Raw genomic sequence first — 70,304 nt, 5'->3', positions numbered from 1 at the left:
GAGCAGTAAACTGTAACACATCTCGTTCAGTTTCCTCAGGACTTTGAACGGCCCCACAAACCTCGGACCCAGCTTCCGGCAGGTCAGGCGGAGGGGCAGGTTTCGGGTCGAGAGCCAGACCCGGTCCCCCGGTGAGAACACCGGGGCCTCACTGCGGTGACGATTTGCGCTGGCTTTCTGGCGCAGCACGGCGAGATGAAGGTGAACATGGGCGGCGTCTCATGTCTCCTCCGCACATGCCGGAACCAGTCATCCACCGCAGGAGCTTTGGTCTGACTATGATACCAAGGAGCCAGAACCAGCTGGTACCCCAGTACACACTGGAAGGGGGAGAGGTTAGTGGATGAGTGGTGAAGCGAGTTCTGGGCCATCTCTGCCCAGGGCACGAACGCCGCCCACTCCCCTGGCCGGTCCTGGCAATAAGACCTCAGAAACCTACCCACATCCTGGTTAACTCTCTCCACCTGCCCGTTACTCTCAAGGGTGAAAACCTGAGATAAGGCTGATCGAGACTCCCAGACGTTCCATGAACGCCCTCCAGACCCTCGAAGTGAACTGGGGACCCCGATCAGACACTATATCCTATAACCCCGTAGTGCCGGAAGACGTGCGTAAACAAGGCCTCCGCAGTCTGTAGGGCCGTTGGGAGACCGGGCAGAGGAAGGAGACGGCAGGACTTAGAGAAACGATCCACAACGACCAGGATCGTGGTGTTTCCCGGTTAAGCATTAAAATTCCATATGGAGTTGATGAGAGAGCAGAAAGAGTCTAGCAACCAGGCTAGTGATCAAACAAACTGACCCAATGCAGCAGCAGTTCTAGCAGTGGGTCCCTCAACCTTATTCTGAACTTAACCTAATTCATCGAACCTTCCTCGTAAATGATCCTAACCTTGTCTTTAGTTCAACTAACCACCAAACGTAGACTCTCCCTGTAACCTTGTCTTTAGTTCAACTAACCACCAAACGTAGACTCTCCCTGTAACCTTGTCTTTAGTTCAACTAACCACCAAACGTAGACTCTCCCTGTAACCTTGTCTTTAGTTCAACTAACCACCAAACGTAGACTCTCCCTGTAACCTTGTCTTTAGTTCAACTAACCACCAAACGTAGACTCTCCCTGTAATCTTGTCTTTAGTTCAACTAACCACCAAACGTAGACTCTACCTGTAACCTTGTCTTTAGTTCAACTAACCACCAAACGTAGACTCTCCCTGTAACCTTGTCTTTAGTTCAACTAACCACCAAACGTAGACTCTCCCTGTAACCTTGTCTTTAGTTCAACTAACCACCAAACGTAGACTCTCCCTGTAACCTTGTCTTTAGTTCAACTAACCACCAAACGTAGACTCTCCCTGTAACCTTGTCTTTAGTTCAACTAACCACCAAACGTAGACTCTCCCTGTAACCTTGTCTTTAGTTCAACTAACCACCAAACGTAGACTCTCCCTGTAACCTTGTCTTTAGTTCAACTAACCACCAAACGTAGACTCTCCCTGTAACCTTGTCTTTAGTTCAACTAACCACCAAACGTAGACTCTCCCTGTAACCTTGTCTTTAGTTCAACTAACCACCAAATGTAGACTCTCCCTGTAACCTTGTCTTTAGTTCAACTAACCACCAAACGTAGACTCTCCCTGTAACCTTGTCTTTAGTTCAACTAACCACCAAACGTAGACTCTCCCTGTAACCTTGTCTTTAGTTCAACTAACCACCAAACGTAGACTCTCCCTGTAACCTTGTCTTTAGTTCAACTAACCACCAAATGTAGACTCTCCCTGTAACCTTGTCTTTAGTTCAACTAACCACCAAACGTAGACTCTCCCTGTAACCTTGTCTTTAGTTCAACTAACCACCAAACGTAGACTCTCCCTGTAACCTTGTCTTTAGTTCAACTAACCACCAAACGTAGACTCTCCCTGTAACCTTGTCTTTAGTTCAACTAACCACCAAACGTAGACTCTCCCTGTAACCTTGTCTTTAGTTCAACGAACCACCAAACGTAGACTCTCCCTGTAACCTTGTCTTTAGTTCAACTAACCACCAAACGTAGACTCTCCCTGTAATTTGTCCTTCTTTGTTGTTATGACGCATCGGTTAACCTGGTCAGAGAGAAAGACGTATAATACTACACATGCTACAAGATGTAGGATAATTTACGTCGTCCAATTCGTATGATGTTGTCAGACCGCTGTTCCATTCATTTAACGTAACATATCATACTAAATGGAGTGTCAGAGATTTATATGAATTTGCCCTGACACCACGTTGTTCAGACATGTACAGTATTTGACAGCAGTGGTGGGCTAGAGGTTAGGGACGGTCCAGGTACGTACGACGAATTTCTCCATACTGGTCTGGCACTTCTCCAGGTTGATATGTTTGACGTCCACCTTCTCCTTTGCGGGGACGACGTTAGGCTGCCTGCACCACCACCGCCGGCAACGTCTGGGAACACCCATCAGACCATCTTCAGCAGGATCTGCGGAGGGGAAAATAAGTCAAGCATTTCACGGTAAAGTCTACACTTGTTGTATTAGGAGCATGTGACAAATAAAGTTTGAGTTGATTTTAATCCTCGCCCTCCTCACCTTCGCCTAATGAACCAAAGTACTTGCTGGACGTAGTGTCCCTCACCTTGTTGATGGCACGAGTCTCCAGATACAAAGCCGGAACAGATCAATGAAGGTGAGATAATCCCGTGCGATGTAAGTACCTCTGAGGCGAACAGCTCAGCTGTTGGTTGTGCAAGCATCATTTAGGCTGCAGGTTGCATAGCAGCAGTATACTGTGTGAATGTAGTGACCTTTGATAGTAGTGACCCATTTCCAGGGATGTCCCTTTGACAGTGGTGCCGTTCTGTGTACTCCTCAGCTGACGGGCGTTGTTGTGCTGACGAGCCTGTATTTTCTTTTCTGTTGAAACCAAATCTTTCTCCACAGCTGGGTCATTCCACCAAATAATTTGGACTTTTTGATTTTTTAAAACTTTTTTAACCCAATTTATCTTCTTCTTCTTAATACCCCATGACATGAAGGACATATTTAACCTCCAAGAAACATCTCAGGCATCAAAGCCGTTGTCACGTTCTGACCTTAGTTATTTTATTATGTCTTTGTATTAGTATGGTCAGGGCGTGAGTTGGGTGGGTTGTCTATGTTAGTTTTTCTATGATTTGGTATTTCTGTGTTTGGCCTGGAATGGTTCTCAATCAGAGGCAGCTGTCAATCGTTGTCCCTGATTGAGAACCATATTTAGGCAGCCTGGTTGTCTCTGATTGAGAACCAAACTTAGGCAGCCTGGTTGTCCCTGATTGAGAACCATATTTAGGCAGCCTGGTTGTCCCTGATTGAGAACCAAACTTAGGCAGCCTGGTTGTCCCTGATTGAGAACCAAACTTAGGCAACCTGGTTGTCCCTGATTGAGAACCATACTTAGGTAGCCTGGTTGTCCCTGATTGAGAACCAAACTTAGGCAGCCTGGTTGTCCCTGATTGAGAACCAAACTTAGGTAGCCTTGTTGTCCCTGATTGAGAACCATATTTAGGCAGCCTGGTTGTCCCTGATTGAGAACCAAACTTAGGCAGCCTGGTTGTCCCTGATTGAGAACCAAACTTAGGCAACCTGGTTGTCCCTGATTGAGAACCATACTTAGGTAGCCTGGTTGTCCCTGATTGAGAACCAAACTTAGGCAGCCTGGTTGTCCCTGATTGAGAACCATACTTAGGCAGCCTGGTTGTCCCTGATTGAGAACCATACTTAGGCAGCCTGGTTGTCCCTGATTGAGAACCAAACTTAGGCAGCCTGGTTGTCCCTGATTGAGAACCAAACTTAGGCAGCCTGGTTGTCCCTTATTGAGAACCAAACTTAGGCAGCCTGGTTGTCCCTGATTGAGAACCAAACTTAGGCAGCCTGGTTGTCCCTTATTGAGAACCAAACTTAGGCAGCCTGGTTGTCCCTGATTGAGAACCATACTTAGGTAGCCTGGTTGTCCCTGATTGAGAACCAAACTTAGGCAGCCTGGTTGTCCCTGATTGAGAACCATACTTGGGCAGCCTGGTTGTCCCTGATTGAGAACCAAACTTAGGCAGCCTGGTTGTCCCTGATTGAGAACCAAACTTAGGCAGCCTGTTTGTCCCTGATTGAGAACCAAACTTAGGCAGCCTGGTTGTCTCTGATTGAGAACCAAACTTAGGTAGCCTGGTTGTCCCTGATTGAGAACCAAACTTAGGTAGCCTGGTTGTCCCTGATTGAGAACCAAACTTAGGTAGCCTGGTTGTCCCTGATTGAGAACCAAACTTAGGCAGCCTGGTTGTCCCTGATTGAAGATGGTAACAGGGTTGAAGATGGTAACAGGGTTGAAGATGGTAACAGGGTTGAAGATGGTAACAGGGTTGAAGATGGTAACAGGGTTGAAGATGGTAACAGGGTTGAAGATGGTAACAGGGTTGAAGATGGTAACAGGGTTGAAGATGGCAACAGGGTTGAAGATGGTAACAGGGTTGAAGATGGTAACAGGGTTGAAGATGGTAACAGGGTTGAAGATGGTAACAGGGTTGAAGATGGCAACAGGGTTGAAGATGGCAACAGGGTTGAAGATGGTAACAGGGTTGAAGATGGTAACAGGGTTGAAGATGGTAACAGGGTTGAAGATGGTAACAGGGTTGAAGATGGTAACAGGGAGCGAACATTCAATGGAAAACGGACATCAAACAAAACAAGAACAGCGTCTGGACGGGGGGAAGAAAACTACATTACGACAATAATGCTGACACAGGGAACAAAACTGAGGAACAGACAGATATAGAGTGGGCAATCAACAACGTGAAGGAGTCCAGGTGAGTCCAATGAGAGCTGATGCGCGTAATGATGGTGACAGATTAGCAGGTCAACAGGTCAGAACAGGTCAACAGGTCAGAACAGGTCAACAGGTCAGATCAGGTCAACAGGTCAGATCAGGTCAACAGGTCAGAACAGGTCAACAGGTCAGAACAGGTCAACAGGTCAGAACAGGTCAACAGGTCAGAACAGGTCAACAGGTCAGAACAGGTCAACAGGTCAGAACAGGTCAACAGGTCAGAACAGGTCAACAGGTCAGAACAGGTCATCAGAACAGGTCAACAGGTCAACAGGTCAGAACCGGTCAACAGGTCAGAACAGGTCAACAGGTCAGAACAGGTCAACAGGTCAGAACAGGTCAACAGGTCAGAACAGGTCATCAGAACAGGTCAACAGGTCAGAACAGGTCAACAGGTCAGAACAGGTCAACAGGTCAGAACAGGTCAGCAGGTCATCAGGTCATCAGGTCAGAACAGGTCAACAGGTCAGAACAGGTCAGAACAGGTCATCAGGTCAGAACAGGTCAACAGGTCAGAACAGGTCAGAACAGGTCAACAGGTCAACAGGTCAGAACAGGTCAGAACAGGTCATCAGGTCAGAACAGGTCAACAGGTCAGAACAGGTCAGAACAGGTCAACAGGTCAGAACAGGTCAACAGGTCAGAACAGGTCATCAGGTCATCAGGTCAGAACAGGTCATCAGGTCAGAACAGGTCAACAGGTCAGAACAGGTCAACAGGTCAGACCAGGTCAACAGGTCAGAACAGGTCATCAGAACAGGTCAACAGGTCAGAACAGGTCAACAGGTCAGAACAGATCCAATAAATGTCGCTCCACTTCATGATTGTGTCCCACTTGTTGTTGATTCTTCACAAAAAAATACAGTTTTATATCTTTATGTTTGAAGCCTGAAATGTGGCAAAAGGTCGCAAAGTTCAAGGGGGCTGAATACTTTCGCAAGGCACTGTACCTCCACGTACGCTATGGTCACCAGACGCAGGCCTCCTAACTGTCCCTAGAATTTCTAAGCAAACAGCTGGAGGCAGGGCTTTCTCCTATAGAGCTCCATTTTATTATTATGGAATGGTCTGCCTACCCATGTGAGAGACACAGACTCGGTCTCAACCTTTAAGTCTTTATTGAAGACTCATCTCTTCAGTGGGCCATATGATTGAGTGTAGTCTGTCCCAGGAGTGTGAAGGTGAACAGAAAGGCACTGGAGCAAGGAATTGCCCTGGCTGTCTCTGCCTGGCCGGTTCCCCTCTCTCCACTCCCCCCTTGGGTTGTGCCGAGGCGGAGATCTTTGTGGGCTATACTCGGCCTTGTCTCAGGATGGTAAGTTGGTGGTTGAAGATATCCCTCTAGTGGTGTGGGGTCTGTGCTTTGGCAAAGTGGGTGGGGCTATATCATGCATGTTTGGCCCTGCCCGAGGGTATCGTCAGATGGGGCCACAGTGTCTCCCGACCCCTCCAGTCTCAGCCTCCAGTATTTATGCTGCAGTAGTTTGTGTCGGGGGCTAGGGTCAGTCTGTTATGTCTGGAGTATTTCTCCTGTCTCATCCGATGTCCTGTGTGAATTTAAGTAGGCTCTCTTTAATTCTCTCTCTCTTTCTTTCTCTCTTTCTTTCTTTCTTTCTCTCTCTCGGTGGACCTGAGCCCTCGGACCATGCCTCGGGACTACCTGGCACGACGACTCCTTGCTGTCCCCAGTCCACCTGGCCATGCTGCTGCTCCAGTTTCAACTGTTCTGCCTGTGGCTATGGTATCCTGACCTGTTCACCAGACGTGCTACCTGTCCCAGACCTGCTGTTTTCAACTCTCTAGAGACAGCAGGAGCGGTAGAGATACTCTTAATGATCGGCTATGAAAAGCCAACTGACATTTACTCCTGAGGTGCTGACCTGTTGCACCCTCGACAACCACCTGGCCTGATATTGGCCTGATATAATCTCTACCCGGCACAGCCAGAAGAGGACTGGCCACCCCTCATAGCCTGGTTCCTCTCTAGGTTTCTTCCTAGGTTCTGGCCTTTCTAGGGAGTTTTTTCATAGCCACCGTGCTTCTACACCTGCATTGCTTGCTGTTTGGGGTTTTAGGCTGGGTTTCTGTACAGCACTTGGAGATATCAGCTGATGTACGAAGGCCTTTATAAATACATTTGATTTGATTTGATCTGTGGACACAACATGTTATTTTCATGAGAGAAACTGACCAGGTGAAACTATAATCTCTTATTGATGTCACCTGTTGAATCCGCATCATTCACAGACCGTTTAAAGAATAGTTGTTAAGCATAGACACAATTGAGACATGGGCTGTGTATGTGTGCCGTTCAGAGGGTGAATGGGCAAGACAAAATATTTAAGTGCATTTGAACGGGGTATGGTGGTAGGTACCAGGCGCACCGGTTTGAGTGTGTCAAGAACTGCAACGCTGCTGGGTTTTTCACGCTCAACAGTTTCCCATGTGTGTCAAGAACTGCAACGCTGCTGGGTTTTTCACGCTCAACAGTTTCCCATGTGTGTCAAGAACTGCAACGCTGCTGGGTTTTTCACGCTCAACAGTTTCCCATGTGTGTCAAGAACGGTCCACCACCCAAAGGACATTCAGCCAACTTGACACAACTGTGGTAAGCATTGGAGTCAACATGGACCAGCATCCCTGTGGAACACTTTCCACACCTTGCAGAGGCAGTGGCGTAGATACTGAGTGTACATAACATGTTGAACACCTTCCTACATTATCTTAGTTGCACCCCCCCTTTAGCCTTCATAACAGCCTCAATTTGTGACGAATTGATGTTCCAACTGTTTTGTACACTCAGTGTAGGTCTTCAACATGTCTGAGCCTATAGTACCGAGCCTATAGTACCGAGCCTATAGTACTCCGATGCCCAATCAGCTCTGGACTTCCCCACTGGACATTTGCATAATTTACCAGACACTCTTGTCCAGAGTGAGTTACAGGAACAATTAGGGTTAAGTGCCCTGCTCAAGTGCACACTTGAGATTTTCCGCCTAATCAGCTTGGGGATTTGAACCAGCGACATTTCGGTTACTGGCCCCAATGCTCTTAACCTGCCGCCTCACTAGCTGGCTGAATCACAGCAGTTGGCACCTTGTTGCTGTGACTGAAATGTGGTGTGTTGAAGCACTTACTGTTGAGGTTCTTCTGTGTTGAGCACATGCAACTGACATCACGATAATGAACTAGCTTAGCTAATGAACTAGCTTAGCTAATGAACTAGCTACGTTGGTCGAAGTGTTCATGACAAGAATGACACAGATCTTCACAGTCTTGTATCATATTTAGACTGTGAACATTTAAACAGAAATGTTGATTGACTCTCTCCAGTGGCACATGGCCTACAGACTATTGCATATATTCTTAAATGTCGACTTTGTACACGGAAAATGGTCCAACTCTGCCTCTTTCTCAATTTTCAAACTGAAATTGGGTGTGCCTTGGGTGGTTTATCGATGTGTCATTTTGGTCATGCGTGCCGCGAACAACGAACACAGCTCCAGGCCGCCATGCATTACGCACACCTGTTACCATCATTACGCGCATTAGTGATCACTGGACTCATTTGAGAGTCCTTCACTTTGTTGATTGTCCCGTCTATAACTGTCTGCTCCCCCATTTGTTCCCTGTGTCAGCATTCATTTTACATTTTTAAATGTTTTATTTCACCTTTATTTAACCAGGTGGGCAAGTTTAGAACACCTTTATTTAACCAGGTAGGCAAGGTGAGAACAAGTTCTGATTTACAATTGCGACCTGGCCAAGATAAAGCAAAGCAGTTTGACACATACAACAACACAGAGTTACACATGGAGTAAAACAAACATACAGTCAATAATACAGTAGAACAATAAGTCTATGTACGATGTGAGCATGTGAGGTGAGATAAGGGAGGTAAAGGCAAAAAAAGGCCATGGTGGTGAAGTAAATACAATATAGCAAGTAAAACACTGGAATGGTAGATTTGAAGTGGAGGAATGTGCAAAGTGGAGATAGAAATAATGGGGTGCAAAGGAGCAAAATAAATACATTAATTAAATACAGTACGGAAAGAGGTAGTTGTTTGGGCTAGATTATAGGTGGGGTATGTACAGGTGCAGTAATCTGTGAGCTGTTCTGACAGCTGGTGCTTAAGGCTAGTGAGGGAGATAAGTGTTAATGTTAATGTCATTATGTGTTCATGTCCAGACACTGTCCTGTCCTGTTCCATGTCCGTTGCTCCTTAAATGTTCACTTCCTGTACCTGCTTCTCGTCTACCAGCGTCGATCCTTACAGAATGCTGACACCGGGGCCTCCCGAGTAGCGCAGTGGTCTAAGACACTGCATCGCAGTGCTAGCTGTGCCACTAGAGATCCTGGTCCGAGTCCAGGCTCTGTCGCAGCCAGCCGCGACTGGGACACCCATGGGCCGGTGCACAATTGACCCAGCATCATCCGGGTAAGGGGAGGGTTTGGCCGGCAGGGATGGCCGGGGTACTGCTACGCCTGCTCCCGCTCTCCCTCTCTGGAGTTCGAGGGCACCAGGCTGCCCTTCATTACGCACACCTAACATGGCCAGGTCTCTGACCTCCTTGTATAGGCTGCCTCGTCGTTGTCGGTGATCAGTCCTACCACTGTTGTGTCATTGGCAAACTTAATGATGGTGTTGGAGTCGTGCCCGGCCGTGCAGTTATGAGTGAACGGGAGTACAGAAGGGGACTGAGCACGCACCCCTGAGGGGCCACTTTAACTATGCCACTTTGTTTACTTTGTCTACATACTCATCTCATTTGTATATACTGTACTCGATACCATCTACTGTATGCTGCCCTGTACCATCACTCATTCATATATCCTTATGTACATATTCTTTCCCCCTTACACTGTGTATAAGACAGTAGTTTTGGAATTGTTAGTTAGATTACTTGTTGGTTATCACTGCATTGTCGGAACTAGAAGCACAAGCATTTCGCTACAATCGCATTAACATCTGCTAACCATGTGTATGTGACAAATAAAATTTGATTTGATTTGATTATGTGTAAAGGATCAGAGTGGCAGATGTGTTGTTACCTACCCTTACCACATGGGGGCAGCCCGTCAGGAAGTCCAGGATCCAGTTGCAGAGGGAGGTGTTTAGTCCCAGGGTCCTTAACATATTGATGAGCTTTGAGGGCACTATGGTGTTGAATGCTAAGCTGTAGTCAATGAATAGCATTCTCACATGGATGTTCCTTTTGTCCAGGTGGGAAAGAGCAGTGTGGAGTGCAATAGAGATTGCATCATCTGTGGATCTGTTGGGGGAGTATGCAAATTAAGTGGGACTAGGGTTTCTGGGATAATGGTGTTGATGTGAGCCATGACCAGCCTTTCAAAGCACTTCATGGCTACAGACGTGAGTGCTACGGGTCGGTAGTCATTTAGGCAGGTTACCTTAGTGTTCTTGGGCGCAGGCACTATGCTGGTCTGCTTAAAATATGTTGGTATTACAGACTCGGACAGGGAAAGGTTGAAAATGTCAGTGAAGACACTTGCCAGTTGGTCAGCGCATGCTCACAGTACACATCCTGGTAATCCGTCTGGCCCTGCGGCCTTGTGACTGTTGACCTGTTTAAAGGTCTTACTCACATCAGCTGCGGCAAGCGTGATCACACAGTCTTCTGGAAACAGCTGGTGCTCTCATGCATGGTTCAGTGTTATTTGCCTCGAAGCGAGCATAGAAGTAGTTTAGCTCATCTGGTAGACTCTTGTCACTGGGCAGCTCTCGGCTGTGCTTCCCTTTGTCGTCTGTAATGGTTTCAAGCCCTGCTACATCCGACGAGCGTCAGAGCCAGTGTAGTACGATTCAATCTTAGTCCTGTATTGACGCTTTGCCTGTTTGATGGTTCGTTGGAGGGCATAGCGAGATTTCTTACCATCTTCCGGGTTAGAGTCCAGCTCCTTGAAAGCGGCAGCTCAAGCCTTTAGCTCAGTGCGAATGTTGCCTGTAATCCATGGCTTCTGGTTGGGGTATGTACGTAGGGTCAATGTGGGGACGACGTCCTCCATGCACTTATTGATGAAGCCATTGACTGATGTGGTGGACTCCTCAATGCCATCGGAGGAATCCCGGAACATATTCCAGTCTGTGCTAGCAAAACACTCCATTTAGCACGATATGTTACATTTGGTATGAACACCAGGTTTGCATATAAGGATAAATTCACAATTTTTATGGGGCGAGATTGGTTGGCTTAACAGGGTAGAATGAGGTACGCAAATAAATATTGCAATTTGAATCAATAATCATGCATTTATTTGGAAAAATACGTACTCAACAAAAGTGCACAAATAGATGTTTACATCGATGCCAAAATCTATGTGCAAATTGTATTCGTCATATCCTAAGTAGAAATTCAGTGAAGGCCGCAGATGACATGACAAAATGAATTGTCTCAGTTAAAAACAACATATTTTCTGATATTTCAAATCAAATCAAATCAAATTGTATTTGTCACATACACATGGTTAGCAGATGTTATTGCCAGTGTGGCGAAATGCTTGTAGTGTAGGGTAATGCTTGTTAAATAAATGTCATGTTTCTTACACTTCATTACAGGGGACATTTCAATGTATATAAATTAAGCTTTTTAAATTAGATGTCGGTGACCCAATAAACGTAAAAAAGGTCGGAGGAACTAAAAAAATACAGGTTTAATAGAATGACCCAGCTGCTGTTTGAACTGGGTTGAGCCTGGGTCTTGTGAAATGAGGCCAATTTGTATTTACCGTAGCCTTAATCTAGTCCCCAGACACTTCTTCAAACTTCCGTTGTGCGCAATAGCCTGGGGGCGAGGTTACTGTATAGCCTTGACTGCCCTAATTGGCTCTGCAGCGACAAGTGGTGCGTTTGAAAACTATAGAAGGTTCTCTCTTTTTCTTTTCCGTGTGACTTTACCTGGAACTTTTTTTTGAAACCGGTAAGTTAAGGTGGTGTGGAAAGTCAACAGGGTAAAGGTGGAATAATTCGTGTCCAGTACGTTTTAAAACGATGTGCCATACTGAACGCGACCCAGGTCATTCTGGGTATTATGCAATCCGTGACACTCTCGAGGCGTGTGTTCAAAAAGATAGACCAGATTTTAATAGAAGTCTGTGGGTAGATCGCCAGCTTGCAAGAATCATATCCCGTTTTCGCAATTTCCTTCATTAAATAAGGTAGGTTTCTACCATGACAGATTTTTTTGTGTTTTCAAGACAAAAAATATAATATGTTTTTTTTTGCGGTGAGCTTCCTTTTGGTTGATTCGGATACTTTCCAAGTGGGGAACTGAGTTTATCTTTCTACGAGTTTCTAAGTAGAAAATGTCGGAGTTTCCGAGTTCCGATTTTTCTTGAACGTGGCAACATGAATAGGGTTTCTCTGCATGAGTTATAACTTATTTTAGTTTATTTAACTAGGCAAGTCAGAACAAATTCGTATTTACAATGACGGAGTTACCACGGCCAAACCCGGACGACGTTGGGCCAATTCTGCGCCCGCCCTTTGGCACTTCCAATTACGGCCGGTTGTGAGAATAAGCTGTTGTTGACTTCAAATAACCTTTCTCTACACAATTATTTTTCAACAAAACACATAGATGTAGGCTGCTATGTGCATCGGCAATGAAGTATGGTGAATAAGTAAAATTGGTCGTGAGACAGCTATGCACTATGCGACAACACAATTTGATATCGGGGCAATATACTCAATCTACTATAAGCATGGACCGACGTCTTTTGGACTAACAATGATTTCCAATTTCCACTGATACCGATTGTTGGTCCGAATTTGGCCCAAATGTAGAAGTCTACGCTTGGTTCAGATTTGGTCAGGCTGGTCATGATTTGGCCCGGGCCAAAACATACGCATCTGATTGGGGTCCGGACCAAATCTGAACCAATCATAGAGTACGTTTACACGCACACGACTAATTTTGATACTAAAAGTGATTATGACAGAAGCCGGAGTATGGCTTTAGTCATGTAAACATGCACTCTATTCTGATATTGATCGGCGAAAGGTCATATTCAAAGTAAGAATGCGCCGATTAAAACGTCTGCTCGCTTAATCAACTCAACCTCCCTCTTTAATACGCGATTGAAGTGAGTTCGGGAAAAAAATGAAAGTATGCATCTTATAATTCGTTTTCACATACAACCTTTATATGTCCGAACTCGGAATCAAATAGTCTTTGCAAAAATAACATGGTCACTGTGGCAGAACGTTTATTCGGATTGAGTTTCTGCAAAGTATCAAAGTCCCATCAGTAGGCTGATTTCAGTACAGTACACCGGCCGGCCTGTTGCACCAGTTCGGCATAAACAAGTTGGTTTTAAATGCTAAATCGGCGTATATACGTCCGACTTTGGGATCAGAATTTACACCTGTTGCACAAATAAAAAAATAAGACTAAGTTTTAGCTAAAACCGGCGTAAGCAATATGCGTCCATGAGATTTGAAGCTTCATACGGGTGGTTGCTAGGCAGTGCCCGTTACTAGGCTGTTACGGTCTTCATGGCAGTAATAAACTTTGCAAGGCTTGTCCTCATTACTTCGCAAATCCCACCACTATGTATGTGTAGCCGATGCGTTAGCGGTGGTGCAGAGCGTCCCTGGTTCGCGCCCAGGTCGGAGCGAGGGGACAGAAGTCTATACTCTTACAAATGCACGTTTTCTTAACCACAAGTGGATGAATCTACTAATAGTTATTGTGGGAATGAATATCACTGAATTACGAAAATATTGGAATGAAGTAGGCTAGTGCCACTGAAGGAATTTATCATATTGTTGGCTTTACAGCACCATGAATGGGGCTGTGGTTATCGCGCTGCTTTGAGACAAGCGTGGGGGCTCGTCTTGATTATCAATCAGTCGGATTTTTGTTTTCATGGCATTTCCGTTTGGATATTTGGTTACAATTAGGCTGAGAAAATATTAGCCCACGCAAGTCTAAATTAAATAGTTCCCCCAAAACACCAGTATCAACGTCAATAGTGAAGAGGCGACTCTGGGATGCTGGCCTTCTAGGCAGAGTTGCAAAGAAAAGGCCATGTCTCAGACTGTCCAATAAAAAGAAAAGATTAACATGGGCAAAATAACACAGACGCTGGACAGTGGAACTCTGCCTAGAAGGCCAGCATCCCGGATTAACCTCTTCACTGTTGACGTTGAGACTGGTGTTTTGGGGGAACTATTTAATGAAGCTGCCAGTTGAGGACTTGTGAGGTGTCTGTTTCTCAAACGTGACACTAATGTACATGTCCTCTTGCTCAGTTGTGCACCTGGGCCTCCCACTCCTCTTTCTATTCTGGTTAGAGCCAGTTTGCGTTCTGTGAATGGAGTAGTACACAGCGTTGTACGAGATCTTCAGTTTCTTGGCAATTTCTCTCATTGAATAGCCTTCATTTCTCAGAACAAGAAGACTGACAAGTTTCAGAAGAAAGTTATTTGTTTCTGTCCATTTTGAGCCTGTAATCGAACCCACAAATGCTGATGCTCCAGATACTCACCTCGTCTAAATTATATGTTGTAATCTTCATTTGGCTCCTCTTTCCTATATTAAATGGATAAACAAATAATTATTGTGTTATAATGTTTACTTTATTAAGAATGTATGTGGCAGTTGAAATTTGTCCCAATGTCTCTAATGAGCACTTTTTAACTTTTCATTCAGAACCGAATACGTATATTCAACATCTGGAAAATGTACTTGATTTTAATGTCCAGAAAAGTATTTTTAACATGATTTAACTTACTAGGAAAGCTTACTATAAAATAGCATTTGTCACTTGCACCGAATACGACCTTAAGGTGAAATGCTTACTTACACGAGCCCTTAACCAACAATGCACTTTTAAGAAAATAGAGTTAAGAAAATATTTACTAAATAAACTAAAGTAAACACTTTTTAAATTTCTTTTTTAAAGGTGCTTGTTTTTATGTTTTCAGACATGCGCCCTCTGCTGTTCATTCCTTTGACTACACTGCCTGTCAATGATCTGTCACTTTAAACCCATGTAGTCATTGTAACTGAATTCTGACTTTTGAATACATTCTAGAATTCTAGAGATACAGAAGGGAATACATGGCAACAGTGACAGTCATGCACCGGCAGCCAGCCCTGTGGAGGCAGTGCCATAGGACGGCTGGCATTGGCGTCTGTCGTCTCCACACCAGCAGCAGCAGTGCCTCCTCCAAAGAGCATTACAAGGTCCTAGTGCTGGGAGGAGGAACTGGGGGCATCACAATGAGTGCTCGGATGAAGAGGAAGCTAGGGGCGGAAAATGTGGCCGTAGTGGAAACCAGTGAGGTATTAAAGACAGTTGTTGACTGCTAAAGAGCATCCTATTCACTATAGCATCGGTGCTAGGGAAAGGGGGATACCTAGTCAGTTGTACAACTGAATGACTTAAATTGAAATGTGTCTACCGCATATAACCCAACCTCTCAATCAGAGAGGCCTACAGTCTACAGTCAATCCAATGTGTCTTCAGAAAGTATTCATACTCCTTGACTTATTCAAAATATATTTAAAAAATAAATAATTCTTACCCATCTACACAAAATTTATTGAGAATGAAATACAGTATTCATTTACAAAAGTATTCACATCCTTGAGTCAATACTTTTTAGATTACAGCTGCAAGTCTTTCTTCTAAGAGCTTTCCACACCTGCAAGCCTCTAAGAGCTTTCCACACCTGGATTGTGCAACATTTGTACGTTATTGTTTTTAAAATTCTTCAAGATCTGTCAAATTGGTTCTCATTGCTAGACAACCATTTTCAGGCCTTGCCATAGATTTTTAAGTAGATTTAAGTCAAAACTGTAATACGGCCACTCAGGATCATTCGCTGTCTTCTTGGTAAGCAACTCCAGAGTAGATTTGGCCTTGTAAAATTAGGTTATTGTCTTGCTGAAAGGTGAATTATTCTCCCGTTGTCTGGTGGAAAGCAGACGGAACCAGGTTTTCCTCTAGGATTTTGCCTGTGCTTAGCTCCATTGCGTTTCTTTTTTATCCTGAAAAACTCCCCAGTCCTTAACGATTACAAGCATACCCATAACATGATGCAGCCACCACTACGCTTGGAAATATGGAGAATGGTTCTCCGTAATGTGTTGTATTGGATTTGCCCCAAACATAACATTTTGTATTAAGGACAAAAAGTCAATTGCTTTGTCACATTTTTTGCAGTTTTACTTTAGTGCCTTGTTGCAAACAGGATGCATGTTTTGGAATATTTATATTCTGTACAGGCTTCCTTCTCTTCACTCTGTCAGTTAGGTTAGTATTGTGGAGTAACTACAATGTTGTTGATCCATCCTCAGTTTTCTCCTATCACAGCCATTAAACTCTGTAACTGTTTTAAAGTCACCATTGGCTTCATGGTGAAATCCCTGAGCGGTTTCCTTCCTCTCCTGCAACTGAGTTAAGGACACCTGTATCTTTGTAGTGACTGGGTGTATTGATACACCATCCAAAGTGTAATTAATAACTTCAAAGGAATATTCAATGTCTGCTATTTATTTTATTTTGACCATTTAACAATTGGTTCCCTTCTTTTCTAGGCATGGGAAAACCTCCCTGGTCTTTGTGTTTCAAATTCACTGTTCGACTGAGGGACCTTACTGATAATTGTGTTTGTGTGGGTTACAGAGACGAGGTAGTCATTCACAAATCCTATTGAACACTATTCCATGTAACAAATCCTATTGAACACTATTCCATGTAACAAATCCTATTGAACACTATTCCATGTAACTTGTTAAGCAAAGTTTTTACTCCTGAACTTATTTATGCTTAATCTAACAAAGGGGTTGAATACTTATTGAACTCAAGACATTTCAGCTTTTCATTTTTTTTTTTAATGAATTTGTTTAAAAAATATATATATTCTAAACACAATTACACTTTGACATGATTTGATATTAAGTGAAGGCAAGTGACAATTATTTATCTTTTTAAATCAAATTTAAATTAAGGCTGTAAAACACAACAAAAATGTGGGAAAAGGCCATTGTGTGAATACTTTCTGAAGGCTCTGTAGTCCACTACTAGACCAGAGCCCATAGTGCATTATTTAGGGAACGAGGGTGCCATTTGGGACATCCACAGGCTATTGAGGATGAACTTGTAGTCTAGAGCATGGGACAACATTTATTGAGCAGCGTTCTTCCCTGTGTTTTTTATAGATGCACTACTATCAACCCATCTGGACGTTGGTTGGAGCTGGGGTCAAAAGTGTGGCCTCCTCTGGTCGCCCTACAGCCAGTGTCATACCTCCGGGAGTCAAGTGGGTGAAATCGAATGTACGGGAGATCGACCCAGACACTAACACTGTGCGCACAGACAATGGCATGGAGGTAGGAAGGGCTGTTTTTTAAAAAACTTTCCCTATCGTTAATTTGATTTAAGACATGTTGATTGACTTGATCAAACGTCATTATTGGGCTTGGTATCGACGTGAGTAAGGCAAAACTTCAGTCGAGTGTTGTCATAATCTAATTTTTCTCCCCCTCCTTTCCTGGCAACGTCGGATGCTCTAGATATTATCTTAATATGAAATGGGTCTTGAAATGCAACTAACCAAATGTCAATGAAGTCAATTTCAGCTTTACTTGTCCTATCCAAGGAGGTACAATAATTTCCCACCCTACCGCTGACTGAAACATATTGTCTTCCCTGTAACAGATCTCCTACCAGTATCTGATAGTGGCTCTAGGTCTACAACTACACTACGAGAAGGTGACAATACCATAGATTGTTAGTTTCACTTCCTCAATATTGTTTCAACATGAGACTTACTGTAGTAATAGTGTAGAGACGCGTTTGGACAGTTACGTGTGCCTGTGTTCTGATGTTCTGTTGCCTATGTTCTGTTGCCTGTGTTCTGATGTTCTGTTGCCTGTGTTCTGTTGCCTGTGTTCTGATGTTCTGTTGCCTGTGTTCTGATGTTCTGTTGCCTGTGTTCTGTTGCCTGTGTTCTGATGTTCTGTTGCCTGTGTTCTGTTGCCTGTGTTCTGATGTTCTGTTATCAGTTAGTTATTTGGTGCTATGGCCAAACAGTAGCCTGTGTGATTTCTGTTTTAATAAACTGTTCAATTAGGGAATTCGTTCCTCTGTTGTGGACATTCTTTTATGATATATCGAGGTCGTTACAATTGTATGTGTCAGTCTCTGCCAATGATATAATCTTTTGGTCTTTTTTACAATGACTTTCTAGATCAAAGGCCTGCCTGAGATTGATGATTGGGAGGAATTTAAGATTGGTTCAAACTACTCCGTGCAAACCGTGGAGAAGACTTGGAGTGCACTGCAGAACTTCAAGGAGGGAAATGCTATATTCTCTTTCCCCAACACTCCGGTGAAGTGTGCAGGAGCACCACAGAAGATCATGTACCTGACCGATGCTTATCTCAGAAAGGTATTGTAATACTACTGATACAAAATACATCAGATAAAGCTTCATAAACAAGTATTATGATGACTCTCCATCTGGGTCGTGTTAGCGGAACATTTTACCGGAACATTTTGCAACGGAATTGTTTCTTATTTGACGTGTTCAGATAACATCTTCCTGTTTCACTCCATTTTAAAGTATTTTTCTTCCATTTCATACCTACTGAACCTACTGAACCCAGCATCATACGTTATTCTGATCTGATCCTTCTCGAAGACAGGGAAAAGAGCAACTGCCAACGTCATGTACAACACGTCACTGCCAGTGCTGTTTGGGATCAAGAAATATGCAGATGCATTGTGGGAGATAGTGAAGAATCGCGACATCCAGGTGAATCTCAGACACAACCTCGTAGAGGTCCGGGCCAACAAGCAAGAGGCCGTGTTTGAAAACCTTGACAATCCTGGAGAAACTGAAGTGTTTGAGGTAAGTAACAGGTAGCCTGGCCCCAGATCTGTTTGTGTTATGTTGCCAACTCCTATGCCTATGGTCATTATCATGTGTCACAAAGACTGTAGGAGTTGGCAAGACAACACAGACATATCTGGGACCAGGCTAAGTTCCAGGCAGCTATGATGTACACATGGAGAACACAGAATGGTAGTTCAGAGGGGTTTGTTTTACACATCTGCAATAGATTATCTAAGATGACATAGAAGCTTGATGCTAAGAAACAAACCATCCAGAATTATTCATATCGGAACATTCACTGGGCAACAACAAGACGGCCATGGTTGTATAATTTCATTTGTTTTTGCTCATTTTCAGTCAATGAATGAATCAATGTTTTCTTTGTCAGTATGAGATGCTTCACGTCACTCCTCCAATGGGACCCAACCCGGTGATTAAAGGATCCTCATTGGCTGATGAGGGTGGCTGGCTGGATGTCAACAAAGAGACCCTTCAACATAACAAGTATCCCAACGTGTTTGGGATCGGAGACTGCACTAACCTGCCGACAGCCAAAACAGCTGCTGCGGTGGGTATGTGGTTTCAGTTCTTCTATTTTCCCACTACAAAAAAAGAACACCACAAAATATCAAGTTGGGGGAAACTGCTCTTGCAAAACGTTTTTAATGGTATTATCCTGCCCACCTGCCAGGTTGAAAACCTGTACCTACAGTCAGGTCCATAATTATTGGCACCCTTGATAAAGATGAGTGAAAAAGACTATAAAATAAATAATTAAAATACTGAGCTATATTGTATGCTTTAAACAGTTGGGGAATTACATTATTATATACCAATACAATTACTCAGAGAAAGATATATTTTGTTTAACAAGTTATACATAAAATATATCTAAAAAAAGATTGGGTTTAAAATTGTTTTACTCCAGCACCTTCCACTGTTTTACTCCGGAACCCTCCCCTGTTTTACTCCGGAACCCTCCCCTGTTTTACTCCGGAACCCTCCCCTGTTTTACTCCGGAACCCTCCCCTGTTTTACTCCGGACCCTCCCCTGTTTTACTCCGGAACCCTCCCCTGTTTTACTCCGGAACCCTCCCCTGTTTTACTCCGGAACCCTCCCCTGTTTTACTCCGGAACCCTCCCCTGTTTTACTCCGGAACCCTCCCCTGTTTTACTCCGGAGTTGGAGGCCACGTTCGGAGGGATCTTGGACCATTCTTCCACACATATTCTTTCCAGTTCCTTGATATCCTTCATCTGCTCTGTTTCAAAGCAAGTCAAGATTTGATTTGAAACCACAGGTTTTCAATGGGGTTCAAGTCCAAAGACTAAAATGGACATTGTAAAATGTTGATATTTCTTTGTGGAGTTTGCTTAATGCTTGGGGTTATTGTCTTGCTGGAAGATCTAGTTGCGGCAATGTGTCCTCCTGGCAGAGGCAACCAGGTTTTGGGCTGAAATGTCCTAGAACTTGGTAAAGTTCATGATGCTGTTGACCTTAACAAGGCCACAGGACCAGTGGAAGCAAAATGGCCCGATAACATTGAAGGATATCAAGTTGTATGGTGGAATGGACTAAGACAGGGGATTCCAAACTTTATCACTCGGGCTCCCCTTCCAGCATTGGGGAACAAACTACCAGTCAAAAGTTGTAGGACACCTACTCATTCAAGGGTTTTTCTTTATTTTTCTATTTTCTACATTGTAGAATAATAGTGAAGGCATCAAAACTATGAAATAACACATGGAATCATGTAGTAACCAAAAAAGTTTGAAACAAATGTATTTTATATATGAGATTCTTCAAATAGCCACCCTTTGCCTTGATGACAGCTTTCCACACTCTTGGCATTCTCTCAACCAGCATCACCTGGAATGCTTTTCCAACAGGCTTGAAGGAGTTCCTACATATGCTGAGCACTTGTTGGCTGCTTTTCCTTCACTCTGTGGCCTGACTCATCCCAAACCATCTCAATTTGGTTGGGAGACTGTGGAGACCAGGTCATCTGATGCAGCACTCTATCACTCTGATTCTTGGTCAAATAGCCCTTACACAGCCTGGAGGTATGTTAGGTCTTTGTCCTGTTGAAAAACAAATTATAGTCCCACTAAGGCTAAACCAGATGGGATGGAAAATCGCTGCAGAATGCTGGTTAAGTGTGCCTTGAATTCTAAGTAAATCACACAGTGTCACCAGCAAAGCACCCCCACACCATAACACCTCTTCCATGCTTCACGGTGGGAAATACACATGCAGAGAATGCGTTCACCCACACCACGTCTCACAAAGACACGGCGGTTGAAACCAAAAATCTCAAATTTGGACTCATCAGACCAAAGGACAAATGTTCACCGGTCTAATGTCCATTGCTCGTGTTTCTTGACCCAAGAAAGTCTCTTTCTTTTTGGTGTCCTTTAGTAGTGGTTTCTATGCAGCAATTTGACCATGAAGACCTAATTCACACACTCTTCTGAACAGTTGATATTGAGATGTCTTGTTATTTGAAGTATTTCTTTGGGCTGCAATCTGAGGTGCAGTTCTCTAATGAACGTATCCTCTGCAGCAGAGGTAACTCTGGGTCTTTCTTTCCTGTGGCGGTCCTCATGAAAACCAGTTTCATCATAGCGCTTGATGGGTTTTTTTTCCGACTGCACTTGAAGAAACTTTCAAAGTTCTTGAAATGTTCCGGATGAACTGACCTTCATGTCTTTAAAAGTAATGATGGAGTAGTAGTTTTCTCTTTGCGGGAACGACTGGTCTAAAATCCCTCCCAAAGTGTTTTCCAATCTCATAAAACATCTTTTAGAAAAAGGTTGTTATCCTAGAGTATTGAAAACGGAGGTCCCAATCATTTGGACCCCTATCGTCCTCAGATTTTTCGTACTACTTCTCTGAACAATTGTATTGGTATGAAACAATATAATTTACCAATTGTTTTAAGCATACAATATAGCTCAGTATTTGATTAAAAAAATAATAATAATTTTAAACCATTTTTTATCAAGGGTGCCAATAATTATGGACCTGGCTACATGTAGTATATTTTCTATTGAGCATGTGAAAGATAACAGGGTGTATTTTATTTCCAGCTGCTCAGTCTAGTATTCTGGACAGGACTATTTCAAAAGTCTTGAAGAATGAAAAGCCGGATACGAAGGTACGTTACATAACTAACACTAAATCAACTAAACCTAACCTCCTTTTTGAAATTTTACAAATTACTCATTTTGTTTTTTCATAAACTACAAGATAACACTGTGCTAAAATACTTGTGTTTACAGTACGATGGCTACACTTCCTGCCCTTTGGTGACGAGTTACAGTAAAGTCATTCTGGCTGAGTTTGACTATAGTGGTCAGCCATTGGAGACATTCCCCATTGACCAAAGCAAGGAGAGATGGACCATGTACCACATGAAAGCTGACGTGATGCCTCATCTGTACTGGCATGGTCTTCTCAAGTAAGTAGCTGTCAAAGAGAATTCCTGGGTTGTGTTCATTAGGCACCAAAATGGAAAAACTGACTGAAACATGGAGCGTTTAACCAATAAGACATCGTTATTTTCATTTTCTGTTGCAAAAAAAAAAGTTTTCAAATGTTTTCTGTTGTATGCCCTAATAAACACAACCCTGTATGTAGACTATAGTGGCAGGAAATAAAATCTATATTGATATTTTTGTTGGGGAATGTTAGTCATAAATGTACATCTGATCTTTTTCCCCAAAGGGGATTCTGGGGTGGACCAGGACCAATCAGGAAAATCATGCACCTTGGGATGAAATAGAAGTTATAACCTGTTCAGATGTGCTGTTCCAGACTGCTACACTGTAATCTTTACAATAACCATGATCATTTCATAATACAATTTAAACAAGTCATTGACAATCAATTGAAATCTCAAAGTAAATCTATGACAAAAGTAATATTGCAGCATTCCATGACATACTATATCGTTCATTATAAACTGGGTGGTTCGAGCTCTGAATGCTGATTGGCTGAAAGCCGTGGTATATCATACCGTATACAACGGGTATGACAAAACATGTATTTTTAGTGCTCTAATTATGTTTGTAACCAGTTTATAATAGCAATAAGGCACCTCTGGGGTTTGTGGTATATGGCCAATATACCACGGCTAAGGGCTGTGTCCAGGCACTCAACGTTGCATCGTGCGTATGAACAGCCCTTAGCTGTGGTATGTTGGCCGTATACCACACCTCCTCGGGCCTTATTGCTTAAATGTGCTACCAGGCAGGATTTGTTTCACATATAGGCTATAGGCCTATATTTATAAAATGTCAATCTCATAATGGAATGTATATCATTGAATATCTTATAAATGTGATATACAGAGATTCTCACAACTCATAAGGATAATTAGGGGAGAATTGACCAGATTTATACTTCAATGCATTGAAATACTAATTTCCAAAGCCAACATTAGATCTCTACAGCTAATGTGACCATCAGCATCACATCACATCAGTAGGCTTCTATTACATAGGATTCTCCTTCTGTCATTTCATAAAGAATATGTGCTATATATTATAAACATGTGTGTAATTTCAATAAATAACACATGTCATAGCTTGTCCTTGCATTTCTTTTGTGGTCCTTCTGTAGCTCAGTTGGTAGAGCATGGTGCTTGTAACGCCAGGGTAGTGGTTTCGATTCCCGGGACCACCCATACGTAGAATGTATGCACACATGACTGTAAGTCGCTTTGGATAAAAGCGTCTGCTAAATGGCATATTATTTATTATTATTATTATTATTCCAGTGTTCTATTTTGCTGATAACCTATACTGAAGGGCTGCTCCTATGTCCAACAAGGGGTGATCAAATACTGTAATATAACAGCTTTCACTGTGTAACGGATGTGAAACCGCTAGCTTAGTTAGCGGCGGTGCGCGCTAAATAGCGGTTCAATCGGTGACGTCACTTGCTCTGAGACCTTGAAGTAGTAGTTCCCTTTGCTCTGCAAGAGCCTCGGCTTTTGTGGAGCGATGGGATGCTTCTTGGGTGACTGTTGTTGAGGTGTGCAGAGGGTCTCAGGTTCGCGCCCGGGTATGGGCGAGGGGACGGTCTAAAGTTACATCTGCTTACAATGACCATACAAGGCATACTAGTACTCTGCTTAGAAGACTAATGCTGCGTTCCTAACCAAGTGGGAATTTACCACATTACGACAGGATGGATGGCCTTCCAACTGGTAATTACTAGTGCGAAACTCGTTTATTATCCTGAGAAACTCACTTCTCCCACAATCTGACCTCTGACGTCACCTACTAAGGTCGCTATAACAGCGATCCAACAACAAACTTTTTATTTTATTTTTTATAAACTTTATTTTTTTTATTTTTTAACACTATAATTTGTTTACAAGCATGATCGATTAAGTTTTAAGTTTTGTTTACGCAGCTTGTTGGCCATTAGCTGATCAGCATTTTTCAACGAGTTCAAAGCACATGAATGCATCCAATTGGTAAATTCCCTCCTACGACTTGGTTATGAAAGATGCATACGGCTGCGTTTACAGTCAGCCCAAGTCTGATATTTTTCCTCTAATTGTTTTTTTGACCAATCACATGAGATTTGAAATTGAGATATTTTTCAGACCTGATTTGATTAGTCAAAATACCAATTAGTGAGAGAAAAAAAACATTTGAATTGTGGCTATTGATGCAGCCTATATGATTCGGGAAGAATGTGATCAGACTTTGCTTTCCAAAACCTTTTTTGAAAACTGCTGGACTGTTTTTGGAGACACCTTTCATACCAGTATAATGCTGGCTACCTTATGTGCACTTGCATAGGTAAAATGTATGAGGTAGGTTTCTAATTACAGTGGGTGCACTCGTTTTACTCCAGTGCAGCCACATGTGCTCCGTATTGAAACAGACATGAGAAAAAATTACACATGTCTTACTGCATACCTATGATGTTATTCAGCGATTTGCTTTCAGCTGTTTTTTTCAGTGGTGGTGGTACACTGTAAATTCATTGCATGTACTGTAATCGACTTGGCAGAAGATATCTACCCTGCCATTATGCTTGTTTACACTGAACTGCACTGTGGTACTACACTCATGGTTACGTTAAGACACCATTTGAGCTGGAGCGAGATATGGGTCAGAAAACATACTTCAATGTAGGGATGGGTTATGCCACTGTACTCAATGTTACCTTCATCCACACTGCTCTGTTGAAAATTTGAAATACTGCTAGTTGTTCCAGAAAATTGCCATTTTCTTCCTCATGCTAGCGAGCAGCAGCCATTATGGAATGGTGTGACACATTGAACAACAAAGGAGCTGATTGGCTGACACTCTCATTCCAAAGTGGCTACTGCTAGCTAGCATGAGGATGAAAATGCAGTTTTACAGGGGAAAAAAAACAATGAACTATTTCAATCTTCTCGACGTATCGGTGTAGATAAAGGTAAAATGTGAAGTACAGTGTCATATCCCATCCCTGCATTGAGGCATGTTTTCTGATATCTCCAGCCCTGGCTCAGTGGTGTCTTGACTATAACGTTCAGACCCCAGTGCAGTTTTGTGTTAACAAGGGTAATTGTAGGGTCTGTGTCTTCTGGCAATATAATTCACATTCCTAGACATCACACTAGTAGCGCTATTTATATATATATATATATATATATATAACACAGCCCACTATTCCCATTGAACTACACTATATATATATATATATTTCAGTGTAGTTCAATCGAATGCGTCCACTGTTTATGATGAGGCGAGAAATGGCGTCCACAGAGCCCGTCGGTGGTATGTGGTCCTAAACACAACGGACAGCCACACGGCTCTCTCGGTGGCCGCACAGTTTGCGGGCTTTACCAGCGGACAGGGCGAGCGGCCGACTTTACTTACGAGTTTCTTGGACCATTTGGTAAGTAAACGTTAATTGGTTATGGCTTGTGTCAATATGTTTTTGATTTTAAAACGACTGCCGTTATCACCAGTTAGCTGTGAGCTAGCTAATGTTAGCTAGATGGCCAACTTGGTGTAGCTGATGTTAGTTATGAGCTAACTGGTTTTCAAAGGAACTACCTATCTAGCGATATTGCTTTTTTTTGCAATAATAGTTGTTTAGCCATTTTGTTTTTTAAATTAAATAGGTTAACGCCCCCCCCCCCCTCATGTTCCTTGTTTTTAGTGGAAATCGGGAAATCAACATGGCTAGCTAGCTGGCTAACTAGCTCTGTAACGTAACGTTGTCAATAACAGCTATTCTCTGTTACTTTTGTTATTATCTTAGTTCATATTTCTATTGGCTAACTATGTACTATCTAGTAATGTCGTGAACAACTAACTAGATCGTTTATAACGGACGTAATTCAATCATTAGTTAGCTAGCTAGCTGTTACATAACACAACTAGCTAGCTAATACAAGGTTCATGCTTCTGTGTTGTTTACGGTCTTGTACTTAGTAGCAAATGTTAGATTTAAAAAAAAATATATATATATGTTTGGCTAGTTAACGTCAAATGTGTTTTTATTTCTGTCGTGTGTCAGGGAATTATATTTTGTATTCTTACTAAGTTATAGGTAGCTAGTGAGGCCTCTTCGACTAATAGCAGCTAGGTAGAGAAACACAGCCCACTTTTCCCAGTTGCTACTGTTCATAAAATGGACCATAACTCCATAGGCACTGTAGTATATTAGATCCCACTATAGGTTGTTTTTGTTGTGTACACGATGAGTAGTTATCTATAGTCTATTTACGAGCTGAATTTTAAAATCTGATCATAATAGCAATTCATATTTTTCAGTGTCCACATAATGTAAAGGGGTGTCAAACTGATCCCACAGGTTGCCCTAGACAACCAGGTGAGGGAAGTACCTGGCTATGTAGTAACCGTAATTCATCTATCAATTACGAGAGAGGAGCGGCACTCGGTTGAATGAGTTTCACATGTAACATAATGGAAGTTGTTCTACACATCGGTTTTTACTAGTTACCACAGCCACAAACTCAATTGGTTATAACTGGAAAAATATTTATTGAAAATAAACATTTGCTTTTGTCTTAATTTAAGGTTAGGCATAAAGTTAAGATAAAAATATGTTTTTAAACCTTAACCCGAAACTGGTTTAAGAGAAGTTCTAGAAGTAGGCGTCGAGTCAAAGCAGCTAATGCCTTCACACAGAGGGCAACAGCCGCCAGTGATGTAGCCCAAGGGGCCAACAGGTGGCGATATTGAGTCGTATCATCTTACCGTCTTTGAACCCGGCACATTAGATAAATTCGTATCCCTCATGGACCGGTTCAGAACAAAAAACTAGAGGTCGACTGATTTATGATTTTTCAATACCGATTATTGGAGGACCAAAAAAAGCCGATACCGATTAATTGGACAATTTTTAATATATATTTGTAATAATGCCAATTACAACAATACTGAATGCACACTTTTATTTCAACTTAATATAATACATAAATAAAATATATTATATTTAGTCTCAAATAAATAATGAAACATGTTCAGTTTGGTTTAAATAATGCAAAAACAGTGTTGGAGAAGAAAATAAAAGTGCAATATGTGCCATGTAAAAAAGCAAATGTTTAAGTTCCTTGCTCAGAACATATGAAAGCTGGTGGTTCCTTTTAACATGAGTATTCAATATTCCCAGTTAGGAAGTTTTAAGTTGTAGTTATTATAGGAATTATGGGACTATTTCTCTATACAATTTGTATTTCATATACCTTTGACTATTGGTTGTTTTTATAGGCACTATAGTATTGCCAGCCTTATCTCGGGAGTTGATAGGCTTGAAGTCCATAAACAGCGCTGTGCTTCAAGCATTGCGAAAAGCTGCTGGCAAACGGAGGAAAGTGCTGTTTGAATGAACGCTTACGAGCCTGCTGCTGCCTACCACCGCTCAGTCAGACTGCTCTATCAAATATCAAATCATAGACTTAATTATAATATAATAAACACACAGAAATACGAGCCTTTGGTCATTAATATGGTCAAATCCAGAAACGATCATTTTGAAAACAAAACGTTTATTCTTTCAGTGAAATACAGAACCGTTTCGTATTTTATCTAACGGGTGGCATCCCTAAGTCTACATATTGCTGTTACATTACACAACCTTCATTGTTATGTCATAATTAGTTATGTTATGTCGTAATTATGTAAAATTCTGGCAAATTAATTACGGTCTTTGTTAGGAAGAAATGGTCTTCACACCGTTTGCAACAAGCCAGTGGACCCAAACTTCTGCATATACCCTGACTCTTCTTACACTGAACGCAAGAGAAGTGACAACGCAATTTCAGGCAACGCATTGATTACATCTTAACGCAGGACAAGCTAGGTAAACTAGTAATATCATCAACCATGTGTAGTTAACTAGTGATTATCTTAAGATTGATTGTTTTTTTTACAAGTTTAATACTAGCTAGCAATTTACCATGGCTCCTTGCTGCCTGCACTCGTGCACTCGTGGTCCTTCTGTAGCTCAGTTGGTAGAGCATGGCGCTTGTAACGCCAGGGTAGTGGGTTCAATCCCTGGGACCACCCATACGTAGAATGTATGCACACATGAATGTAAGTCGCTTTGGATAAAAGCGTCTGCTAAATGGCATATATTATTATTATATTATAAAAAGTGGTCAGCCTGCCACGCAGTCTCCTTGCGGATTGCAATATAATCGACCATAATTGGCATCCAAAAATGCAGATTACCGATTTTGTTATGAAAACTTGAAATCGGCCCTAATTAAATCGTCCGTCCCGATTTTAATCGGTCGACCACTACCAAAAACATTCTCCATCAGGCCGCATAGTCTTCGATTTCCTCCTGAACATGACCTTTTATTTAACTAGGCAAGTCGGTTATTAAGAACAAAATCGTATTTACAATGAAGACCTAGCAGAAGGCCTCCTGCCGGGGATGGCGGCAGGGATTACATTTGATATATAAATAAACAGGACAAAACACGCATCACGACGAGAGACCAAAGACAGCAGCACAACATGGTAGAAGCACAACATGGTAGAAGCACAACATGGTAGAAGCACAACATGGTAGCAGCAGCACATGGTAGCAGCAGCACATGGTAGCAGCACAGCATGGTAGCAGCACAGCATGGTAGCAGCACAACATGGTAGCAGCACAACATGGTAGCAGCACAACATGGTAGCAGCACAGCATGGTAGCAGCACAGCATGGTAGCAGCACAACATGGTAGCAACACAGCATGGTAGCAACACAGCATGGTAGCAGCACAGCATGGTAGCAGCACAACATGGTAGCAACACAGCATGGTAGCAGCACAACATGGTAGCAGCACAACATGGTAGCAGCACAACATGGTAGCAACACAGCATGGTAGCAGCACAGCATGGTAGCAGCACAGCATGGTAGCAGCACAGCATGGTAGCAGCACAACATGGTAGCAGCACAACATGGTAGCAGCACAACATGGTAGCAGAACAGCATGGTAGCAGAACAGCATGGTAGCAGCACAGCATGGTAGCAGCACAACATGGTAGAAGCACAACATGGTAGAAGCACAACATGGTAGAAGCACAACATGGTAGCAGCAGCACATGGTAGCAGCAGCACATGGTAGCAGCACAGCATGGTAGCAGCACAGCATGGTAGCAGCACAAAACATGGTACAAACATTAATGGCTATAAGGTGGGGAAAATGTTTACGTTCCTTATGAAACACCATTTTCCACCCCAAATGTTCTATAGGATTGAGGTCAGGGCTTTGTGATGGCCACTCCAATACCTTGACTTTGTCCTTAAGCCATTTTACCACAACTTTGGAAGTATGCTTGGGGTCATTGTCCATTTGGAAGACCCATTTGCGACCAAGCATTAACTTCCTGACTGATGTTTTGAGATGTTCCTTCAATATATCCACATAATTTCCCTCCTCATGATGCCATCTATTTTGTGAAGTGCACCAGTCCCTCCTGCAGCAAAGCACCCCCACAACATGATGCTGCCACCCCCATGCTTCACGGTTGGGATTGTGTTCTTCGGCTTGCAAGCCTCCCCCTTTTTCCTCCAAACATAAAGATGGTCATTATGTCCAAACAGTTCTGTTTTTGTTTCATCAGACCAGAGGACAGTTCTCCAAAAAGCACAATCTTTGTCCTCATGTGCAGTTGCAAACCATAGTCTGGCTTTTTTATGGCGGTTTTGGAGCAGTGGCTTCTTCCTTGCTGAGAAGCCTTTCAGGTTATGTTGATATAGGACCCGGTTTACTGTGGATATAAATACTTTTGTACCTGTTTCTTCCAGCATCTTCACAAGGTCCTTTGCTGTTGTTCTGGGATTGATTTGCACTTTTCGCATCAAAGTACGTTAATTTCTAGGAGACAGAACGCGTCTCCTTCCTGAGTGGTATGACGGCTGTGTGGTCCCATGGTGTTTATACTTGCGTACTATTGTTAGTACAGATGAACGTGGTACCTTAAGGCGTTTGGAAATTGCTCCCAAGGATGAACCAAACCCGGTCTTGGCTGATTTCTTTTAATTTTCCCATGATATCAAGCAAAGAGACACTGAGTTTGAAGATAGGCCTTGAAATACATCCACAGGTACACCTCCAACTGACTCAAATGATGTCAATTTTCCTATCAGAAGCTTCTAAAGCCATTACATAATTTTCTGGAATTCTCCAAGCGCTTTAAAGGCACAGTCGACGTAGTGTATGTAAACTTCTGACCGACCCACTGGAATTGTGATACAGTGAAATAGTCTGTAAACAATTGTTGGGAAAAATGACTTGTGTCATGCACAAAGTAGATGTCCTAACCGACTTGCCAAAACTATAGATTGTTAACAAGAAATTTATGGAGTGGTTGAAAAACGACTTTTAATGACTCCATCCAAAGTGTATGTAAACATCTGACTTCAACTGTGTGTATATATTAATGTAGCTACATGGCATCTCACTGGTTTCCTGTGTTCTCTCTTTGTGTCGTACCTGTAATATATATATATTGCCCTGCCTGCCTGCCTGCCGTGCTGCCACACCAGTCTTCCATGTAACGTGTAGGATGATGAGGCTGAGAGTACGGAAGGCTTCTCAGCAGCCCAAACCCAGCCCCGGCCGTCCAGCCTCAGAACCCCGCCCAGCTCAGGCCAAGAGAAAACACTGCGAGGTGGCGCCCCCGTCCAGGAGAGGCCTCAGGATGCAGAAGAATGAGGCTGGCCTGTTCTCTACCATCAAGAAGTTCATCAGGGGAAATGCTGTCAAGGTGGGTGAGCCATCTTCATATAACTGGCCCGGTACCCCCCCTGCAAACATCAGTGTTTGGGTGAAGGGAATGATTTAAAAACAAAAATGTTACCTTTATTTAACCAGGCAAGTCAGTTAAGAACAAATTCTTATTTTCAATGACGGCCGAGGAACAGTGGGTTAACTGCCTGTTCAGGGGGCAGAAGGACTGATTTTTACCTTGTCAGCTCGGGGGATTCGATCTTGCAACCTTTCGGTTACAAGTCCAACACTAACCACTAGGCTACCTGCCGCCCCTCCTCTCTAACCACTAGGCTACCCTGCCGCCCCTCCACTCTAACCACTAGGCTACCTGCCGCCCCTCCACTCTTAACCACTAGGCTACCGGCCGCCCCTCCACTCTAACCACTAGGCTACCTGCCGCCCCTCCACTCTAACCACTAGGCTACCTGCCGCCCCTCCACTCTAACCACTAGGCTACCTGCCGCCCCTCCACTCTAACCACTAGGCTACCTGCCGCCCCTCCACTCTAACCACTAGGCTACCTGCCGCCCCTCCACTCTAACCACTAGGCTACCTGCCGCCCCTCCACTCTAACCACTAGGCTACCTGCCGCCCTCCACTCTAACCACTAGGCTACCTGCCGCCCCTCCACTCTAACCACTAGGCTACCTGCCGCCCCTCCACTCTAACCACTAGGCTACCTGCCGCCCCTCCACTCTAACCACTAGGCTACCTGCCGCCCTCCACTCTAACCACTAGGCTACCTGCCGCCCCTCCACTCTAACCACTAGGCTACCTGCCGCCCACTCCACTCTAACCACTAGGCTACCTGCCGCCCCTCCACTCTAACCACTAGGCTACCTGCCGCCCCTCCACTCTAACCACTAGGCTACCTGCCGCCCCTCCACTCTAACCCCTAGGCTACCTGCCGCCCTCCACTCTAACCACTAGGCTACCTGCCACCCTCCACTCTAACCACTAGGCTACCTGCCGCCCCTCCACTCTAACCACTAGGCTACCTGCCGCCCTCCACTCTAACCACTAGGCTACCTGCCGCCCCTCCACTCTAACCACTAGGCTACCTGCCGCCCCTCCACTCTAACCACTAGGCTACCTGCCGCCCCTCCACTCTAACCACTAGGCTACCTGCCGCCCCTCCACTCTAACCACTAGGCTACCTGCCGCCCCTCCACTCTAACCACTAGGCTACCTGCCGCCCCTCCACTCTAACCACTAGGCTACCTGCCGCCCCTCCACTCTAACCACTAGGCTACCTGCCGCCCCTCCACTCTAACCACTAGGCTACCTGCCGCCCCTCCACTCTAACCACTAGGCTACCTGCCGCCCCTCCACTCTAACCACTAGGCTACCTGCCGCCCCTCCACTCTAACCACTAGGCTACCTGCCGCCCCTCCACTCTAACCACTAGGCTACCTGCCGCCCCTCCACTCTAACCACTAGGCTACCTGCCACCCTCCACTCTAACCACTAGGCTACCTGCCGCCCCTCCACTCTAACCACTAGGCTACCTGCCGCCCCTCCACTCTAACCACTAGGCTACCTGCCGCCCCTCCACTCTAACCACTAGGCTACCTGCCGCCCTCCACTCTAACCACTAGGCTACCTGCCGCCCCTCCACTCTAACCACTAGGCTACCTGCCGCCCCTCCACTCTAACCACTAGGCTACCTGCCGCCCCTCCACTCTAACCACTAGGCTACCTGCCGCCCCTCCACTCTAACCACTAGGCTACCTGCCGCCCTCCACTCTAACCACTAGGCTACCTGCCGCCCCTCCACTCTAACCACTAGGCTACCTGCCGCCCCTCCACTCTAACCACTAGGCTACCTGCCGCCCCTCCACTCTAACCACTAGGCTAAAGCAGGACATGGAGATAAATATCTAATTGTAGCTTTGCCAGAGCCCTGTTTCTCTGCTGCTTCTGGCTTTTCCACACCTAACTTGTAGTGGGTGAAGTGGGTTCGGAATCAACTGAATGAAATGCGTCTTGGAAGTGGTTTTCACCTAACTTGATATGTCCGATACTCAGAATCAAATAGGCTGCTTCCCAAAAAATAACATGGTCGCCGTGATAAAATGTTCTAACTTGCATGAAACAATCCGGTTTTTAAAAAAATGTTTCAACCAATTTATCTGGTTATATCCATTAAATGTGTTATTCTAAGACAATCGGATGTTTCATTTAAGTTATAGACAATTATGTGTAAGTTGCTACTGGTGGGCAATTTCAAAGCTGCATAAAATAATCTTTGGTGTGGAGGTGACCTGAGAAACACAATCTTTCAGTTCTATTACCTTCTCAGATAAGTGATCATACTTCATATTTTTTTACAGATTAATGTGTGTATATGCAACGCTACATGGATGTTAATGACTATTTCTTGCTAATTGAAAAGATGGGTTTTCCATGCTAGCAGTCGTACCACACACACACACACACACACACACACACACACACACACACACACACACACACGTCAGTCAAATCAAATTGCAACACAACTTGGTAACAAGATGATAAATCTCAACCATTTACAGTGGACATTTTGTCAATGCATTTAGTCTTTATTTGACTGTTAAATGAACCCAGCATCGTTATGCTTAAAGCAGGGGTGTTAAACTCATTCCACGGAGAGCAGGTTTTTATTTTACCTTTATTTAACTAGACAAGTCAGTTAAGAACAACTTCTTATTTACAATGACGGCCTACCGGGGAACAGTGGGGTTAACTGGTCTGGGAACAGTGGGGTTAACTGGTCTGGGAACAGTGGGGTTAACTGGTCTGGGAACAGTGGGGTTAACTGGTCTGGGAACAGTGGGGTTAACTGGTCTGGGAACAGTGGGGTTAACTGGTCTGGGAACAGTGGGGTTAACTGGTCTGGGAACAGTGGGGTTAACTGGTCTGGGAACAGTGGGGTTAACTGGTCTGGGAACAGTGGGCTAACTGCCTGTTCAGGGGCAGAACGACAGATTTGTACCTTGTCAGCTCGGGGGTTTGAACTTGCAACCTTCCGGTTACTAGTCCAACGCTCTAACCACTAGGCTACCCTGCCTCCCCCTTCCTTAATATTTAGTGACCTTAATTCATCAATCAAGTTCACGGGAGGTGCGAAAAACCTGCAGGCACTCAGCTCATCCCTCCCTCTCTTCTTCTCTCCCAGGTAGAGCAGGACATCCCAGCTCATCCCTCCCTCTCTTCTTCTCTCCCAGGTAGAGCAGGACATCCCAGCTCATCCCTCCCTCTCTTCTTCTCTCCCAGGTAGAGCAGGACATCCCAGCTCATCCCTCCCTCTCTTCTTCTCTCCCAGGTAGAGCAGGACATCCCAGCTCATCCCTCCCTCTCTTCTTCTCTCCCAGGTAGAGCAGGACATCCCAGCTCATCCCTCCCTCTCTTCTTCTCTCCCAGGTAGAGCAGGACATCCCAGCTCATCCCTCCCTCTCTTCTTCTCTCCCAGGTAGAGCAGGACATCCCAGCTCATCCCTCCCTCTCTTCTTCTCTCCCAGGTAGAGCAGGACATCCCAGCTCATCCCTCCCTCTCTTCTTCTCTCCCAGGTAGAGCAGGACATCCCAGCTCATCCCTCCCTCTCTTCTTCTCTCCCAGGTAGAGCAGGACATCCCAGCTCATCCCTCCCTCTCTTCTTCTCTCCCAGGTAGAGCAGGACATCCCAGCTAAGAGGAGTCGTATTGATTGTAAAGTGGACAACAGCAACCTGATCACGTCTTCTCCTCACCCACCAACCAAAGCCATCGCCAGGGGCTGCAGAAGAGGTGCTAACATACCTGGTGAGTTAGAGAGTCCAGACATGACACGGGGTAATCTGTCATCTACATTATTATAATAATAATAATACTACGAGTGTGGAGAAATAGAGGTGTCATTTATAGTTCTGCTTGATGACATCACACTGTAGCCACACCCTCTTTGTGCACATCTGTTTCTTTGGAAACGTTGCAGCAAAGTCAATTATGAATATTTATGTTTTCAGAATGTCTTATTTGACCGTAGATGTCGCTGTAGTGCTCATTTTTTTTAATTTTTTATCATGTCAGTTCAAATAACAGTTTGAAATAAGTTCCTACTTTCTCTCAGAACCAATGACGTTGAACAGTAAGCCCCTGAAGCCCAACGGTAAACTGGAGGTGCCCGTGGAGGAGGCGAGCAGTCCACCTCGCACCACTCTCCTGGGGACCATCTTCTCTCCCGTCTTCAACTTCTTCTCTCCTGCTACCAAGACGGGTAACACAATCTGCCCTAAAGTCTTTTATCATTTTCAGTCTCTTTAAAAAAATATATAAAATAGTTTTTTTTAAACTATCCTAAAGGAAATCGGTTATTTAACCTGGTCCTCCGTGGTTGAATGTAAAAGGTATTTTCCTTGATTTGCCCCGTCCTCCCTAGAGAGGAGAGGACGCCACGGATGGAGGACAAAAAAAACCCATTGGAGACTCACACATGGCAAAAATTTGAGATTCGCTCAAATTTCTCTCCCGTGTTCCCTTCTGTGTCCAGCCACTCCTGAGTCTGGCTCCCCCGGGCAGGGGGGGTCGGAGGCTGAGGAGATGACGAAGCAGCCGGAGACGGTGGTGGTGGAGGAAATGCCCACCAGTACCCCTGCATCTACAGGGGGCGTCGTCCTGTCCTCTGTTGCCCCAGCTCCATTAGTACCTCCACCACCACAGGCTCCTCTGGCTACCCCAGAACCACCTGTCGACGGAGGGCAGATGGCTACAGATATGCCCCCTCTAACAGGTAACCATGACGTTGGTTGCTCCTAGGTTACGCTATGGGTCAATTTAGAACTTGCGAGTGAGACTTGTAGATTGTGTGATTTAAAAAAAAAAAAACGTGATATGGACTATTGTGGAATTGTTTTACTTGCCCTGCTTTATATCAATGATGCATTTGCTGGGGGGGTAAATGTGATTAAATAAAAGGTGATTTTCTGTAAAAAATAAAAATAAAAATAAAAAAATAATAATTTAAATAAAAAAAAGTTTAGATCCTAAATGTTTGAATATGGCGTTGTTCCTGAATTATCTCCGGGCTGCATTCTAGTCTGCTGTTACCCCCACGTCTCTCCCACGGCCCCTGCAGAGGGCACCTACGAGGAAGACTGGGAAGTCTTTGATCCGTGAGTACTGCGTAGTTTATTTTTTTTAATCAAATTCACCAACCAATCACAGTTTGTGCCTCTCTCTTTAAATAATAGGTAGTAGAAAGAGCTCGGCAATTTGGGGATTTGAACGTAAAAATAAATTTAAAAAAAGGAAACATTTGATTCCATTTTAAGCAGACAAACCCCACCAGTCTTATCACACCATCTAACCTACAAGCATTTCGCTACACTCGCATTAACATCTGCTAACCATGTGTATGTGACATAACATTTAGTTACTTAGTAATAGTGAGCAAGGACCAACGACTAAGATATCTGTGCCTCCTCTGTTTTCAGGTACTTCTTCATCAAGCACGTGCCTCCGTTGACAGAGGAGCAGATAGCCAGGAAACCAGCACTGCCCCTTAAAACACGCAGCACACCAGAGTTCTCCCTAGTTCTAGATCTGGTGAGATTACAGTCCCATATGTTCTCCCTGGTTCTCGTGAGATTACAGTCCCATATGTTCTCCCTGGTTCTAGATCTGGTGAGATTACAGTCCCATATGTTCTCCCTAGTTCTAGATCTGGTGAGATTACAGTCCTATATGTTTTCCCTGGTTCTAGATCTGGTGAGATTACAGTCCCATATGTTCTCCCTGGTTCTAGATCTGGTGAGATTACAGTTCCATATGTTCTCCCTGGTTCTAGTGAGATTACAGTCCCATGTGTTCTCCCTGGTTCTAGTGAGATTACAGTCCCATATGTTCTCTCTGGTTCTAGTGAGATTACAGTCCTATATGTTCTCCCTGTTTCTAGATCTGGTGAGATTACAGTCCCATATGTTCTCCCTGGTTCTAGTGAGATTACAGTCCCATATGTTCTCTCTGGTTCTAGTGAGATTACAGTCCTATATGTTCTCCCTGTTTCTAGATCTGGTGAGATTACAGTCCTATATGTTCTAGAACTGGTGAGATTACAGTCCCATATGTTCCTGAACAACCGAGTGCCATCAACAGATTTCTTTTATTATTTTGGGAGATTACCTGTAGTCGTCCTGAATGTCCCCAAGATGCATTTTGAGTCTACGATATCTACAGAATGTTCTAAAATGTGTTAATTTATTTTGTTCAAAACGCTCTTGTTCAGATCGACGTACAAATCAGAAACATTCAACGAAAGTAGGTAAAAACAAAACAACAACCACTAAACCAGAAGGTGTTTGTGTATTGATCAGGACGAGACGTTGGTGCACTGTAGTCTGAATGAGTTGGACGACGCAGGCCTGACCTTCCCTGTCCTGTTCCAAGACGTCATCTATCAGGTGGGTACAACAAGGCTGTGACGGCACAGAAACACACAGTTTATTTTTTAAAAACATTTTGTTAGGTTCTGACAGAGTAAAACTCACCGGGACAACTAGTGAAGCTCAAACCAAGTTCATCCACCCACTGGGTCACACACCACTGCATACGACAAAGACATGTTTAACCTAGTCTGTCTGTATATCTATACCTTCCTCCTGTGCTGAGTCTCATCCTTACACATCTGGACAGCCAATAGATCTCCGTTGCTAGGCAGAATTTAACGACGCCTGTTCTTTCTCGCTTTATCTGACCTCGGCACAAATTCCTCACTCCTCCCCCAACTCCTCCCCCAACTCCTCCCCCAACTCACGGCTGTCTTGTTGACTTGAACCAGACGGTGGCCCTTTCTCTCTAACATGTTCTGACAGAATGGGAACTTTATTTTATTTTTCTCTCTTTCCCTCAGTGACGTGAATAAGGCTAATTCAAGTTCAGAAGTCCGTAATCGTCAAGGTGATTGAGAAAGGGCTCTTTCTCAATACGTCTTTCCTTGTGTCCTCACTTTCTTCTCAAACCTTATTGGAAGGGACTGTCCAATGTCTTTTCCCGTGGGTTTGCTCTTGCATGTACGGTATTTAGAGTGGACATGAGGACTCTAGAAAAGACATTTAGAAAAAGCCGTAGGTTTTATGTGCTTGTCATGGAAAACGTCTCTCTTTTCAGTAAGTATGTTTACATGCACAGGAAATAATTCGATATTAAACGGTTTATGACAGTAGGCAGATGAGGCAATAGTCATGTAAACACCTTACTTTGTTTATCTTAATCGGCGTAAAGTCAAAATCAAAGTAAGCATACGAGGATTAAATTATTATTATTTTTTTTAATTGCATTTTTTCCGGAGCAATCTTTAATGAATTATTATGACAGTCGGCGTTCCAGCGGTGTATTTGATCTGTACGTGTGCTAGCACCAGCCGAGAGCCTCGCTCTGTAGCGCGAGGTGAAGTGGGTTCGGAATCAACTGAATGAAATGCGTCTTGGAAGTGGTTTTCACCTAACTTGATATGTCCGATACTCAGAATCAAATAGGCTGCTTCCCAAAAAATAACATGGTCGCTGTGATAAAATAAAATGTTCTAACTTACAATTTATCAAGAGTCCCGTCAGGTAGCCCTGATTTTCAGATGTGTTCATTTTAACAGGATTATTTGGGAAATAAATGTTTTTTTAAATCGAACTGTTATATTAATCTGACTATCCACAATGTATGCATTATTGTGTGCGTGTGTAACCGTAGTCCGTGAAGAGGAGTTGGATATATTTCCATTTCCTGTTATTTTCCCTCTTCTCTGCAGGTGTACGTGCGGTTGAGGCCGTTTTTCAGAGAGTTCCTGGAACGCATGTCTCAAATTTACGAGGTGAGGTTCTATGTGTCTTTTTAAAAATAAATGTTAGTCATTTAGCTCTGATCCAGAGACACTACAGTAGTGAGTCATTTAACAGACTCTCTGATCCAGAGACACTACAGTAGTGAGTCATTTAACAGACTCTGATCCAGAGACACTACAGTAGTGAGTCATTTAACAGACTGATCCAGAGTCACTACAGTAGTGAGTCATTTAACAGACTCTCTGATCCAGAGACACTACAGTAGTGAGTCATTTAGCAGACTCTCTGATACAGAGACACTACAGTAGTGAGTCATTTAACAGACTCTCTGATCCAGAGACACTACAGTAGTGAGTCATTTAACAGACTTATCCAGAGACACTACAGTAGTGACTCATTTAACAGACTCTCTGATCCAGAGTCACTACAGTAGTGAGTCATTTAACAGACTCTCTGATCCAGAGACACTACAGTAGTGAGTCATTTAACAGACTCTCTGATCCAGAGACACTACAGTAGTGAGTCATTTAACAGACTCTGATCCAGAGACACTACAGTAGTGAGTCATTTAACAGACTCTCTGATCCAGAGCCACTACAGTAGTGAGTCATTTAACAGACTCTGATCCAGAGACACTACAGTAGTGAGTCATTTAACAGACTCTCTGATCCAGAGACACTACAGTAGTGAGTCATTTAGCAGACTCTCTGATACAGAGACACTACAGTAGTGAGTCATTTAACAGACTCTCTGATCCAGAGACACTACAGTAGTGAGTCATTTAACAGACTGATCCAGAGTCACTACAGTAGTGACTCATTTAACAGACTCTCTGATCCACTACAGTAGTGAGTCATTTAACAGACTCTCTGATCCAGAGACACTACAGTAGTGAGTCATTTAACAGACTCTCTGATCCAGAGACACTACAGTAGTGAGTCATTTAAGACTCTCTGATCCAGAGACACTACAGTAGTGAGTCATTTAAGACTCTCTGATCCAGAGACACTACAGTAGTGAGTCATTTAAGACTCTCTGATCCAGAGACACTACAGTAGTGAGTCATTTAGCAGACTCTCTGATCCAGAGACACTACAGTAGTGAGTCATTTAACAGACTCTCTGATCCAGAGACACTACAGTAGTGAGTCATTTAACAGACTTATCCAGAGACACTACAGTAGTGAGTCATTTAACAGACTCTCTGATCCAGAGACACTACAGTAGTGAGTCATTTAACAGACTCTCTGATCCAGAGACACTACAGTAGTGAGTCATTTAACAGACTTATCCAGAGACACTACAGTAGTGACTCATTTAACAGACTCTCTGATCCAGAGTCACTACAGTAGTGAGTCATTTAACAGACTCTCTGATCCAGAGACACTACAGTAGTGAGTCATTTAACAGACTCTCTGATCCAGAGACACTACAGTAGTGAGTCATTTAACAGACTCTGATCCAGAGACACTACAGTAGTGAGTCATTTAACAGACTCTCTGATCCAGAGACACTACAGTAGTGAGTCATTTAACAGACTCTCTGATCCAGAGACACTACAGTAGTGAGTCATTTAAGACTCTCTGATCCAGAGACACTACAGTAGTGAGTCATTTAAGACTCTCTGATCCAGAGACACTACAGTAGTGAGTCATTTAACAGACTCTGATCCAGAGACACTACAGTAGTGAGTCATTTAGTAGACTCTCTGATCCAGAGCCACTACAGTAGTGAGTCATTTAACAGACTCTCTGATCCAGAGACACTACAGTAGTGAGTCATTTAACAGACTCTCTGATCCAGAGTCACTACAGTAGTGAGTCATTTAACAGACTCTCTGATCCAGAGCCACTACAGTAGTGAGTCATTTAACAGACTCTCTGATCCAGAGACACTACAGTAGTGAGTCATTTAACAGACTCTCTGATCCAGAGACACTACAGTAGTGAGTCATTTAACAGACTTATCCAGAGACACTACAGTAGTGAGTCATTTAACAGACTCTCTGATCCAGAGACACTACAGTAGTGAGTCATTTAACAGACTCTCTGATCCAGAGACACTACAGTAGTGAGTCATTTAACAGACTTATCCAGAGACACTACAGTAGTGAGTCATTTAACAGACTTATCCAGAGACACTACAGTAGTGAGTCATTTAACAGACTCTCTGATCCAGAGACACTACAGTAGTGAGTCATTTAACAGACTCTCTGATCCAGAGACACTACAGTAGTGAGTCATTTAGCAGACTCTCTGATCCAGAGACACTACAGTAGTGAGTCATTTAACAGACTTATCCAGAGACACTACAGTAGTGAGTCATTTAACAGACTCTCTGATCCAGTAGTGAGTGCATACATTTTCATACTGGTCCCCCGTGGGGAATCGAACCCACGACCCTGGTGTTACGAGCACCATCCTCTACCAACTGAGCTAAACGGGACCACTGATCTCTGTAGACTTCACTGGGACAAAGAATCGGGGAAATGCAAATTTTAGATCATAAAAGTGTTATGCTGTTTGTTTTGTTTTAATTTCTTTCTCCGTTCACAGATCATTCTGTTCACCGCCTCTAAGAAGGTGTATGCAGACAAGCTGCTCAACATCCTGGACCCCAAGAAACAGTTGGTCAGGTCAGTGAAGGAACAACCTTATCGCTTATTGAATGATTACGACCGACCCAAGTTTCACCGTGGATTGCGTCCCAAACGGAACCCTACGTAGCGCACAACTTTTTATTTTTTTTTATTTATTAGATCAGAGCCCTAACGTAGGGAATAAGGTGCCATTATGGGAACACAGTGGTAGAGAAAGGTTGAGCTAATTTCCAATTGACCGGCTACACTAGACTTTTAATCGTTGTTGTTTTTCATCTCCCTCTCCTACAGACATCGGTTGTTCCGTGAGCACTGTGTATGTGTTCAAGGAAACTACATCAAGGACTTAAACATTCTGGGAAGAGATCTTTCTAAGACTGTAATAATAGACAATTCACCTCAAGCCTTCGCCTATCAGGTACGCTGATCATACCTTTCACAGTACAGCTACTACATATATCCCACAGGAATCACACACACACTTTGTGTCTGTATGTATGTGTGTGTATATGTAATATATTATATTTATATATTATATATTATATTTATTTATATATATATATATATATATATATATAAATTACAGGCCTCATCTTTTTAAGTGGGAGAACTTGCACAATTGGTGGCTGACGAAATACTTTTTTGCCCCACTGTGTGTGTGTGTGTGTGTGTGTGTGTGTGTGTGTACACAGTAAGTCGTTGGATAAAAGTCTCTCATAATTACATTTTAGTGTGATATCGCAATTCAAAAACCTCCTTTTTGTTCTCAATCACAGCTTTCCAATGGGATTCCCATCGAGAGCTGGTTCATGGACAGGAATGATACCGAGCTCCTCAAGCTGGTTCCTTTCTTAGAGAAGCTGGTGGAGATGGTATGTAGTCACTCTGAAACAAATGTGTTCAAACTCAACCTCCTACCTTATATATTCACTCAAACATTTTCCCTGTCTCTCTGTAGAGCCTGTAGAATGGGTCTCTGTAGGGCCTGTAGAATGGGTCTCTGTAGGGCCTGTAGAATGGGTCTCTGTAGGGCCTGTAGAATGGGTCTCTGCAATGGGTCTCTGTAGGGCCTGTAGAATGGGTCTCTGCAATGGGTCTCTGTAGAGCCTGTAGAATGGGTCTCTGTAGGGCCTGTAGAATGGGTCTCTGTAGGGCCTGTAGAATGGGTCTCTGTAGGGCCTGTAGAATGGGTCTCTGCAATGGGTCTCTGTAGGGCCTGTAGAATGGGTCTCTGCAATGGGTCTCTGTAGAGCCTGTAGAATGGGTCTCTGCAATGGGTCTCTGTAGAGCCTGTAGAATGGGTCTCTGTAGGGCCTGTAGAATGGGTCTCTGTAGGGCCTGTAGAATGGGTCTCTGCAGGGCCTGTAGAATGTGTCTCTGCAATGGGTCTCTGTAGGGCCTGTAGAATGGGTCTCTGCAATGGGTCTCTGTAGAGCCTGTAGAATGGGTCTCTGCAGGGCCTGTAGAATGTGTCTCTGCAATGGGTCTCTGTAGGGCCTGTAGAATGGGTCTCTGTAGAGCCTGTAGAATGGGTCTCTGCAGGGCCTGTAGAATGTGTCTCTGCAATGGGTCTCTGTAGGGCCTGTAGAATGGGTCTCTGCAATGGGTCTCTGTAGAGCCTGTAGAATGTGTCTCTGCAATGGGTCTCTGCAATGGGTCTCTGTAATGGGTCTCTGCAATGGGTCTCTGCAATGGGTCTCTGCAATGGGTCTCTGTAGGGCCTGTAGAATGTGTCTCTGCAATGGGTCTCTGTAATGGGTCTCTGCAATGGGTCTCTGTAGAGCCTGTAGAATGTGTCTCTGCAATGGGTCTCTGTAATGGGTCTCTGTAATGGGTCTCTGCAATGGGTCTCTGTAGGGCCTGTAGAATGGGTCTCTGTAATGGGTCTCTGTAGGGCCTGTAGAATGGGTCTCTGCAATGGGTCTCTGTAGAGCCTGTAGAATGTGTCTCTGCAATGGGTCTCTGTAATGGGTCTCTGTAATGGGTCTCTGCAATGGGTCTCTGCAATGGGTCTCTGCAATGGGTCTCTGTAGGGCCTGTAGAATGTGTCTCTGCAATGGGTCTCTGTAATGGGTCTCTGTAATGGGTCTCTGCAATGGGTCTCTGTAGGGCCTGTAGAATGGGTCTCTGCAATGGGTCTCTGTAGAGCCTGTAGAATGTGTCTCTGCAATGGGTCTCTGCAATGGGTCTCTGTAATGGGTCTCTGCAATGGGTCTCTGCAATGGGTCTCTGCAATGGGTCTCTGCAATGGGTCTCTGTAGGGCCTGTAGAATGTGTCTCTGCAATGGGTCTCTGTAATGGGTCTCTGCAATGGGTCTCTGTAGAGCCTGTAGAATGTGTCTCTGCAATGGGTCTCTGCAATGGGTCTCTGTAATGGGTCTCTGTAATGGGTCTCTGCAATGGGTCTCTGTAGGGCCTGTAGAATGGGTCTCTGTAATGGGTCTCTGTAGGGCCTGTAGAATGGGTCTCTGCAATGGGTCTCTGTAGAGCCTGTAGAATGTGTCTCTGCAATGGGTCTCTGTAATGGGTCTCTGTAATGGGTCTCTGCAATGGGTCTCTGTAGGGCCTGTAGAATGTGTCTCTGCAATGGGTCTCTGTAATGGGTCTCTGTAATGGGTCTCTGCAATGGATCTCTGTAGGGCCTGTAGAATGGGTCTCTGCAATGGGTCTCTGTAGAGCCTGTAGAATGTGTCTCTGCAATGGGTCTCTGTAATGGGTCTCTGCAATGGGTCTCTGCAATGGGTCTCTGCAATGGGTCTCTGTAGGGCCTGTAGAATGTGTCTCTGCAATGTGTCTCTGCAATGGGTCTCTGTAATGGGTCTCTGCAATGGGTCTCTGCAATGGGTCTCTGCAATGGGTCTCTGCAATGGGTCTCTGTAGGGTCTCTGCAATGGGTCTCTGCAATGGGTCTCTGTAGGGCCTGTAGAATGGGTCTCTGTAATGGGTCTCTGTAGGGTCTCTGTAATGGTCTCTGTAGGGTCTCTGTAATGGGTCTCTGTAGGGCCTGTAGAATGGGTCTCTGTAGGGCCTGTAGAATGGGTCTCTGCAATGGGTCTCTGTAGGGCCTGTAGAATGGGTCTCTGTAATGGGTCTCTGTAATGGGTCTCTGTAGGGCCTGTAGAATGGGTCTCTGTAGGGTCTCTGTAATGGGTCTCTGTAATGGGTCTCTGTAATGGGTCTCTGTAGGGTCTCTGTAATGAGTCTCTGTAATGGGTCTCTGTAGGGTCTCTGTAATGGGTCTTTGTAGGGTCTCTGTAATGGGTCTCTGTAGGGCCTGTAGAATGAGTCTCTGTAATGGGTCTCTGTAGGGCCTGTAGAATGAGTCTCTGTAATGGGTCTCTGCAATGGGTCTCTGTAGGGCCTGTAGAATGAGTCTCTGCAATGGGTCTCTGTAATGGGTCTCTGCAATGGGTCTCTGTAATGGGTCTCTGTAGGGCCTGTAGAATGAGTCTCTGCAATGGGTCTCTGTAGGGCCTGTAGAATGGGTCTCTGCAATGGGTCTCTACAATGGGTCTCTGTAGGGCCTGTAGAATGTGTCTCTGCAATGGGTCTCTGTAGGGCCTGTAGAATGAGTCTCTGCAATGGGTCTCTGCAATGGGTTTCTGTAGGGCCTGTAGAATGTGTCTCTGTAATGGGTTTCTGTAGGGCCTGTAGAATGGGTCTCTGCAATGGGTTTCTGTAGGGCCTGTAGAATGGGTCTCTGTAATGGGTCTCTGTAGGGCCTGTAGAATGAGTCTCTGCAATGGGTTTCTGTAGGGCCTGTAGAATGAGTCTCTGTAATGGGTCTCTGTAGGGCCTGTAGAATGAGTCTCTGTAATGGGTCTCTGTAGGGCCTGTAGAATGAGTCTCTGCAATGGGTCTCTGCAATGGGTTTCTGTAGGGCCTGTAGAATGGGTCTCTGTAGGGCCTGTAGAATGGGTCTCTGTAGGGCCTGTAGAATGGGTCTCTGTAATGGGTCTCTGTAGGGCCTGTAGAATGGGTCTCTGTAATGGGTCTCTGTAGGGCCTGTAGAATGGGTCTCTGCAATGGGTCTCTGCAATGGGTCTCTGCAATGGGTCTCTGTAGGGCCTGTAGAATGTGTCTCTGCAATGGGTCTCTGTAGGGCCTGTAGAATGTGTCTCTGCAATGGGTCTCTGTAGGGCCTGTAGAATGTGTCTCTGCAATGGGTCTCTGTAGGGCCTGTAGAATGTGTCTCTGTAATGGGTCTCTGTAGGGCCTGTAGAATGTGTCTCTGTAATGGGTCTCTGCAATGGGTCTCTGTAGGGCCTGTAGAATGGGTCTCTGTAATGGGTCTCTGCAATGGGTCTCTGTAGGGCCTGTAGAATGGGTCTCTGCAATGGGTCTCTGCAATGGGTCTCTGTAGGGCCTGTAGAATGGGTCTCTGTAATGGGTCTCTGCAATGGGTCTCTGTAGGGTCTCTGTAGAGCCTGTAGAATGGGTCTCTGTAATGGGTCTCTGTAGGGTCTCTGTAGAGCCTGTAGAATGGGTCTCTGCAATGGGTCTCTGTAGGGCCTGTAGAATGTGTCTCTGCAATGGGTCTCTGTAGGGCCTGTAGAATGGGTCTCTGTAATGGGTCTCTGTAGGGCCTGTAGAATGGGTCTCTGCAATGGGTCTCTGCAATGGGTCTCTGTAGGGCCTGTAGAATGTGTCTCTGCAATGGGTCTCTGTAGGGCCTGTAGAATGTGTCTCTGTAATGGGTTTCTGTAGGGCCTGTAGAATGAGTCTCTGTAATGGGTCTCTGTAGGGCCTGTAGAATGGGTCTCTGTAATGGGTCTCTGCAATGGGTTTCTGTAGGGCCTGTAGAATGGGTCTCTGTAATGGGTCTCTGTAGGGCCTGTAGAATGGGTCTCTGTAATGGGTCTCTGTAGGGCCTGTAGAATGGGTCTCTGTAATGGGTCTCTGTAGGGCCTGTAGAATGGGTCTCTGTAATGGGTCTCTGTAGGGTCTCTGTAGAGCCTGTAGAATGGGTCTCTGCAATGGGTCTCTGTAGGGCCTGTAGAATGGGTCTCTGCAATGGGTCTCTGCAATGGGTTTCTGTAGGGCCTGTAGAATGGGTCTCTGCAATGGGTCTCTGTAGGGCCTGTAGAATGGGTCTCTGCAATGGGTCTCTGCAATGGGTTTCTGTAGGGCCTGTAGAATGGGTCTCTGCAATGGGTCTCTGTAGGGTCTCTGTAGAGCCTGTAGAATGGGTCTCTGTAATGGGTCTCTGTAGGGCCTGTAGAATGGGTCTCTGCAATGGGTCTCTGTAGGGCCTGTAGAATGTGTCTCTGCAATGGGTCTCTGTAGGGCCTGTAGAATGTGTCTCTGCAATGGGTCTCTGCAGGGCCTGTAGAATGAGTCTCTGCAATGGGTCTCTGTAGGGCCTGTAGAATGGGTCTCTGCAATGGGTCTCTGTAGGGCCTGTAGAATGTGTCTCTGCAATGGGTCTCTGTAGGGCCTGTAGAATGTGTCTCTGCAATGGGTCTCTGTAGGGCCTGTAGAATGTGTCTCTGCAATGGGTCTCTGTAGGGCCTGTAGAATGTGTCTCTGCAATGGGTCTCTGCAGGGCCTGTAGAATGGGTCTCTGTAATGGGTCTCTGTAATGGGTCTCTGTAGGGCCTGTAGAATGGGTCTCTGTAGGGTCTCTGTAGGGTCTCTGTAATGAGTCTCTGTAATGGGTCTCTGGAATGTGTCTCTGTAGGGTCTCTGTAATGGGTCTCTGTAATGGGTCTCTGTAGGGTCTCTGTAATGGGTCTTTGTAGGGTCTCTGTAGGGCCTGTAGAATGAGTCTCTGTAATGGGTCTCTGTAGGGCCTGTAGAATGAGTCTCTGTAATGGGTCTCTGCAATGGGTCTCTGTAGGGCCTGTAGAATGAGTCTCTGCAATGGGTCTCTGTAATGGGTCTCTGTAGGGCCTGTAGAATGAGTCTCTGCAATGGGTCTCTGTAGGGCCTGTAGAATGAGTCTCTGTAATGGGTCTCTGTAGGGCCTGTAGAATGGGTCTCTGCAATGGGTCTCTGCAGGGCCTGTAGAATGAGTCTCTGCAATGGGTCTCTGTAGGGCCTGTAGAATGGGTCTCTGCAATGGGTCTCTGCAATGGGTCTCTGTAGGGCCTGTAGAATGGGTCTCTGTAATGGGTCTCTGCAATGGGTCTCTGTAGGGCCTGTAGAATGTGTCTCTGCAATGGGTCTCTGTAGGGCCTGTAGAATGTGTCTCTGTAATGGGTTTCTGTAGGGCCTATAGAATGTGTCTTTGCAATGGGTCTCTGTAGGGCCTGTAGAATGGGTCTCTGTAATGGGTCTCTGCAATGGGTCTCTGTAGGGCCTGTAGAATGTGTCTCTGCAATGGGTCTCTGTAGGGCCTGTAGAATGTGTCTCTGCAATGGGTCTCTGTAGGGCCTGTAGAATGTGTCTCTGCAATGGGTCTCTGTAGGGCCTGTAGAATGTGTCTCTGCAATGGGTCTCTGTAGGGCCTGTAGAATGTGTCTCTGCAATGGGTCTCTGTAGGGCCTGTAGAATGGGTCTCTGCAATGGGTCTCTGTAGGGCCTGTAGAATGGGTCTCTGCAATGGGTCTCTGTAGGGTCCTGTAGGGCCTGTATGGGTCTCTGCAATGGGTCTCTGCAATGGGTCCTGTAGGGGTCTCTGTAATGGGTCTCTGCAATGGGTCTCTGTAGGGCCTGTAGAATGGGTCTCTGTAATGGGTCTCTGTAGGGCCTGTAGAATGGGTCTCTGTAATGGGTCTCTGCAATGGGTCTCTGTAGGGCCTGTAGAATGTGTCTCTGCAATGGGTCTCTGTAGGGCCTGTAGAATGTGTCTCTGCAATGGGTCTCTGTAGGGCCTGTAGAATGGGTCTCTGCAATGGGTCTGTAGGGCCTGTAGAATGGGTCTCTGCAATGGGTTTCTGGGCCTGTAGAATGGGTCTCTGTGGGTCTCTGTAGGGCCTGCAATGGGTCTCTGTAGGGCCTGTAGAATGGGTCTCTGCAATGGGTCTCTGTAGGGCCTGTAGAATGTGTCTCTGCAATGGGTCTCTGTAGGGCCTGTAGAATGTGTCTCTGCAATGGGTCTCTGTAGGGCCTGTAGAATGTGTCTCTGCAATGGGTCTCTGTAGGGCCTGTAGAATGAGTCTCTGCAATGGGTCTCTGTAGGGCCTGTAGAATGAGTCTCTGCAATGGGTCTCTGTAGGGCCTGTAGAATGAGTCTCTGCAATGGGTCTCTGTAGGGCCTGTAGAATGAGTCTCTGCAATGGGTCTCTGTAGGGCCTGTAGAATGAGTCTCTGCAATGGGTCTCTGCAATGGGTCTCTGCAAGAATGGGTTTCTGTAGGGCCTGTAGAATGGGTCTCTGTAATGGGTCTCTGTAGGGCCTGTAGAATGGGTCTCTGTAATGGGTCTCTGTAGGGCCTGTAGAATGGGTCTCTGCAATGGGTTTCTGTAGGGCCTGTAGAATGTGTCTCTGCAATGGGTCTCTGTAGGGCCTGTAGAATGGGTCTCTGTAATGGGTCTCTGCAATGGGTCTCTGTAGGGCCTGGGTGTCTCTGTGGGTCTCTGTAGGGCCTGTAGAATGTGTCTCTGCAATGGGTCTCTGTAGGGCCTGTAGAATGGGTCTCTGTAGGGCCTGTAGAATGTGTCTCTGCAATGGGTCTCTGTAGGGCCTGTAGAATGAGTCTCTGCAATGGGTTTCTGTAGGGCCTGTAGAATGTCTCTGCAATGGGTCTCTGTAGGGCCTGTAGAATGAGTCTCTGCAATGGGTCTCTGTAGGGCCTGTAGAATGGGTCTCTGCAATGGGTCTCTGTAGGGCCTGTAGAATGGTCTCTGCAATGGGTCTCTGTAGGGCCTGTAGAATGAGTCTCTGCAATGGGTCTCTGTAGGGCCTGTAGAATGGGTCTCTGCAATGGGTCTCTGTAGGGCCTGTAGAATGAGTCTCTGCAATGGGTCTCTGTAGGGTCTCTGCAGGGCCTGTAGAATGGGTCTCTGCAATGGGTCTCTGTAGGGCCTGTAGAATGGTCTCTGCAATGGGTCTCTGTAGGGCCTGTAGAATGTGTCTCTGCAATGGGTCTCTGTAATGGGTCTCTGTAGGGCCTGTAGAATGTGTCTCTGCAATGGGTCTCTGTAGGGCCTGTAGAATGGGTCTCTGTAGGGCCTGTAGAATGTGTCTCTGCAATGGGTCTCTGTAGGGCCTGTAGAATGTGTCTCTGCAATGGGTCTCTGTAATGGGTCTCTGTAGGGCCTGTAGAATGGGTCTCTGCAATGGGTCTCTGTAGGGCCTGTAGAATGGGTCTCTGTAATGGGTCTCTGTAGGGCCTGTAGAATGGGTCTCTGTAGGCCTGTAGAATGGGTCTCTGCAATGGGTCTCTGTAGGGCCTGTCTCTGAATGGGTCTCTGCAATGGGTCTCTGTAATGGGTCTCTGTAGGGCCTGTAGAATGGGTCTCTGCAATGGGTCTCTGTAGGGCCTGTAGGGCCTCTAGAATGGGTCTCTGCAATGGGTCTCTGTGGGTCTCTGGGCCTGTAGAATGGGTCTCTGCAATGGGTCTCTGTAGGGTCCTGTAGAGCCTGTAGAATGGGTCTCTGCAATGGGTCTCTGTAGGGCCTGTAGAATGGGTCTCTGCAATGGGTCTCTGTAGGGCCTGTAGAATGTGTCTCTGCAATGGGTCTCTGTAGGGCCTGTAGAATGTGTCTCTGCAATGGGTCTCTGCAGGGCCTGTAGAATGAGTCTCTGCAATGGGTCTCTGCAGGGCCTGTAGAATGAGTCTCTGCAATGGGTCTCTGTAGGGCCTGTAGAATGGGTCTCTGTAATGGGTCTCTGCAGGGCCTGTAGAATGTGTCTCTGCAATGGGTCTCTGTAGGGCCTGTAGAATGTGTCTCTGCAATGGGTCTCTGTAGGGCCTGTAGAATGTGTCTCTGCAATGGGTCTCTGTAGGGCCTGTAGAATGTGTCTCTGCAATGGGTCTCTGTAGGGCCTGTAGAATGTGTCTCTGCAATGGGTCTCTGCAGGGCCTGTAGAATGGGTCTCTGTAATGGGTCTCTGTAGGGCCTGTAGAATGGGTCTCTGCAATGGGTCTCTGTAGGGTCTCTGTAATGAGTCTCTGTAATGGGTCTCTGTAATGGGTTTCTGTAGGGTCTCTGTAGGGTCTCTGTAATGGGTCTCTGTAGGGTCTCTGTAGAATGGGTCTCTGTAATGGGTCTCTGTAGGGCCTGTAGAATGAGTCTCTGTAATGGGTCTCTGTAGGGCCTGTAGAATGAGTCTCTGTAATGGGTCTCTGCAATGGGTCTCTGTAGGGCCTGTAGAATGAGTCTCTGCAATGGGTCTCTGTAATGGGTCTCTGTAGGGCCTGTAGAATGAGTCTCTGCAATGGGTCTCTGTAGGGCCTGTAGAATGTGTCTCTGTAATGGGTCTCTGCAATGGGTCTCTGCAGGGCCTGTAGAATGAGTCTCTGCAATGGGTCTCTGTAGGGCCTGTAGAATGGGTCTCTGCAATGGGTCTCTGCAATGGGTCTCTGTAGGGCCTGTAGAATGGGTCTCTGTAATGGGTCTCTGCAATGGGTCTCTGTAGGGCCTGTAGAATGTGTCTCTGCAATGGGTCTCTGTAGGGCCTGTAGAATGTGTCTCTGTAATGGGTTTCTGTAGGGCCTATAGAATGTGTCTTTGCAATGGGTCTCTGTAGGGCCTGTAGAATGGGTCTCTGTAATGGGTCTCTGCAATGGGTCTCTGTAGGGCCTGTAGAATGTGTCTCTGCAATGGGTCTCTGTAGGGCCTGTAGAATGTGTCTCTGCAATGGGTCTCTGTAGGGCCTGTAGAATGAGTCTCTGCAATGGGTTTCTGTAGGGCCTGTAGAATGAGTCTCTGCAATGGGTTTCTGTAGGGCCTGTAGAATGTGTCTCTGCAATGGGTCTCTGTAGGGCCTGTAGAATGGGTCTCTGCAATGGGTCTCTGTAGGGCCTGTAGAATGTGTCTCTGCAATGGGTCTCTGTAGGGCCTGTAGAATGTGTCTCTGCAATGGGTCTCTGTAGGGCCTGTAGAATGAGTCTCTGCAATGGGTTTCTGTAGGGCCTGTAGAATGAGTCTCTGCAATGGGTCTCTGTAGGGCCTGTAGAATGAGTCTCTGCAATGGGTCTCTGTAGGGCCTGTAGAATGAGTCTCTGCAATGGGTCTCTGTAGGGCCTGTAGAATGGGTCTCTGCAATGGGTCTCTGTAGGGCCTGTAGAATGGGTCTCTGCAATGGGTCTCTGCAATGGGTCTCTGCAATGGGTTTCTGTAGGGCCTGTAGAATGGGTCTCTGTAATGGGTCTCTGTAGGGCCTGTAGAATGGGTCTCTGTAATGGGTCTCTGTAGGGCCTGTAGAATGGGTCTCTGCAATGGGTTTCTGTAGGGCCTGTAGAATGTGTCTCTGCAATGGGTCTCTGTAGGGCCTGTAGAATGGGTCTCTGTAATGGGTCTCTGCAATGGGTCTCTGTAGGGCCTGTAGAATGTGTCTCTGCAATGGGTCTCTGTAGGGCCTGTAGAATGTGTCTCTGCAATGGGTCTCTGTAGGGCCTGTAGAATGGGTCTCTGTAGGGCCTGTAGAATGTGTCTCTGCAATGGGTCTCTGTAGGGCCTGTAGAATGAGTCTCTGCAATGGGTCTCTGTAGGGCCTGTAGAATGAGTCTCTGCAATGGGTCTCTGTAGGGCCTGTAGAATGAGTCTCTGCAATGGGTCTCTGTAGGGCCTGTAGAATGAGTCTCTGCAATGGGTCTCTGTAGGGCCTGTAGAATGAGTCTCTGCAATGGGTCTCTGTAGGGCCTGTAGAATGAGTCTCTGCAATGGGTCTCTGTAGGGCCTGTAGAATGAGTCTCTGCAATGGGTCTCTGTAGGGCCTGTAGAATGGGTCTCTGCAATGGGTCTCTGCAATGGGTCTCTGCAGGGCCTGTAGAATGTGTCTCTGCAATGGGTCTCTGTAGGGCCTGTAGAATGTGTCTCTGCAATGGGTCTCTGTAGGGCCTGTAGAATGTGTCTCTGCAATGGGTCTCTGTAATGGGTCTCTGTAGGGCCTGTAGAATGTGTCTCTGCAATGGGTCTCTGTAGGGCCTGTAGAATGGGTCTCTGTAGGGCCTGTAGAATGTGTCTCTGCAATGGGTCTCTGTAGGGCCTGTAGAATGTGTCTCTGCAATGGGTCTCTGTAATGGGTCTCTGTAGGGCCTGTAGAATGTGTCTCTGCAATGGGTCTCTGTAGGGCCTGTAGAATGGGTCTCTGTAGGGCCTGTAGAATGGGTCTCTGCAATGGGTCTCTGTAGGGCCTGTAGAATGTGTCTCTGCAATGGGTCTCTGTAGGGCCTGTAGAATGGGTCTCTGTGGGTCTCTGTAGGGCCTGTAGAATGGGTCTCTGCAATGGGTCTCTGTAGGGCCTGTAGAATGGGTCTCTGCAATGGGTCTCTGTAGGGCCTGTAGAATGGGTCTCTGTAGGGCCTGTAGAATGGGACTCTGTAGGGCCTGTAGAATGTGTCTCTGCAATGGGTCTCTGTAGGGCCTGTAGAATGGGTCTCTGTAGGGCCTGTAGAATGGGTCTCTGTAGGGCCTGTAGAATGGGTCTCTGTAATGGGTCTCTGTAGGGCCTGTAGAATGGGTCTCTGTAATGGGTCTCTGTAGGGCCTGTAGAATGTGTCTCTGCAATGGGTCTCTGTAGGGCCTGTAGAATGGGTCTCTGTAGGGCCTGTAGAATGTGTCTCTGCAATGGGTCTCTGTAGGGCCTGTAGAATGTGTCTCTGCAATGGGTCTCTGTAGGGCCTGTAGAATGTGTCTCTGTAGGGCCTGTAGAATGTGTCTCTGCAATGGGTCTCTGTAGGGCCTGTAGAATGGGTCTCTGTAGGGCCTGTAGAATGTGTCTCTGCAATGGGTCTCTGTAGGGCCTGTAGAATGTGTCTCTGCAATGGGTCTCTGTAGGGCCTGTAGAATGGGTCTCTGTAGGGCCTGTAGAATGTGTCTCTGCAATGGGTCTCTGTAGGGCCTGTAGAATGTGTCTCTGCAATGGGTCTCTGTAATGGGTCTCTGTAGGGCCTGTAGAATGTGTCTCTGCAATGGGTCTCTGTAGGGCCTGTAGAATGGGTCTCTGTAGGGCCTGTAGAATGGGTCTCTGCAATGGGTCTCTGTAGGGCCTGTAGAATGTGTCTCTGCAATGGGTCTCTGTAGGGCCTGTAGAATGGGTCTCTGTAGGGCCTGTAGAATGGGTCTCTGCAATGGGTCTCTGTAGGGCCTGTAGAATGGGTCTCTGTAATGGGTCTCTGTAGGGCCTGTAGAATGGGTCTCTGCAATGGGTCTCTGTAGGGCCTGTAGAATGGGACTCTGTAGGGCCTGTAGAATGTGTCTCTGCAATGGGTCTCTGTAGGGCCTGTAGAATGGGTCTCTGTAGGGCCTGTAGAATGGGTCTCTGTAGGGCCTGTAGAATGTGTCTCTGCAATGGGTCTCTGTAGGGCCTGTAGAATGTGTCTCTGCAATGGGTCTCTGTAGGGCCTGTAGAATGGGTCTCTGCAATGGGTCTATGTAGGGCCTGTAGAATGGGTCTCTGTAGGGTCTCTGCAATGGGTCTCTGTAGGGTCTCTGTAATGGGTCTCTGTAGGGTCTCTGTAATGGTCTCTGTAGGGTCTCTGTAATGGGTCTCTGTAGAGCCTGTAGAATGGGTCTCTGTAGGGTCTCTGCAATGGGTCTCTGCAATGGGTCTCTGTAATGGGTCTCTGTAGGGCCTGTAGAATGTGTCTCTGTAATGGGTCTCTGTAGGGCCTGTAGAATGGGTCTCTGTAATGGGTCTCTGTAGGGTCTCTGTCATGGGTCTCTGTAGGGTCTCTGTAATGGGTCTCTGTAGGGTCTCTGTAATGGGTCTCTGTAATGGGTCTCTGTAATGGGTCTCTGTAATGGGTCTCTGTAGGGTCTCTGTAATGGGTCTCTGTAGGGCCTGTAGAATGTGTCTCTGTAATGGGTCTCTGTAGGGCCTGTAGAATGTGTCTCTGTAATGGGTCTCTGTAGGGCCTGTAGAATGTGTCTCTGTAATGGGTCTCTGTAGGGCCTGTAGAATGTGTCTCTGTAATGGGTCTCTGTAGGGCCTGTAGAATGGGTCTCTGTAATGGGTCTCTGTAGGGTCTCTGTCATGGGTCTCTGTAGGGTCTCTGTAATGGGTCTCTGTAATGGGTCTCTGTAATGGGTCTCTGTAATGGGTCTCTGTAATGGGTCTCTGTAGGGTCTCTGTAATGGGTCTCTGTAATGGTCTCTGTAGGGTCTCTGTAATGGGTCTCTGTAGGGTCTCTGTAATGGGTCTCTGTAATGGTCTCTGTAGGGTCTCTGTAATGGGTCTCTGTAGGGTCTCTGTAATGGGTTTCTATAATGGTCTCTGTAGGGTCTCTGTAATGGGTCTCTGTAATGGGTCTCTGTAGGGTCTCTGTAATGGGTCTCTGTAGGGTCTCTGTAAATGGGTCTCTGTAGGGTCTCTGTAATGGGTCTCTGTAATGGTCTCTGTAGGGTCTCTGTAATGGGTCTCTGTAGGGTCTCTGTAATGGGTCTCTGTAGGGCCTGTAGAATGTGTCTCTGCAATGGGTCTATGTAGGGCCTGTAGAATGGGTCTCTGTAGGGTCTCTATAATGGTCTCTGTAGGGTCTCTGTAATGGGTCTCTGTAGGGTCTCTGTAGGGTCTCTGTAGGGTCTCTGTAATGGGTCTCTGTAGAGCCTGTAGAATGGGTCTCTGTAATGGGTCTCTGTAGGGTCTCTGTCATGGGTCTCTGTAGGGTCTCTGTCAGGGTCTCTGTAGGGTCTCTGTAGGGTCTCTGTAATGGGTCTCTGTAGGGTCTCTGTAATGGGTCTCTGTAATGGGTCTCTGTAGGGTCTCTGTAATGGGTCTCAGTAATGGTCTCTGTAGGGTCTCTGTAATGGGTCTCTGTAATGGTCTCTGTAGGGTCTCTGTAATGGGTCTCTGTAGGGTCTCTGTAATGGGTCTCTGTAGGGCCTGTAGAATGGGTCTCTGTAATGGGTCTCTGTAGGGTCTCTGTAGGGTCTCTGTCATGGGTCTCTGTAGGGTCTCTGTAGGGTCTCTGTAATGGGTCTCTGTAATGGGTCTCTGTACGGCCTGTAAAATTGTTTATCGTTATAGAGACAGACCTGTCTTCTGCTTTTTCAAAAAAAAAAATGTTTTTGTCTTTAAGTCACCTCAGTCATTTTGTCTTTATTTACTGTTCTCTCTCTCTACAGAATGAGGACGTAAGGCCTTACGTCAGACAGCAGTTTCGTCTTCATGACCTACTTCCTCCCGACTGATCCGTGATTGGCTGACCCAGCAGGCTCCCATAGAAGTAGGATGTGTACATTATTCATTCTGATTCTACGGGCTAAACCTCCCAGCACACGGAGAGGGATGCCTTTTCGTTCAACGCGGTTGGAGATGACGAGAATCAACTTCAACTGACACCGAGGTCTCTCCAAGTTGAGATCTGTCTACAGCATTGCCTGTACCAACGAGAATTTGTTCAACAAAATAACAGTTTACAGAGGGAAATTTGTATTTAAACAACTACAAAACAAATATTTTGAAGCTATGTATATGTTTTGTATACTCAAACTAAACTGTTATATTCCAACTCTGTACACCCCCTGTAATGGGTCTCTGTAGAGCCTGTAGAATGGGTCTCTGTAGGGTCTCTGCAATGGGTCTCTGCAATGGGTCTCTGTAATGGGTCTCTGTAGGGCCTGTAGAATGTGTCTCTGTAATGGGTCTCTGTAGGGCCTGTAGAATGGGTCTCTGTAATGGGTCTCTGTAGGGTCTCTGTCATGGGTCTCTGTAGGGTCTCTGTAATGGGTCTCTGCAATGGGTCTCTGCAATGGGTCTCTGTAATGGTCTCTGTAGGGTCTCTGTAATGGGTCTCTGTAGGGCCTGTAGAATGTGTCTCTGTAATGGGTCTCTGTAGGGCCTGTAGAATGTGTCTCTGTAATGGGTCTCTGTAGGGCCTGTAGAATGTGTCTCTGTAATGGGTCTCTGTAGGGCCTGTAGAATGTGTCTCTGTAATGGGTCTCTGTAGGGCCTGTAGAATGGGTCTCTGTAATGGGTCTCTGTAGGGTCTCTGTCATGGGTCTCTGTAGGGTCTCTGTAATGGGTCTCTGTAATGGGTCTCTGTAATGGGTCTCTGTAATGGGTCTCTGTAGGGTCTCTGTAATGGGTCTCTGTAATGGTCTCTGTAGGGTCTCTGTAATGGGTCTCTGTAGGGTCTCTGTAATGGGTCTCTGTAATGGTCTCTGTAGGGTCTCTGTAATGGGTCTCTGTAGGGTCTCTGTAATGGGTCTCTATAATGGTCTCTGTAGGGTCTCTGTAATGGGTCTCTGTAATGGGTCTCTGTAGGGTCTCTGTAATGGGTCTCTGTAGGGTCTCTGTAATGGGTCTCTGTAGGGTCTCTGTAATGGGTCTCTGTAATGGTCTCTGTAGGGTCTCTGTAATGGGTCTCTGTAGGGTCTCTGTAATGGGTCTCTGTAGGGCCTGTAGAATGTGTCTCTGCAATGGGTCTATGTAGGGCCTGTAGAATGGGTCTCTGTAGGGTCTCTATAATGGTCTCTGTAGGGTCTCTGTAATGGGTCTCTGTAGGGTCTCTGTAATGGTCTCTGTAGGGTCTCTGTAATGGGTCTCTGTAGAGCCTGTAGAATGGGTCTCTGTAGGGTCTCTGTAATGGGTCTCTGTAATGGGTCTCTGTAGGGTCTCTGTAATGGTCTCTGTAGGGTCTCTGTAATGGGTCTCTGTAGGGCCTGTAGAATGGGTCTCTGTAATGGGTCTCTGTAGGGTCTGTAGAATGGGTCTCTGTAATGGTCTCTGTAGGGTCTCTGTAATGGGTCTCTGTAATGGTCTCTGTAGGGTCTCTGTAATGGGTCTCTGTAGGGTCTCTGTAATGGGTCTCTGTAGGGCCTGTAGAATGGGTCTCTGTAATGGGTCTCTGTAGGGTCTCTGTAGGGTCTCTGTCATGGGTCTCTGTAGGGTCTCTGTAGGGTCTCTGTAATGGGTCTCTGTAATGGGTCTCTGTACGGCCTGTAAAATTGTTTATCGTTATAGAGACAGACCTGTCTTCTGCTTTTTCAAAAAAAAAAATGTTTTTGTCTTTAAGTCACCTCAGTCATTTTGTCTTTATTTACTGTTCTCTCTCTCTACAGAATGAGGACGTAAGGCCTTACGTCAGACAGCAGTTTCGTCTTCATGACCTACTTCCTCCCGACTGATCCGTGATTGGCTGACCCAGCAGGCTAACCCATAGAAGTAGGATGTGTACATTATTCATTCTGATTCTACGGGCTAAACCTCCCAGCACACGGAGAGGGATGCCTTTTCGTTCAACGCGGTTGGAGATGACGAGAATCAACTTCAACTGACACCGAGGATGTCGTCCAAGTTGAGATCTGTCTACAGCATTGCCGTTACCAACGAGAATTTGTTCAACAAAATAACAGTTTACAGAGGGAAATTTGTATTTAAACAACTACAAAACAAATATTTTGAAGCTATGTATATGTTTTGTATACTCAAACTAAACTGTTATATTCCAACTAAACTGTACACCCCCCCAAAGAGTATAGCAGTCCCCTTGTATTACGAAAGGCATCTGTCTGGACAGACCTCAAGTCTATGCTCAAAAGCAGGGTTGTGTTCATTAGGGTGCGAACGTTACAAAACATTTAGCAACGGCGAATGAAAAGTGTGCTTTTCTCATTGGACAACTCCAGGTAGAACATCCTCCATTTCGGGAACGTTTTCTTGGGTTTTGGTGCCTAATGAACACGATCCTGGTGACTTTCTGTGAGAGATGTTTTCTCATCTGCAGCTTCGGACTGATGGAACTGAATGTCGGGATTTGATTGTGTGAGGACCTGACTGTTCAAGACTCATTTTAACAGGAACGGGCAGTCAAACCTGTATAATATACAAACGTAATTACATGTATATATGACATGTATATATCTTTTTTTTTTTTTTTCATGGTTTTTAAACGTTTATTTTTTATTTTTTTTGTGCTTCTGATTTTCTTTTAGCTGACTGTTTCTTTTACTATTTTAGTAAAAAAAAAAAGTTTTTACCTTTCAAATGTTTTTTTTTTGTTGTTTGTTTTGAAGTTGATGCTACACAGCTGCTGTTGTCTTCCTGCAATTTATGCATCCCAAATGGAACCTTATTCTCTACTGTATATAGTGCCCTTCTTTTGAGCAGAGCCCTATGGGTACTGGTCAAAAGTAGTGCACTATAAAGGGAATAGGGTGCATTCTTTATTTTCTATTCTGCTTTTTAGTCCCATTAACTACTGTTATGTGGTCTCTGTAACAGGTTTTTAAAAATATCTTTGGGAGGAAATGTTTATGAAATCATGATGGGTTTTTTAAGGTTATGTAAATGTATTATAACCCTTCAACAAGCTGGTCTGGATATTAATTTAGATCATGTATATTTGAGATTTCACCCCTGAAAGATGTTGAAATGACCCTTAGCTGCTCTGTGTCTGGGTGGTGATGGGAAGGAAGGAGGGCTTCAGAGCTTTCCTGTACTTTTTGTTAAAAAAAAAAAAAAAACTTTAGCATCCAGCCCTATGTAAGAATCTTGTCAGTTTTGTACACACGTTATCACCTCCTAAATTGTGAATGCCCGTACAATTTTGAAATTGTAGCACCAGCAAAATGGCCACCATTTTGTTTTTATCTTTAAATCTTGTTTTCAAAGCTGTTCATAGTCTTGTCTGTGAAATATCTTTTTATGTAGGAGTCACACATTTTTAAAGAAATAAATAAGAAAAGACTCCGTTGTTGTCATTGACCGTCTTGGACGGTCACTCCTGTTACTTCATGCTTTCCTTGATCAGAAATACATTTTTATACAATTAATAAAAATGTGTGATTTGGGATTTTTACTGAACTGCGTAAATTGAGATCCATTAATGCGTGTGTAGTGTATATGCCAGGTAGGCATGACGGTATAAGTTTATTTATCAAAAATGCTCTTATCCAGAGTCACTTTAGTCACACAAACACCATTAAAATTAAATGAACTTGGCATGTCATCCGGTAATGTGTATCCTGCTTTTCGAAACGCCGAACTGAACCCACAAACGACAACGTATGCTCTCTTACACCTACAGTGGGGCAAAAAAGGATTTAGTCAGCCATCAATTCAGAACAGGGCAGCACGGCTGGCCCTAGGGACAACACCTATATTCAATGGTAAAAAATGGTACACTTTGAATGTGTTTTTGACACCTTTTGACCATAAAAGGAATGATAAACTACATGAACCAAAAATATAAATGCTACATGCAACAATTTCAAAGATTTTACAGAGTTACAGTTTATATAAGGAAATCAGTCCATTTGAATACATTCATTAGGCCCGAATCTATTCATTTCACATGACTGGGAATACATTCATTAGGCCCTAATCTATTCATTTCACATGACTGGGAATACATTCATTAGGCCCTAATCTATTCATTTCACATGACTGGGAATACATTCATTAGGCCCGAATCTATTCATTTCACATGACTGGGAATACATTCATTAGGCCCTAATCTATTCATTTCACATGACTGGGAATACATTCATTTCACATGACTGGGAATACATTCATTAGGCTAATCTATTCATTTCACATGACTGGGAATACATTCATTAGGCCCTAATCTATTCATTTCACATGACTGGGAATACATTCATTAGGCCCGAATCTATTCATTTCACATGACTGGGAATACATTCATTAGGCCCGAATCTATTCATTTCACATGACTGGGAATACATTCATTAGGCCCGAATCTATTCATTTCACATGACTGGGAATACATTCATTAGGCCCGAATCTATTCATTTCACATGACTGGGAATACATTCATTAGGCCCTAATCTATTCATTTCACATGACTGGGAATACATTCATTAGGCCCGAATCTATTCATTTCACATGACTGGGAATACATTCATTAGGCCCTAATCTATTCATTTCACATGACTGGGAATACATTCATTAGGCCCACATGAATCTATTAGGATTTCACATGACTGGGAATACATTCATTAGGCCCGAATCTATTCATTTCACATGACTGGGAATACATTCATTAGGCCCGAATCTATTCATTTCACATGACTGGGAATACATTCATTAGGCCCTAATCTATTCATTTCACATGACTGGGAATACATTCATTAGGCCCTAATCTATTCATTTCACATGACTGGGAATACATTCATTAGGCCCGAATCTATTCATTTCACATGACTGGGAATACATTCATTAGGCCCGAATCTATTCATTTCACATGACTGGGAATACATTCATTAGGCCCTAATCTATTCATTTCACATGACTGGGAATACATTCATTAGGCCCGAATCTATTCATTTCACATGACTGGGAATACATTCATTAGGCCCTAATCTATTCATTTCACATGACTGGGAATACATTCATTAGGCCCTAATCTATTCATTTCACATGACTGGGAATACATTCATTAGGCCCTAATCTATTCATTTCACATGACTGGGAATACATTCACTAGGCCCGAATCTATTCATTTCACATGACTGGGAATACATTCATTAGGCCCTAATCTATTCATTTCACATGACTGGGAATACATTCATTAGGCCCTAATCTATTCATTTCACATGACTGGGAATACATTCATTAGGCCCTAATCTATTCATTTCACATGACTGGGAATACATTCATTAGGCCCTAATCTATTCATTTCACATGACTGGGAATACATTCACTAGGCCCGAATCTATTCATTTCACATGACTGGGAATACATTCACTAGGCCCGAATCTATTCATTTCACATGACTGGGAATACAGATATGGATCTGTTGGTCACAGGTACCATTCATGAAAAGGTAGGGCCTTCAATCAGAAAGCCAGTCAGTATCTGGTGTGACCACCATTTGCCTCATGCAGCGTGGCATCTCCTTCACATCGTGTTGATTAGGCTGTTGATCGTGGAATGTTGTCCCAACTCCTTCAGTGGCTGTGGAATGTTGCTGGATATTGGCAGGAACTGGAACACGCTGTCGATCCAGAGCATCCCAAACGGGTGACATTTCTGTTGAGTGCAGGCCGTGGAAGAACTGGGACATTTTCAGCTTCCAGGAACTGTGTCCAGATCCATTGCGACTTAGGGCCAAACATTATCATAGTGAAACACTATGGTGGCGGATGAATCGAACAACAATGTGCCTCAGGATCTCGTCACGGTATCTGTCCGCATTCAAATTGCCATTGATATAAATATATCTGCCCGGTATTTGTATTGCAGTTATTATTTCACTGTTCCATAAGATGTTTTTGAATCTGTTTTTTTAAGTCTAATTTTATTACTTGATGTGGAATAGAGTTCCATGTAGTCATGGCTCTATGTAGTACTGTGGAATAGAGTTCCATGTAGTCATGGCTCTATGTAGTACTGTGGAATAGAGTTCCATGTAGTCATGGCTCTATGTAGTACTGTGAATAGCTTCCAAAGTCATTCTGTATGTAGGGACTGTGAAGAGACCCTGGTGGCATGTCTTGTAGGGTATGCAGGGGGTTCTGAGCTGGCTCTAGTAGTTTAAACAGAGTTCCATGTAGTCATGTCTCTATGGGGTACTGGAATAGAGTTCCATGTAGTCATGGCTCTATGTAGTAGTTTAATAGAGTTCTGTAGTCATGTCTTGGGGTACTGTGTGTCTTAGCTGTGTTATAGTAGTTTAAACAGACCTCTGGTGGCTCTATGTCTACTGGGGGAGTATGTAGTCATGGCTCTATGTAGTCTGAGCTGTGTCTATAGTAGTTTAAAGAGACCTCTGGTGGCATGTCTTGGGGGTATGCATGGGTGTCTGAGCTGTGTTATAGTAGTTTAAACAGACCTCTGGTGCATGTCTTGGGGGTATGCAGGGGTGTCTTAGCTGTGTGTTAGTAGTTTAAACAGACCTCTGGTGCATGTCTTGGGGGGTATGGAGGGTGTCTTAGCTGTGTTATAGTAGTTTAAACAGACCTCTGGTGGCATGGGTCTGAGCTGTGTGCCAGTAGTTCAAACAGACAGTTTGGTACATTCAACATGTCAATACCTCTGGTGAAAGACAAGTAGGATCAAGTCAATCTCTCCTCCACTTTCAGCCAGGACAGATTGACATGCATATTATTAATGTAGTTATTTGTGTTCATCCCTAAGGCCAGCCGTGCTGCCCTGTTCTGAGCCAATTGCAATTTTCCTAAGTCCCTCTTTGTGGCACCTGACCACACACTGAACAGTAGTCCAGGTGTGACAAAACTAGGACCTGTAGGATCTGCCTTGTTGAGAAGGCAGAACAACACTGTATTATGGACAGACTGTCCCCATCTTAGCTACTGTCGTATCAATATGTTTTGACCATGACAGTTTACAATCCAGGGTTACTCCAAGAAGTTTAGTCTCCTCAACTTGTCCTTTTCACAATATTCATTACTAGATTTAACAGTGCCTACAGTCATTTTCTTAATGGGAGCATGCTTATTAGTAACTGGAATAAGCTATTTCATAAATGTGTCATGTAGGCCCAGCCTGCTCCTCCATTACACACCACAGACCAACAAATATGATTTACATCAACAACATAGGAATCACTACAAAACGTATTGTGTGACCTCTTATACACTATATTAGGCCCAGCCTGTCCTCTTATACACTGTATTAGGCCCAGCCTGACCTCTTACACACTGTATTAGGCCCAGCCTGTCCTCTTACACACTGTATTAGGCCCAGCCTGTCCTCTTACACACTGTATTAGGCCCAGCCTGTCCTCTTATACACTGTATTAGGCCCAGCCTGTCCTCTTACACACTGTATTAGGCCCAGCCTGTCCTCTTGCACACTGTATTAGGCCCAGCCTGACCTCTTATACATTATATTAGGCCCAGCCTGTCCTCTTATACACTATATTAGTGGCCCAGCCTGTCCTCTTACACACTGTATTAGGGTTGCCTGTCCTCTTACACACTGTTTAGGCCTGTCCTCTGTACACACTGTGGTGTAGGCCCAGCCTGTCCTTTACACACTGTATTAGGCCCAGCCTGTCCTCTTATACACTATATTAGGCCCAGCCTGTCCTCTTACACACTGTGATTAGCCCAGCCTGTCCTCTTACACACTGTATTAGGAAGCCTGTCCTCTTACACACTGTAGGTTAGGCCCAGCCTGACCTCTTACACACTGTATGTAGGCCCAGCCTGTCCTGAAGTCCACAATCTCGTTGAGTGTGAGGGTTATTTTCCTGATGAGGGCCTGTACACATCTGTACAATCATGTATTAGCCCAGCCTGTCCTCTTACACACTGTATTAGGCCCAGCCTGTCCTCTTACACACTGTATTAGGCCCAGCCTGTCTCTTACACACTGTAAGGCCCAGCCTGTCCTCTTACACACTGTATTAGGCCCAGCCTGTCCTCTTACACACTGTATTAGGGCAGCCTGTCCTCTTACACACTGTAATTAGGCCCAGCCTGTCCTCTTACACACTATATCTAGGCCCAGCCTGTCCTCTTACACACTGTTATTAGGCCCAGCCTGTCCTCTTATACACTGTATTAGGCCCAGCCTGTCCTCTTATACACTATCATTAGCCCAGCCTGTCCTCTGTCTACACACTGTATTAGGCCCAGCCTGTCCTCTTACACACTGTATTAGGCCCAGCCTGTCCTCTTACACACTATATTAGGCCCAGCCTGTCCTCTTACCCCTTACACTGTATTAGGCCCAGCCTGACCTCTTATACACTGTATTAGGCCCAGCCTGTCCTCTTACACACTATATTAGGCCCAGCCTGTCCTCTTACACACTGTATTAGGCCCAGCCTGTCCTCTTATACACTTATTAGGCCCAGCCTGTCCTCTTATACACTATATTAGGCCCAGCCTGTCCTCTTACACACTGTATTAGGCCCAGCCTGTCCTCTTACACACTGTATTAGGCCCAGCCTGTCCTCTTTTACACACTATATTAGGGTCCCAGCCTGTCCTCTTACACACTGTTTAGGGCCCAGCCTGACCTCTTATACACTGTATTAGGCCCAGCCTGACCTCTTACACACTGTATTAGGCCCAGCCTGTCCTCTTACACACTATATTAGGCCCAGCCTGTCCTCTTACACACTGTATTAGGCCCAGCCTGTCCTCTTACACACTGTAATTGAGGCCCAGCCTGCCCTCTTACACACTGTATTGGTAGCCTGTCCTCTTACACACTGTATTAGGCCCAGCCTGTCCTCTTTTATTTCACTGTATTAGGCCCAGCCTGTCCTCTTACACACTGTATTAGACCCAGCCTGTCCTCTTACACACTATATTAGGCCCAGCCTGTCCTCTTACACACTGTATTAGGCCCAGCCTGACCTCTTATACACTGTATTAGGCCCAGCCTGTCCTCTTACACACTGTATTAGGCCCAGCCTGTCCTCTGTACACACTGTATTAGGCCCAGCCTGTCCTCTTACACACTGTATTAGGCCCAGCCTGACCTCTTACACACTGTATTAGGCCCAGCCTGTCCTCTTACACACTGTATTAGGGCCCAGCCTGACCTCTTACACACTGTATTAGGCCCAGCCTGTCCTCTTACACACTGTATTAGGCCCAGCCTGACCTCTTACACACTGTATTAGGCCCAGCCTGTCCTCTTACACACTGTATTAGGCCCAGCCTGTCGTCTTACACACTGTATTAGGCCCAGCCTGTCCTCTTACACACTGTATTAGGACCAGCCTGTCCTCTTACACACTGTATTAGGACCAGCCTGTCCTCTTACACACTGTATTAGGCCCAGCCTGTCCTCTTACACACTGTATTAGGCCCAGCCTGTCCTCTTACACACTATATTAGGCCCAGCCTGTCCTCTTACACACTGTATTAGGCCCAGCCTGTCCTTTTTACACACTGTATTAGGCCCAGCCTGACCTCTTATACACTGTATTAGGCCCAGCCTGTCCTCTTACACACTGTATTAGGCCCAGCCTGTCCTCTTACACACTGTATTAGGCCCAGCCTTCCTCTTACACACTGTATTAGGGTCCCAGCCTGACCTCTTACACACTGTATTAGGCCCAGCCTGTCCTCTTACACACTGTATTAGGCCCAGCCTGTCCTCTTACACACTGTATTAGGCCCAGCCTGTCCTCTTACACACTGTATTAGGCCCAGCCTGTCCTCTTACACACTGTATTAGGCCCAGCCTGTCCTCTTACACACTGTATTAGGCCCAGCCTGTCCTCTTACACACTGTATTAGGCCCAGCCTGTCCTCTTACACACTGTATTAGGCCCAGCCTGTCCTCTTATACACTGTATTAGGCCCAGCCTGACCTCTTACACACTGTATTAGGCCCAGCCTGACCTCTTACACACTGTATTAGGCCCAGCCTGACCTCTTACACACTGTATTAGGCCCAGCCTGTCCTCTTACACACTGTATTAGGCCCAGCCTGTCCTCTTACACACTGTATTAGGCCCAGCCTGTCCTCTTATACACTGTATTAGGCCCAGCCTGACCTCTTACACACTGTATTAGGCCCAGCCTGTCCTCTTACTGCACTGTATTAGGCCCAGCCTGACCTCTTACACACTGTAAGGCCCAGCCTGTCCTCTTACACACTGTATTAGGCCCAGCCTGTCCTCTTACAAAACTGTATTAGGCCCAACCTGTCCTCTTACACACTGTATTAGGCCCAGCCTGTCCTCTGCACACTATATTAGGCCCAGCCTGTCCTCTTACACACTGTATTAGGCCCAGCCTGTCCTCTTACACACTGTATTAGGCCCAAACCATGACCTCTTACACACTGTATATGTTATTTTCCTGACACCACACTCCGAGGGCCCTCACCTCCTCCCTGTAGGCCATCCAGAAGGCGAGGTCAGTACAGGTGCATCAAAGCTGGGACCGAGAGACTGAAAAACAGCTTCTATCTCAAGGCCATCAGACTGTTAAACAGCCACCACTAACATTGAGTGGCTGCTGCCAACACACTGTCATTGACACTGACCCAACTCCAGCCACTTTAATAATGGGAATTGATGGGAAATTATGTAAATATATCACTAGCCACTTTAAACAATGCTACCTTATATAATGTTACTTACCCTACATTATTCATCTCATATGCATACGTATATACTGTACTCTATATCATCGACTGCATCCTTATGTAATACATGTATCACTAGCCACTTTAACTATGCCACTTTGTTTACTTTGTCTACATACTCATCTCATATGTATATACTGTACTCGATACCATCTACTGTATGCTGCCCTGTACCATCACTCATTCATATATCCTTATGTACATATTCTTTATCCCCTTACACTGTGTATAAGACAGTAGTTTTGGAATTGTTAGTTAGATTACTTGTTGGTTATTACTGCATTGTCGGAACTAGAAGCACAAGCATTTCGCTACACTCGCATTAACATCTGCTAACCATGTGTATGTGACATATAACATTTGATTTGATTTAATTTGATTTGCTCACTACATCCGATGGATTTTGATACTGCTTTAAAGCAGATCAATAGATCAATGTGATCAATACATGTTGACAATTCGATTCCTGTACTGTTTATAGCTACCCTGATAGGTTGATTGATAACCTGAACCAGGTTGCAGCCACTAGTTACAGTTTGAAGCTTTCTCTTGAGTGGGTAGCCTGATGAAAGCCAGTCAATATTTAAATCACCCAGAAAATATATTGTCACAATATGTAAATAAATGTGTGCACAAAATTTGAGAGAAATAAGCTTTTGTGCTTGTGGAAGATTTCTGGGATCTTTTATTTCAGCTCATGAAACATGGTACCAACACTTTACAGTTTGCATTTATATTGTTGTTCAGTGTAGATCGGGTACACCAATATAATTGACTGCTGAAGCTGCACCCCACAACAGTCTATTTTATTGACCAGTCACAAAAATGACTATGAAATAACCTTATATTCAGTGAAATTAAGAAAGATATTCATTTTTATTTTTCATAATTTTAGATATTCTGTACATGTGTAACTGACAGTATTTTTTTTGTTGGCTTGATCTAATTGTATGTTGTCACTAAATAGGAAGCAGAAGTGACTGGACAGACAAGAATAATGGGAGCATACACACGACAGCACAGACCTATATGTACGTGAATCTTCTCTCGGAACCAAAGAGCCAGTTACCGATTGTACACACACGGAATTCATTATGATCAGACACACAGGCAAGATGGCGGAGGGAGATTCATGGGGTAAGAATCCACCTGTGTGTGGAATGGCGTATTATTCAAGTTATACCTCATCGTTGACAATTACACATAGAGATGATAGTTTAAGTTTGTAAAAAAATGTGTGTATTGTTGGTCTTAGATGCGGACACTTTTGATCCGGATGAGCTTGTTATCGGGACCAAGAAGGCTGTTGTAGCGGATAAATGGGAAGGCGAGGACGAGGATGACGATATCAAGGTAACCAGCTGGCTAACATCACAGTTTACGAGTGGACAACCAAAACAACACTAGATCAGTTATCGAGAACGTGTATTTTACTCTGAATATCACCTGAACCTTAAATTGATTTCGAGGTCCTCTCTTCGCATCCGAGCTAACTAACGTTAGATCACCCAGAACCCAGATGATGTGCAGTTTTAGCCAGTTAGCTAAAGTTTAGCCGAGTGGTCCCCAGTCTAGCGAGGACCAGTCGGGACTCATAGGATGACAGTTGTTATTTATATATATATATATATAACACACACACAGTGGGGAGAACAAGTATTTGATACACTGCCGATTTTGCAGGTTTTCCTACTTACAAAGCATGTAGAGGTCTGTAATTTTTATCATAGGTACACTTCAACTGTGAGATGGAATCTAAAACAAAAATCCAGAAAATCACATTGTATGATTTTTAAGTAATTAATTTGCATTTTATTGCATGACATAAGTATTTGATACATCAGAAAAGCAGAACTTAATATTTGCTACAGAAACCTTTGTTTGCAATTACAGAGATCATACGTTTCCTGTAGTTTTTGACCAGGTTTGCACACACTGCAACAGGGATTTTGGCCCACTCCTCCATACAGACCTTCTCCAGATTCTTCAGGTTTCGGGGCTGTCGCTGGGCAATACGGATTTTCAGCTCCCTCCAAAGATTTTCTATTGGGTTCAGGTCTGGAGACTGGCTAGGCCACTCCAGGACCTTGAGATGCTTCTTACGGAGGAGCCACTCCTTAGTTGCCCTGCCTGTGTGTTTCGGGTCATTGTCATGCTGGAAGACACAGCCACGACCCATCTTCAATGCTCTTACTGAGGGAAGGAGGTTGTTGGCCAAGATCTCGCGATACATGGCCCCATCCATCCTCCCCTCAATACGGTGCAGTCGTCCTGTCCCCTTGGCAGAAAAGCATCCCGAAAGAATGATGTTTCCACCTCCATGCTTCACGGTTGGGATGGTGTTCTTGGGGTTGTACTCATCCTTCTTCTTCCTCCAAACACGGCGAGTGGAGTTTAGACCAAAAAGCTCTATTTTTGTCTCATCAGACCACATGACCTTCTCCCATTCCTCCTCTGGATCATCCAGATGGTCATTGGCAAACTTAAGATGGGCCTGGACATGCGCTGGTTTGAGCAGGGGGACCTTGTGTCAGGTCGGTAGTACAGGTCAGTAGTGGTAGTAGTACAGGTCAGTAGTACAGGTCAGTAGTAGTAGTACCGGTCAGTAGTACAGGTCAGTAGTGGTAGTAGTACAGGTCAGTAGTAGTACAGGTCAGTAGTAGTAGTACAGGTCAGTAGTGGTAGTACAGGTCAGTAGTACAGGTCAGTAGTAGTAGTACAGGTCAGTAGTACAGGTCAGTAGTAGTAGTACCGGTCAGTAGTACAGGTCAGTAGTACAGGTCAGTAGTGGTAGTACAGGTCAGTAGTACAGGTCAGTAGTGGTAGTACAGGTCAGTAGTACAGGTCAGTAGTGGTAGTACAGGTCAGTAGTACAGGTCAGTAGTGGTAGTAGTACAGGTCAGTAGTACAGGTCAGTAGTAGTAGTACAGGTCAGTAGTACAGGTCAGTAGTGGTAGTAGTACAGGTCAGTAGTAGTACAGGTCAGTAGTACAGGTCAGTAGTGGTAGTACAGGTCAGTAGTGGTAGTAGTACAGGTGGTAGTACAGGTCAGTAGTGGTAGTACAGGTCAGTAGTAGTAGTACAGGTCAGTAGTGGTAGTACAGGTCAGTAGTACAGGTCAGTAGTAGTAGTACAGGTCAGTAGTACAGGTCAGTAGTGGTAGTACAGTACAGGTCAGTAGTAGTAGTACCGGTCAGTAGTACAGGTCAGTAGTACAGGTCATTAGTGGTAGTACAGGTCAGTAGTACAGGTCAGTAGTAGTGGTAGTACAGGTCAGTAGTACAGGTCAGTAGTGGTAGTACAGGTCAGTAGTACAGGTCAGTAGTGGTAGTACAGGTCAGTAGTAGTAGTACAGGTCAGTAGTAGTAGTACAGGTCAGTAGTAGTGGTAGTACAGGTCAGTAGTACAGGTCAGTAGTAGTAGTACAGGTCAGTAGTACAGGTCAGTAGTGGTAGTACAGGTCAGTAGTAGTAGTACAGGTCAGTAGTAGTAGTACAGGTCAGTAGTAGTAGTACCGGTCAGTAGTACAGGTCAGTAGTACAGGTCAGTAGTGGTAGTACAGGTCAGTAGTACAGGTCAGTAGTAGTGGTAGTACAGGTCAGTAGTACAGGTCAGTAGTGGTAGTACAGGTCAGTAGTACAGGTCAGTAGTGGTAGTACAGGTCAGTAGTAGTAGTACAGGTCAGTAGTAGTAGTACAGGTCAGTAGTGGTAGTACAGGTCAGTAGTACAGGTCAGTAGTGGTAGTACAGGTCAGTAGTACAGGTCAGTAGTAGTAGTACAGGTCAGTAGTACAGGTCAGTAGTGGTAGTACAGGTCAGTAGTACAGGTCAGTAG

General features: G+C 45.0%; 3 protein-coding genes and 1 long non-coding RNA gene across 10 annotated transcripts in view; all 4 read left to right on the top strand.

Annotated features, from left to right (window-relative positions):
* The first annotated feature begins 11,660 nt into the window (after nt 1–11,660).
* Nucleotides 11,661–23,321, top strand: LOC118396015 (sulfide:quinone oxidoreductase, mitochondrial). 3 transcript variants are annotated; one of them, XM_035790158.2, is made up of 10 exons: nt 11,661–11,797; nt 14,919–15,169; nt 17,051–17,221; nt 17,550–17,603; nt 18,082–18,282; nt 18,535–18,744; nt 19,118–19,301; nt 21,819–21,886; nt 22,011–22,189; nt 22,456–23,321. In XM_035790158.2, the coding sequence occupies exons 2-10, from the start codon at nt 14,945–14,947 to the stop codon at nt 22,511–22,513; spliced, it is 1,350 nt and encodes a 449-aa protein (XP_035646051.1). In that variant the 5' UTR covers nt 11,661–11,797; nt 14,919–14,944; the 3' UTR covers nt 22,514–23,321. The 3 variants fall into 3 exon arrangements, with proteins under 3 accessions (XP_035646051.1, XP_035646050.1, XP_035646053.1); XM_035790157.2 differs by lacking the exon at nt 11,661–11,797 and adding an exon at nt 11,881–12,035; XM_035790160.2 differs by lacking the exons at nt 11,661–11,797; nt 22,456–23,321 and adding an exon at nt 11,881–12,035 and having other exon boundaries at nt 19,118–19,297; nt 22,011–22,160.
* Nucleotides 23,322–25,423: 2,102 nt separating this feature from the next.
* On the top strand, nt 25,424–59,119 carry LOC118396083 (CTD small phosphatase-like protein 2-A). Of its 2 annotated transcripts, none has more exons than XM_052466674.1 (13): nt 25,424–25,635; nt 30,757–30,977; nt 34,633–34,765; nt 35,073–35,219; nt 35,493–35,732; nt 36,039–36,114; nt 36,436–36,547; nt 37,315–37,401; nt 38,742–38,804; nt 41,330–41,409; nt 41,665–41,791; nt 42,150–42,245; nt 55,552–55,766. In XM_052466674.1, the coding sequence occupies exons 2-13, from the start codon at nt 30,777–30,779 to the stop codon at nt 55,615–55,617; spliced, it is 1,428 nt and encodes a 475-aa protein (XP_052322634.1). In that variant the 5' UTR covers nt 25,424–25,635; nt 30,757–30,776; the 3' UTR covers nt 55,618–55,766. The 2 variants fall into 2 exon arrangements, with proteins under 2 accessions (XP_052322634.1, XP_052322636.1); XM_052466676.1 differs by lacking the exon at nt 55,552–55,766 and adding an exon at nt 57,490–59,119 and having other exon boundaries at nt 25,425–25,635.
* An 8,354-nt stretch (nt 59,120–67,473) lies between these two features.
* LOC118377492 (eukaryotic translation initiation factor 3 subunit J-A-like) overlaps nt 67,474–70,304 on the top strand; it is a 14,788-nt gene continuing 11,957 nt past the window's right edge. For both annotated transcript variants that reach the window (XM_052466692.1, XM_052466690.1), the window contains exons 1-2: nt 67,474–67,606; nt 67,725–67,822. In XM_052466692.1, coding sequence (XP_052322652.1) covers nt 67,564–67,606; nt 67,725–67,822 — 141 coding nt within the window. In that variant the 5' untranslated portion in view covers nt 67,474–67,563. The remainder of the gene's footprint in view (nt 67,607–67,724; nt 67,823–70,304) is intronic.
* Nucleotides 69,181–70,304, top strand: part of LOC127908391 (uncharacterized) — a 1,127-nt gene continuing 3 nt past the window's right edge. The window contains exons 1-7 of one of the 3 annotated variants that reach the window (XR_008067084.1): nt 69,181–69,236; nt 69,413–69,463; nt 69,774–69,824; nt 69,911–69,929; nt 69,968–70,098; nt 70,131–70,168; nt 70,252–70,304. The exon at nt 70,252–70,304 is cut by the window's right edge and continues 3 nt beyond it. This is a non-coding gene — a long non-coding RNA (uncharacterized LOC127908391). Of the gene's footprint in view, nt 69,237–69,412; nt 69,464–69,773; nt 69,844–69,897; nt 70,099–70,130; nt 70,169–70,251 lie in introns of all 3 variants that reach the window. The other 2 variants (XR_008067083.1, XR_008067082.1) reach the window with 2 other exon arrangements.

Source organism: Oncorhynchus keta, chromosome 17, assembly GCF_023373465.1.
Source record: "Oncorhynchus keta strain PuntledgeMale-10-30-2019 chromosome 17, Oket_V2, whole genome shotgun sequence".
Classification (NCBI taxonomy): Eukaryota; Metazoa; Chordata; class Actinopteri; order Salmoniformes; family Salmonidae; genus Oncorhynchus; species Oncorhynchus keta.
This window is presented reverse-complemented; position numbering and strand designations above follow the sequence as displayed.

Bases quoted from the DNA above. Each gene is read 5' to 3' on its own strand.
- LOC118396083 (XM_052466676.1), top strand. From the start codon at position 30,777: ATGATGAGGCTGAGAGTACGGAAGGCTTCTCAGCAGCCCAAACCCAGC. The intron at 34,766-35,072 runs GTGAGTTAGAGA...ACTTTCTCTCAG, and splicing joins AAGAGGTGCTAACATACCTG to AACCAATGACGTTGAACAGT. The intron at 35,733-36,038 runs GTAACCATGACG...GCTGCATTCTAG, and splicing joins AGATATGCCCCCTCTAACAG to TCTGCTGTTACCCCCACGTC.
- LOC118396015 (XM_035790158.2), top strand. From the start codon at position 14,945: ATGGCAACAGTGACAGTCATGCACCGGCAGCCAGCCCTGTGGAGGCAG. The intron at 18,283-18,534 runs GTATTGTAATAC...TCCTTCTCGAAG, and splicing joins CCGATGCTTATCTCAGAAAG to ACAGGGAAAAGAGCAACTGC. The intron at 19,302-21,818 runs GTATGTGGTTTC...TTTTATTTCCAG, and splicing joins CAAAACAGCTGCTGCGGTGG to CTGCTCAGTCTAGTATTCTG.